Consider the following 72089-nt stretch of genomic DNA (forward strand, 5'->3'; position numbering starts at 1 on the left):
GCATCACATGATGCAGGTTTCTCAATCCCATAGTCCCATGGGCATCCTACCAGATTTCCAGCCACTTTTCAATAGAGTGTGTGTCGGGGGTAGAGAGGGGAGACACAGACACAGTGTGTGTGTGTAAGGAGAGTGTATGAGAGATTGCGGGGGAGCATGTATGTGAGACCGACAGTGTGTGTATTGTGGGAGAGCGAGTGCGTCGGCATGCTGTTAAGTTCAGACACCCGCTGGAAACAACCAGTCCTGAGAAAGGGGGTGGGGGACGCCCCCGCCTCCCTCCCTGGCTCTGCACAACACAGCAGTCTCTCACACAGGTCTGCATTCCTAGTGTGGGAGACAACAGCATTCCACGCTAATGATTTGCTCTTTGTTCCCTGAGCAGAGCAGCACGCTGAGCTTCACCGAACCTTTCAAAGGAGTGGGAGTGCATGCCTGGAGGGCAGCCAAGTTAAAACGGTGAGCAGAACTGAGCAGAATGGTCACGGCAGCATTGTGGGATCCTGGGAGAGGCCAGTTCTGGCAATATAACAAACAGCAGCATCTACACTGATGCTTTGTTGTGTTAACTTTGCTGCAAAAGCTTTATGTCTCTTGTCGAGGTGGTTTTGTTTTGTCACCAACAGTGGCATTGCCCTGTGTACACCTCCACTGTTTTGCCACTAAAAGCTGCCTTTTGACATCAAAAGTCTGCCGAGTAGACCAGGCTTTATAAAACATGCCTTACTGTGATATAGCTTATTCCCCTCCCTGTACTGGAATTGCTATACTGGTATAAAGCACCTTTACACTGATATAACTGTGTCAACACTAGGGAGATTTTACCACTTTAACTATAGTATTAGAGCTCAAGCAGTACAACTTTCTAGTGTAAACAAGCCCCTGCTCACCGGCACTTATGCATCTTTATATTAAATTAAACAAAAAAGTCAGGCTCTTGTTAAGAGGGAAAAGAGACTGGACCTTGACAAAAAATAATTGACTACCCCTGTCATAAGGTCTGTAGCAGCAGGCCTACCTGAAAGGAAAATGTATTTCTTCAAATGATGGAGCAAAGCCATGACAATGCTGGTACAATATTCAGCTTTACTCTGCCTGCTGTTCTTCATGACCTCACTGTAAATCAGTTGTTTTGATTCAGTGATTTTATCCTTTTTAGCCAAAAACCAAAACAAAACAGTCAAAACTTCTAAAATGGCTGCTCCAATTCAGACACAAGATGCAGGACTCTAAAATGTATCAATTTGTCATGATTACCACATTAGTTTAAGAGAAATCTTTGCCTATTCAGTCCACCTGAAAATATAGATGTATTTGAACTGGTGTTTCACTTGGACTGTCATTGCCTCCACTGATCTTGAATAACAGTTGTAACTTCACTAAATAGCAATAAGGCCTCTAAATGGCCATCTAGTTTGACAAATGGAAAAAAAATCTTAATTTGGTTCCTTTAAGGTAATTCATGGTAGAAAAATGAAACATCCTTGGGAAGTTTTCCCAATGATCAGTTTTGGCTACATTCTGCAAGGTGCAGAGTGCCCAATAGGCACTGTGGGCAGTCAACAGCTGGAATTAGGCTCTTGTGAGGTGACTTTAATGGATATTGCACCTCTGGTTCTATCAATGGAGAACCATGTTTATTTACCAAACTTTGAGCGATCAGGTCATTGTCCTGAAAAGTGATTGCATTAAATGTAATCACTGCACGGTTGAAAACAAAGAAACCAGGCAATAAACCCACAAATGAACTCTTCAGAATCATAGCTTTAATGGGTCATACAATTCATGCATTTTTAAATAAAGTTCCTAACTGGATGGCTGCGAGTTAGAAAGTGGACTGGTGCACTGAATGGCTAAATGCGGCAATTACAATATTTCTTTCTTTGCCAATCTAAAATTAATGAAAAACTTTTCTTGCTGTGACCTTGACGAATGGAAGTGTAACCTTTTAAATCCTCAGAGAGTGCTGAATTGTACCCTATGACAAATTGATGGAAAGGAATGCAATTGAACATTCCTAATTAGTAATCTGAAACTCTGTGACAGGAAAGAACGCTAAAAGGCATTGATTGGATTTTACTTATATTAGGCACCTTCCCCAAGAACAGAATTTGAAGATTGTCTGAGATTAAAATACCCAACCTCACATGATTACCTATAGGTACCACCAGAACACTTGTAGATTTTACATAATCCAACACATTTTTACCCAACATAAAGCCTGATACTGTAAGTAGCTAAACATTTCCCACTTCCATTGACATCAGTAGGAGTGGAGGGTGCTTGGCCTCTCTCAGAATCAGGCCATAGTTCAATTTGAGTATTTAAGGTTTTAGTCTTATTTTAACCAGTCTAGTAAAATAACTTTAACATGGGCATAAATTAGAGTTACTGTTAGAGTATCACAAAGAGGACTTAGTATAAATAAGAATCACATCCTATGTGGCCATACCTAATACTGAGGTGTTTGGTGGTGTAATCACTGTATGAATGGGCACAGGGATGTATGTGCATATGTTAAAGCTGAGCAAACTAGAAGCAATTAGTTTATTTGACAAATGTTGCCTTTTTTGCTAATGGAAAAACCAATCCCCATAGACACCAAAGGGACTATACACTTAATCATATACTTGCATACTATCAGGTGACCAGGTCATGGACCTTCTGGTCTACTGCATAGAGGCAAAAGTCTACATGCCAGAGCCAAAGCAGAGCCAGAATCAGGAATCACAGCCTAAAGTCAGAACCAGAGGGACAGTCCAAATGCTAGAGCCAAAGGTCAGAACTGGAATTCCTGGTGTCAGGAAAGCAGGAGCAAAGCTGGGACAAGGCCAGGTGCAGGGCAGAAGCAAGGCCAGCACTGAGAGAGACAGAATCCACAAGTATGTGTGTCATAGCACCAAGTGAATTGCTGCTGCTGGGTTTAAAAAACAGGCCTGCTAGCTTCTTCAGCCAATCAGGCAGAGCAGTCCCTCAGGTGACCTAGCTGATGTGGCTCAGCTGTGCTTGTTAGACTCTCCAGAGACTGAGCAGGTGCAGCTGCAGGGCCTTATTCCTGAGCTGTGCTTCCCTGGAGCAGGGGTTTGACACTTAGTATGATCCTGGGTACATTATGTCTCTGCAGCACTATTTCTGCTCTTACTAAGAGGCAGATGAACTTGGATAATAACTACAGGGGCCAAATTCTGCTCTTTGTTGTACCAGTGTAAATAGGGAGTAACTCCATTGACTTCCACCAGTTTGAAAATGTATGTTTGTTTGTTTTTTTTCCTAAAAAAAGGTCTAGCAAATTAGCTTTAACAGAATGGTGAAAAATATAAGACTTGATATTAGAGGAGCATTTGTTTTTAGAAATCCCTACAATCTCCCATGGACTGATAGGAATGCTCATGATGCTGACTGCAGTGGGATTCCCCATGTGAATAACTGCTCACCAATGTAAGGGTGGAAGAGGTTCACAACTGGGCCTTATTAGGTTTTTTTTTTCCTAGTTAAAATCAATGATAACCAAGTGATTTTCCCCCTTATCATCTAGATTCTATCATTTGATTGCTGCTACTTCTGACTTGTGTACAAAGACAGGGGGAGTAGATGCATCTCTGGTGTGATGCCACTGATGTCAATGGACCTAGGGGCACAAGAGAAAACCCAACATGAAGATGAACTTGGCTCCTGCTCTCCACAGTTTTGCAAAAGCACTTTCTTCAACAAATAGGTAATCTAAAACATAGGGACCTATTGTGTTATAAGTACCTGATATCTTTAATTTTGACTAATTTCTAATCCCTTGGATGATAAAGAAATGTCAGAATGAAGGTTATAAGACTGTAAGGAAGTGGTGATATTTTGGCTCAAAAGTTGTAGCCACAATTTGTTAAAATTGAGGTTTCGGTGTGGGGGCTAAATCTGAGTGTGCCAAGTTGCAATGCCTTTCACTCAAATGTGGCCCAGCTGCCTTTCTGTCATGCTCCAGGGGCAGCCAGGTCAAATCTGAATGAGTAGTATTGTGACCCCATGAGTGAGTGGTGTTACACTCTGGTTCATGGGGTAACAACACCATTCAAAAAAGGTTGAGGTGTGTGTTAAAAGTTGTAGTTTCCACAATAAAATCACAGCCAATGATTTTCTTGCAGTCTTATTTATTCGTTTTACTTCTACCAGTTCTTCCTGTCTCCTTTCCTTCGATCTTCTAACAGACTTTCCTTAAACAAAAACATTGTCTAACATAAAACCCTACACACTTCGCTGGCAAATTTTACCAACACTTTTAAGAAGTCTATCATCTTGTGTTTTCTTCAGTAATTAATATTCTGAACTTCTTTTTTCATTAGCCCCACCTTCCTACATCCTTTCTACTAAGCAAGCAGAGTGCAAGTATAGATCAGAAGAAATAGTACTTAAATAGTCTTCCCCTAAAGTGAATGGAACTCATTAAAGTGTTCTTTTTAAGTTTAGTTATAGAGAAACTGCAAGATTAGCAGACCATATCTGTTTCACCTTTATTTTTCTTATACACTAGCTACTTGTAAAGTACATTTACTTAGTTTTTAATTTAAAAAAATACGTGTTATGTTTTTTAACAAATTAATCTCTCCACCTTCTCCCCACCCTACTAGTCCAGCACTCAAAAGCAATTGTATAACAATATGTTATTGTGCTTGCATAATGACGAGCCAGTAACATATGTTAAATAAGCAAATTTTAGCAATTTCTAGATGAGTTTTGAAAAACAACAAATAAGATGGGGGCGGGGACTATATAGGGTGGAATAATGTACTGTTACTCACATTCTGTAGGATCTTTTCAGGTCATCTGCATTTTTCTGAATTTATTATTTTCTCTTTGTATCCTTTCTTTTAAGTTCTTATGGGAGGAGTTGATTTTTCCACTCTTATTCATATTGAGTTGTTTCTTGATTTCAGATAGGACTTCTCATAAAGTGAGGTGCTACTCATTGTGGGTAAGGGTAGCAGAACTGGGCTTTTTGAATTGCTTGGGTTTTTTTGTTTGTTTGAAAGTTGTATTTTTATGCTGTGACACTGCAGCCCATATTCTTCATAGTTGCATCATAATTATGTCATACTTACATCATAATCATACATTTTGTACATGATGGGTCATGTAAGGTGTCATTGGAAAAGTTATGATTTGCTGGATATAATTTTCCTATTTGTATGCATGTATCATTTTTGTATCTGGAGTTATTAATATTGACTATGGAGTTGTATTTCAAATGTGCTTACTCTGATGAACACCTTTCAGGAACAGTGGTGACGCTAGACAATGCTAATGGCTCAATCCACAATGGGCTGTGGAAAAGCTTGGCCTTCTTGTAAACCAGGGGTCAGCAACCTCTGGCCATGCAGCTCTCCAGGGTAAGCACCCTGGCGGGCCGGGCCAGTTTGTTTACCTGCCGCATTGGCAGGTTTGGCTGATCACGGCTCCCACTGGCCATGGTTACCGCTCCAGGCCAAAAGAGTCTGCAGGAAGCTGTGGCCAGCACATCCCTCAGCCCGCGCTGCTACCTGCAGCCCCCATTGTCCCGGCCCACCAGGGTGCTTTACCCTGGTGAGCCACGTGCCAGAGGTTGCTGATCCCTGCTGTAGACATTTCAGGTAGCCTGTAAACAATGGCTGCTATGACTCAGCAAGGGCATGTGACCAGACCACATGATATTGAACTCCATTTTGGGTACCTGTATTTTTCCACAAACCAGGCTGGGAACTGTTTCTGGAAAAAGGGTTCCTGCCATATGTTAAAGCTATGTAAGGTGCAATGTGACATCATCTACTGGTCTCACTGCCCACACCTGCAGAACAAAGACTGACCGGGGGAAGTGCTGGTCCCAGGCTAAAAGGATTTCTAGCTTGTGTATGGAAACCTGGTGGACTGATTGTATCATCAGCCAGGGTGAGGGTGAGGGATTGCTAATTCATATCCAATCTTTCTAGTATTTTAGGCTTAGTTTGCAGTTATGTTTGTTTATTAGGTAATCTGTTTGCTATCACTTTTAATCACTTAAACCTACCTTTTCGTAGTTAAAAATGTGTTTGTTTGTTTTTCTTCTCTAAACCAGTGTGCCTTTGGCTGAAGTGTCTGGGGGAAATCTCAGCTTGGTTAACATATGCTTATTGCATATTCCTCTCCACACTGAGTGAAGGATGAACTATTTATGAGCTTACACTGTACAGTTTCCTGTGCAGTGCAAGATAGTATAATTTTGGGTTTATACTCCAGCATGGGGTGCGTGCCTGGGGCACTGGGAAATTGGCTGGTGTCTGCTGTTTGCACTCAGGTAGCTCAGTTTGGGTGAGTGGCTCCACCTGCTGTCGTGTTGGGTGATACAGAGCCTGGTGAGACTGGCTGTGTCTCCAACCCGTATGTGTCTTAGAGGGGTGCAGCGGCTCCCATGGCTCCCAGACTGCACCCTAGGGGTGACAACCCATCACATATGCATTTCCCCTCTGTGTGTGTGTGCGTGTGTATGTATGTGTGCCTGTGTGTATATAATTGTTGTAAAGGGACAGGTAACATAATTAGAAGACAGAAAAATAATAAAAAATAATAAAAAAATAGGGATGTAATAAAATCCAATCATTTATATACAATTAGTATACTGTGAGAGGTGTTGTATGAATTCCCTTGGGAAATCTGTGGGAACTTAGAATGAAAATAAAGAATTCTAAAATTATTTATCATAACCTCTTAACTTCAGCAAACATATTTAGCATTTAAGTTTCTGTGTGGGTAACAAATTACTTCATCCCAGGGGGGACATTATTTATTACTCAGACATAAATAGTGGAGGAGGTTAGTGAAATCCCAATGCAGTAAGAAAAATGAACTGAAAGCAAACGACTAAATGATGGTTTCTATACTGCTTGCTCATAGTGAAACCAGTGGGATTATTCACATGAGTAAGGCTTTCAGAAAGCAGGCCCATAAACAACTAGGTTGCATATTATTTAATAGTCATATTTCCCCTGTAATATTACATAAAAAATCCACTAAAATAGTGTTGCCTTTGTGATAACATTGTGCAACATAGATATTGGCTACATTTGTATCCTTTTGCTCATTCTGACTAACTCCATTCTATAGAGCATTAAATGACAAGCTGCATATGTTTGTGTTTGTAAGTGTTTTTTTTTTAAATCTATTTCACAGCACTGTTAAATGATATAGACAGAATTATGGCACTACAGTGACATCATTCTATGGAAATCACATTGTTCTGATACCATTTTTGTGTCCCTTAATTTTTTCTGTCTATTCCTCCAGGAACATGCCCTTTTAGTGACCATCAATCATTTTACCAGTCCTAACTTTGATCTGTGGATATAGAAGCAATTTGATGTCTCTCTTTGGGATGATTCCCATGAGATCATATGGGATTATGTTATAGCAAGGGGGTGTTTTCAGTGTCGTCAAACTGATTTGCTCAGTCACATTTAACCAATTCAAGACAAATTTGATAAGATGCCATTTTAAAAAGAAAATATATTAGAGTTCAGTTTCCTTGTACATTACTTGTAGAATCCCCCCCAGAAACAGGGTTTGGAGTAATACCTCCCCTACCACCACCATGCTTTTAAAGATGCAGATTTACAATGTAGAGACCCTCATTTGAGACTGAGACTGAAGATATGAGCCACCTGTTATGACTGATAAATGAAACCAGAGGTAGTTATGAAGAACCCGCATCTCTTCAAACAGCAGCTCTACCTACAGTTAGAGCAAACACACTTTCATGCTTTGTAATTAGGCTTAGAAGTATTAAATTTTTATTGGTAAATGTCAGTAAACGTTAATGTCACCGTACACATGCAAACCAATTAAAAATATTTCCATCAATTATAGTCTACGTTTACAGATAGGCAAAGGAAGGAGGGATTCTTGAAGGACTTATCAGAGTTTGATTTAAGGATATTTACTTTATGTAGTTTGACATGTGATGTTGACAGTTTGTGTTTTAATAGTTATAAAGGTTAATTTTTTTAACCTCAATGTCTACTGACATTAAATAATTGTTTGAACACCCCCATAATTTCCCACAATTGTGAAAATTTAAATGAATGAAAATAGAAAAAAACTTAAAACCCATAATTTTGTGCAGCTGTGAAAATTTTAATTGATAATGTACCAAAAATAAATTGATAACATAAAAATAAACATTATTATCCATTGAAATGGTAAAAATTCTGCAAGCCCATTTGTAATGGTTTTAATTTGCTTCCCATTGATTTCAATGGGAGCAGGAGCAGATCCAATATTTGGTACAGACTAATCATTCTCATAATATTCACCATAACTGTGTAACCAATAATGGAAAAACTCCCATTGATTTCAATGGGCTTAGCATTAGGCTCTCCCAATGCAGTAGATCTATAGTATAAGAAATTCATTGTAATATGCTAACTCCTACAAATATTAGTCCCAGTCTTAAAGTCCTTGTTCTGTTTCTACTTACTCTTTATTCAGGCAACATCTTCTTTACTTCAGTGGGCATTTGCCTGAGACAGAACTTAATAAAGAACTCGGGATCTGGCCCATTATATTGGAGCTAGGTTTTGCTCTCACTTGCTCCAGAGTAAATCTCAAATAACTGCTCTGAAATTAATCATGTTACTTTGGATTTATACTGGTATAAAAGAGATCAGAATCTGACCTAAACTGTTTTCTTTAAATAAATTAAAAAAAAAAAAGACCAAATACAAAACAAAAAAAAAACATTTGAGGCTTGGTACTGTTACTTGAAACTCACTGTTGAAATTAATTACATCTGACGAAGTAGGTATTCACCCACGAAAGCTCATGCTCCAAAATGTCCGTTAGTCTATAAGGTGCCACAGGACTCTTTGCTGCTTTTACAGATCCAGACTAACATGGCTACCCCTCTGATACATTACTTTATACTGTATTTTATCTAGCAACCCTGGGAATGAACAGCTATCTCTAAAGCTCAGTGGCTTTTAGCTCTGTCGAGTGGTAAACCATACTATGTATTCTTTCTACTGTAAAATGAGGTTTTCCACCTCATTTCTCCGCTGAAACTATTTACACAATGTCTCTATTCTTTTGTGATTTGTACAATATCAATGACATTCACATGGGTACTGTAATGGAGAAAAAAGTATTATACGCATTTATGCCAATGTTCTTTTAAATTTACCCCTCATGTACATGATACTTATATAAGTCTTAAAGTAATGATTTCAGCCAACTGAAAGACATCTGACTAATGATGAACTTTTTTAATGTTTGCAGGCCCCACTCTCTTGCCACAAGTTCCATGGGACTTCCTTGCATTCAGGAATAGGGGTCTATAGTGGAAAAGGCCATTCTCTTCTTCTTTGGAACAAAAGCCTGTTAGAAGCCACAGCAAGGCTTCAGCTCATGTTTCAGACCAGCAGTTTACAAAGTCTTTTATCAGAATAAGAATCCATTTTAATTAAACTGATTAAAATTACCATAGTGGCTGGTAAGCAGTTTTGAGCTTCACGTGAGGTTTGAGAACCTCTGTATTAGACCATTAATCAGATTATTTGACTATCAAACTGTACCAAAAACACATTAAGATGTTTTCCTGCCTTTCCCATTTCTTTTACTTTAGAAACAGCCCACTGACACTATGGGGGTTCTGTTTCCAGCGTCAAGCACACGTCTTATTGTGAGGTCTCAGGACAGCTGGCTCAGGCTGGTAGTGTAAAGGATGAACTTTCTCATGTGGCGGGAAAAAAAGAACACTGAAGACCAGTATAGGAATGGGAGAGTAATAAGGTCTGGAGATGGGTGGGTGGGAAAGAAGGGGAACATGGCCAGCAGGTGGAGGAGTTTAATTTCCAAAAAGAATTCTGTAAAAAGTTATTAAATTCTAAACCCATGTTGTTTGAGTAGGTTCAGAATTAAATTAAATGAGTTCTCCCATATCTCAAAGTAAACTGATATTTTTGCCATCTGCCTGGTCATTATTTTTTATGTATTTAAATAGATTAAATAATTGATTTTAGTAAAATTCTGATTTTACAACCTATTGAGACTCTTTTCTTTAAATTTTAGTCCGTTACTCTTGAGCAATTAAATTCCTCATTAGTTTTCCAAGGGAAAGTTGACATAAAGGAATTAGTAATTATAATTTTATTGCTCATGTTATTGCTATGTAATGCTCATTTGGAGAGAAGCACAATGTTCTGTTTAAGCATATTGCATTTATATTATTGCCTTTTATTTCATTCTGAAAAGCATTTGCTTGATGATGTATGGGTAAAGCACAATGATTTCCAAGGGGACTCTGTAGAGATGGGTAGAGAAATGAAGGCCAAATTTGGGACAAATGGGCCAGGAAGATGCCAGTGCTGCAGTGAGAGACAGCATTGTCATCTGAAGAATGTTTCCTGTGTTAACAGATCACTGCCGCAAGTGGGACAACGTGTTGTCTGTTTTTAAAAGGACTGAAATTCTAGAGTAAAACAACCTTTTCTCTTTAGCAAATTACTAAAAGATGCCAAAATTTTCTCAATTCAGTTGATTTCAAAGGTTTTCAAATGTGCTCTTGACACTGCCTCCTTTAGCTGGGGTTGTGAAGATAATTGATACATCCTTATTTTAAAAAAACAACAAAAAACCTCAAAAGACACACATCCAAGGCTCCAGGTACCTGAACTCATTAACAATACAATTAAATCTCAGCAGCATGAAATGATCAATTCAACAGTAACTCAGCCTGCCAGACACCTACAGAAATTCTTTCCCACTCCACTATAGAAGCACCTTCTCCAAAAACACTACGAGACAGATGTCTTTTGCAAAATGCCAAGAAAGTCCCCAAATTTGGGCCATTATGGACCAAGAGGAGGGGGTAGGAAGCAAGTTTCAGAGGCCTGGAGCCCTCCCAGACAACCCCTTCCAGCAGCCCACTCCCTTTTATAATGATGGGGATCCAGCTTGAGCATCCCTGCTGATCGCAGCTGTGGCAGGATGTCATGGGGACAGAGGTGTGCTCTCAGGTAGGCTGGTGCCAGGCTATTTAGGGTTTTATCACTCACAACAAAGCCTGAAACTTCACCCAGAGACAAAGAGGAAGACAGTGCAGACCCTGAAGCACTAGTGTCATATGTCCCATTGAGATGCCTGCTCAATACGTGAGCCAGTGTATTCTGCATCAGTTTCAGTCTCTGAATGGTTTTATATTTACATAAAAGACTGATTTTTAACAGTGTGAATTCTATAAAATGGCATTTGTTCTCTGTATTGGGGTTTTGTTTCTTTAAAGCAAAATGTTGTAAACAGGAGTGGTAAACCTTTTTAAAAAAGCGGGGGTGGGACTTTATCTGTGGTGTAACTTTATTGCCTTTACCAGAATTCCACTAAGGAAGAAAAGCAACACCTCTATGTTTTCCAGTGCTTTTGAGTCTATAAGTACCAAAAACAGATGACAGGTTTCAGAGTAGATATCCAAATATGGTCCTTTCAAGTAACTGCACGCTGCCATACTAATCAGCTAATTAACGCGTGGCTAAAGGCAATAGGAAGGAAGAAGAGGAGACTTATTTACTTCAGCTTCCTGTTAGGATTTCTTTCAGTTATATGTCTTGTCTAGAGACAGAATCCTCCATATAATTTTAGATTTGGTTTAGTCTGGATGAATACCTAAACACATAGATGCTTATCTAAACTAGCCAAACTGCTTGAGTCTGCAAAACTGGCCTGGACATTTCATGAAAACATGCTCTCATGAGATTTCATATACTCCTTGGGTACATCCAGACTACCCGCCGTATCAGCGGGTAGCGATCGATTTATCAGGGATCAATATATCGTGTCTAGACGAAATGCGATATATTGATCCCCGAACGCGCTCCCCGTCGACTCCGGAACTCCACCAGAGCGAGGGGCAGTAGTGGAGTCGACAGGGGAGCTGCGCCTGTCAATCCCGCGCCGTGAGGTAAGTCGGAATAAGATGCATTGACTTCAGCTACGGTATTCCTGTAGCTGAAGTTGCGTATCTTACATCAACACCCCCGATAGGGTAAACCAGGCCTTTGTTTCTGGTCAGACTAGAAATAACACAAGAACAGACATTTCCCACAGAACTTCCGCATTTCCACCTCTACTCCAGGGAACAAGGGAAGAAAGGTAAGGGAACTTTTTCAAACCTTACAAAGATCAATTTCCGTTCTGGGGAGGTTCTTACTTTAGCCAAAACATTTTTTTAAATCTGCTGTTTCACCCTGTTTGATACCAGGTTACTTAATAGATGTCCTTTTCCCCTGTGCAATAGCACTGCAGTTGTGATAAGTGGTATAAAGGGAGGCATTGCTCTCTATTTTAGGAGTTTTAGTGCTCACCACTGTAATATCTAACCATGCTAGCAGGGCATTCTCTATGAATAATTATCAATATCTAGTGTCAGAGGGGTAGCCATGTTAGTCTGGATCTGTAAAAGCAGCAAAGAGTCCTGTGGCACCTTATAGACTAACAGACGTATTGGAGCATGAGCTTTCGTGAGTGAATACCCACTTTGTCGGATGCATGTAATGGAAATTTCCAGGGGCAGGTATATATATGCAAGCAAGAAGCAGGCTAGAGATAACGAGGTTTGCTCATGCTCCAATACGTCTGTTAGTCTATAAGGTGCCACAGGACTCTTTGCTGCTTTTAGCAATATCTAGCAATTATATGGTGCTTTTCATCCATAAATCTCAAAGCACTTGACAAAAGAAGTAAGTTTCATTATCTCCATTTTACAGATGGGGAAATGGAGGTAGAGGGAGGAAAGTGACTTGCCATGGTCACACAGCAGGCCAGCAACATTGGAAATGCTCATCTTTTCTTTACTGTCTTTGGAACTGGGGTGGGTGGAGGGATACAGATGGTCAGATGCAGAGTGGTGAACAGTGAATTTGGTTTACTTTGTATCCTTTAAAATTTGTAAAGCACTTGCAATAAAGGAGAAGTACCTACAAAAACAAAATCTGTATAAATAAAATTAATAATCAAACTTCTATTTGTAAACATGTAACTTTCTCCTTCCTCACACCTTTTCTTCTTTTTAAAGAGAATGGGAAGATCCATCGGTTTGACTGGCTGGGTCAAATCCTTACTTAAGCCTTATAGGGAATAACTGAAATACTGCAGCACTCTGTGGACTTTCTCTGACTTAGTTGGGGTTGGTCCTGTTTTGAGCAGGGGGTTGAACTAGCTGACCTCCTGAGGTCTCTTCCAATGCTAATCTTCTATGATTCTGTCCACCTTGAAAAATTTGTGTACAGTACTAAAAATCTTTTCTTTGCTTAGCAGCTGAGTCCAAGACTACTATAAAAAGCCCTATCTGAGTAGAATATGGGCTTGGCAGAACATCTTATTGACCTGATTTTATGTAATTGAATCTTGCTATACTAAGATCTGCATTATTTTACCAATGAAATATTTGCTGTTTTAATTATTAAAAATCAACAGATGTGTGTAACTTTCATGGTTAATGATCTTTGTTTCTGCTTTTAATCCCTGACTATTAGACAAATGGACTCAAATTACTTCAGTGTTCAAGAGGCCGTTAGAATCTTTTCCAGGACTTGGAACACTAATGGCATTTGAAAATTGAAAGGTAAGCATTTTGTCCTTTTACTGAAATATTTATAGACAAATAAAAAAAGTAAAAATCTCATGTTCTAAAAACACGTCTAGACATTTCCTCATTGTCATTCATTTCTTTCTTTTGTGATTGATTATTGACTTTTAAACTGTTCACCAGAGTACACTATCTGAGACATTATACTAATTTCCAAACAGAAATTAAACGATGCCTAGAGAAAACCAGGCAATTCCATCAAAGCCAGGCAATAACATCATAGTTGTAATAAATAATAATTATAGCACAAAATGGAGAAACTAGTAAACACTGGAAAGTAAAAGTAACTCAATTGACTTCAGTAGCGTTTTCATTATCAGGGGGTCGGGACTCATAACAACTAATAGTTGTTAGGCTGTTCTTGTGCATCTCCTTTCCAGCTGTACTAGACCAGATGAGCAGAGAGAGGGGGCAGGGGAAAGGAGGTCATTTTGTTAGAACAAGGCAAGGCTGTGAAAAATCTATGGCGTAAGAGAGAGGCTGTGTGTGTTGGAGAGGATGGGGAGGCCTGGTTTGTGCCAGGCTTCCCAGCATTGTTTTCTAAGCAGCTGTTTGGCTGAGTGCTCATACTGCCTAAGTACTCTCTCAAATATTGGAAATAATATTAAGGACAAAATCCAGATGGAGGCCAGGCACTGGCGAGATGCATGGGAGAGAAAGAGAGGAGGAAGCTTGGTGGAAGCTGTCTCAACCCAATGGCTCTTGTAAGCAATGTGAAGCATTTACATAGCCATCCTCTGCTGCATGAGGGACAGGAGAATCCCAGCAGAGGCAGATTCCTGGCCATGAACATCCATGTTCCCCTACATGCTGCTCCACAATGGGCACACACAGTGATGAGCTGCCAAAATATTAACAACCAGTTCCCTCCTCCTCACCCCACGAGGGGGTCATGCCCCCCTTCTGCCCCCCGGGACTCCTGCCCCATCCAACCCCCCACGTTCCTTGCCACCCCACCCCCAGGACCCCTGCCCCATGCACCCTCCTTCCCTGTCCCCTAACTGTCCCCTGCCGCCCCATCCAACCCCTCCTCTTATTCCTGATGGCCCCCCGGGACCCCTGCCTCATCCAACCACCCCTTCTCTCTGTCCCGACTGCCCCTGGAACCCTTGCCCCTGACTGCCTCCCACCGCCCCATCCAACGCCTGGTCCTTCCTGACTGCCCCCCGGGACCCTTGCCCCCATTCAATTCCCCTGTTCCCTGCCCTCTGACCACCCCGAGTCCTGATCCTAATCCACCCCCCGCCCTCTATCCAACACCCGCTCCCTGCCCCCCTTACCATGCTGCCTGGAGATGGGGGCCACGCCACCCAGCGTCAGGGCTGGGAGCCGTGGGTGCCGGACCGGAGTTGGGGGCCGGGCCAGAGCCACTGGCCAGGCCGGAATTGGGGGCCAGGGGCCGGCCTGGAGCCGTGCCAGCTGGAGTCAGGGCTGGGGCCACCCTGGGGCCGGGGGCTGGCCTGAAGCCGCGCCACCCGGCTGGCTGGAGTCAGGGCTGGGGCCGGGGGCTGGCCTGGAGCCATGCTGGCCAGAGTTAGGGCCAGCCCAGAGTCAGGGGCTGGCCCGAAGTTGGGGCCAGGGGCCGGCCCGGAGCCACTTGCCAGGCCAGAGACCAGGTGCTGGCCCGGAGCCGCGCCGCCCGGCCGTCCAGAATCGGGGCCGGGCCTGCCCACAGACGCGTGGCACCTAGAGCCCTCCTCCTGCCCCCCGCCCCAGTTCACCTGCAGGAAGCTGCTGCTTCCTTCTCAGCCCTCCCAGGCTTCCCACGCTAACAGCTGATTCGCGGGAAGCTCGGAGGGGGAGCCTGCAGGGGAGGAGGCAGAGGCAGAGCTGGAGCCAGGTGAGCTGGGGCCGGGGGCAGGGCAGGCAGCTGCTGGAGCTTTTGTTAAATTTAAAAGCCCTTTACAACCGGTTCTAAAAGGGTTTCTAAATTTAACAACTGGTTCCCGCGAACCGGTGGGAACCGGCTCCAGCTCACCACTGGGCACACATACCCTGCATGGCTCCCCCCATCCAACCCCTTGTGCAGCAATTGCATTGGTTCCACTGAAGCTGAGCTCCTGCTCCTTGTTCTACACCAGAGCTGGAGGTGTAATTTCTACCTCGAGTAGACCTATCCATGCTAGCTCTGATTGAGCTTATGTGCTAAACACAGAAATGCAGCTGGCGTGGCACAGGCAGCAGCACAGACTAGCCACCAAAGAATGTACCTTGGACAGGATTGTACTTGGGCAGTTCCAATCCTACCGCTTGTGCTGCAGTGGCTACATTTCTGTTTTTAGTGTGGTAGCTGTGACTGATCTAGCACAGGCATGTCTACCTGAGCTGGAAACTACACCTCCACCGTAGCCACACCCTTAATGCCTCCAGTGCCCCCTCCTCCCCCAGCAACAAGGCACACACTGACTGGCCAGCCCTCTCAGCAGCTTTGTGGGACTCAGGAGGGAGACAGGGACATCCCTGGGTGGGTCCCTGGTGGGGGCGGGGGGAATTTTTCTTGGCTGAGTAGGATGCTCTCTCAACAGTATCTGGTACCCTGGCTGTGAGCAGCAGTGTCTGTGTGAACTGCTGCTGTTCCCTGCTCTCACAGGCTGTTCCTAGATCCTGCTTTCAATCAAGTACAGTAGAACCTCAGAGTTACAAACACCAGAGTTACGAACTGCCCAGTCAACCACACACCTCATTTGGAACCGGAATTATGCACTCTAGCAGTAGCAGAGAAAACCCAAAACCAAACAAATACAGCCCAGTACTGTGTTAAACGTAAACTACTAAAAAAATAAAGGGAAAGCAGCATTTTTCTTCTGCATAGTAAAGTTCCAAAACTGTATTAAATCAATGTTCAGTTGTAAACTTTTGAAAGAACTATAATGTTTTGTTCAGAGTTACAAACATTTCAGAGTTATGAACAACTTCCTTTCCTGGGATGTCTGTAACTCTGGGGTTCTACTGTAGTGAGAAATGAGTCTGTTAAACTGAAAAGTCTAAATTTCAAACAACATATTGCATTTAACCAAACCAAACCAAACCACCCTCCCCTCAGATATGGCATTATTTCTAATAGGTCTTCCAATATGCCCCAGTTTATGCAGAGGGGTGCAGGGGAGAATAGGGGAAGTATGTGTCTAGCATTTGATTATTCCCACACTTTCAGTATTAGAAACTGCCCATTTTCTTTCAGTTACCATCCTCAACAAGTTTTTCTCACCCTGTCAGCTGTACATTTCTCTGTATTAATCAATACTACAGATCAGGCCACTGTATAATGCACCAGTATAGTACCACATGGCTAAGGTTTAGGAGTCTTAGTTTATACTCTGGGTTGTTTTAGGCTTGTCACAGTGCCTCAGTGGGTCACAACTGAGAATACCAAATTCAGGACAAGCTGCTGAGAAATAGGGTGGACACACCACAAAACTGTTAGTTATTCTTCTCTGAGATATACCAAACCAGCAACAAAAGTAAACTTCTGTCTCGCCACACTGGCTAACAAGAAGTCAGAAATGCAGCCTCCTTGGGTATTCCAGTCCTTGTATCACCACCAAAAACACTAGACTTAATGAGGAGTGGTTATTGAAAACCAATTTAATCAAACAAAGGGTTCTTCTGATCCCAAAGGACCAGACCTATAGCCAGGTCAATATATGTCAGATCTTACCCAATAATCACGCTGTTGCCAATCCTTCAGTATCTAATATCTAAAGGTTTATTTATAAAAAGAAAGAAAGAAAAGTGAGAGTTAAAATTGGTTGAAGGAACCAAATTCATACAATAATTGCAAGGTTCTTAAATTAAGTTTAAAGCAGTGATGAAATAAACTGCCATCTTTTTAAATCTCTGGTTGCTTCCAAATCATTGGAAGGTCCTCAGTCCCTTCGTTAGAATGCTCCCATTAGTATAAATTCATAGTCCAGACATTTCAGCAAAATGGAGATACTTCCAGGGCCTTTTATAGTTTCTGCCATGTGGAAACCCATTATTTCCAACTGTCAGGAGTCTACCCTCACTTGAAACTGGGCGGTTTCAAAGTGAGGACCCGCATGTCTTCCCCCCACCCCAAAATCCTAGGGTAGGTCTCCTTCAAGCTGCCACCACTCGGTCGATTACGTGGGCCGAGACACCCCTGATTCCCCCCTTGGGAACACAGATCAATTCACAGAGGAGGAACCTTCCCCCTCCCCCCTCTCTCCAGCCTGCTCTGGAGACAGAGGTGCCTGGATTCAAACGCCTTGAATCTCACACACACAGGGAAGCAGCCCACTTCCCCCTCCCCTTCCCCTGAATTTCCCCAAGGGAAGGAATTAACCAAGTCCAAAGAAAAGAAAAGAATTTATTAAAGAATAAAAAGAAAAATACAGAATCTCTATGAGCCCAAGCTGGACACTCATAGGGTATAACCTTATCAATCTCTGGAGAGAATCCCCTCTCCCCTTTTCTCAGTAAAAGCAATATCAGCAAACAGGAATAAAGCATTTCCTTTAGCAAACACACAATTGCAAATATAGAAATCAAATCATAAGACTAATTCGCCTTTCTAATTAATACTCACTATTAATTAGTAGAAACTACTCCAGGAGAACTTGGAGACATGACTGTCTTCTGTTAAAACCAAAACCAGTTCTCACACAGACAAAGGCTTCCCTCCACAGAGATTTGAAAAAATCTTATCTCTGATTGGTCCTCTGGTCAGGTGGTCACCAGGTACTACATGTTAACCCTTTCCAGGGAAAAGAGACCTTAACCCTGATCTGTTTATTTATGACACGCCCCCCAAATCGCAGACAGTGGGGGAACCACACTGGCGGTGATTTCCTTCTAGAACTTTAAAATAAACAGATTAACAAAACACATGCACTATTACATATACTACTAAGTATGTAAACAACAAGATATTTGACACTGAAGAACACTTTGTATGCATTTGAGCGGACATACTTGGCATTGTCCTTGCCCATCCCCTCCCAGTGGAAGGAATGTTTTTAACCTGTTTTTGCTTTGTTGACCCCAGAATGCCCACTGGGATGTCAGGGCCCAAGCTTAAGAGCTTGTCCCAGTACTTAGTTGGAACTACCAACTGTCTTTGAGGATGCTGGCCTTCCTGGTGTCCACCAGAAAGAATGTCCTTATATAAAAGTCCTTGTTTTACAACAAACTGGAATTGGGTAGAAAAGCTGAGAGGCGGTGGGTTGCTGCGTGCCGCCGCCCAAGCTTTCTTAAGGCTGTCATCGGCTTCCTGCTCTGTCTGGAACTGTTCCCTTGAGGCGGGAGACACCAGTTCCTCTGGGAGCGATGTAGGTGATGAGGTTGTTTCCATTGACTGTGGACCGCTTTCTGCTGGTGCACAAGGTGATATTTCAGGCTCTGGCTGAGCCTCTTGGGTAGAGTTGTCTGCTGCTTCTGCCAGTTTAGGCCCGTTGGCGCCCCCTGGCGGTGGAGTTGCAAGCGCTGGCGTCAGTGCTGGCGCTGGTTGTGCCGCTGGTTGCTCTTCCAGTTCCGGTCCTGGGACTGGATGTACTATGGCTGCTGTAGTTGTTGGCATGGGATCCGGTTCCACCACCTCTGTCTGGGTCTCTGGTAACACAGACAGGGTCCTGGTGGATGGCTCAGAACAGGGATGGGAGTGCCTGCTTGTTTGGCCTGGCCGCGGGTGACCACTCCCCCCCTCTTGGCCAGCTGCACATGGTTGGCCAAGTCTTCCCCCAGTAGCATGGGGATGGAATAATTGTTATAGACAGCAAAAGTCCACTTTTCTGACCAGTCCTTGTACTGGTCTTCAGGGATGCTGTACCCATGGCAGGTCCTTTTAACCTTTTTGAAGAAGGCCTTAGTGTCCTCACCTGCCATGTAGGTGGGAAATTTCTTGGGATGGGGAACAGTGCCTTCTGGTGCTGGCCACACCCCTCTGCAGTCAGTGAATTTTATGTGTGGCTTGCTGGTGTTGCTTTTTGGTGCTGGTCACACCCCTTTGCAGTCAGGGAATTGGTTTCCCCAATTCCTAACCCTTTCTATTCCCGAGAGACTGAATAGAAAAGAAACAAAACCTTTTCATTTGCAAATGTGTAGTTGCTGTTTGCTGATATACTGAGAAGACCCAAAAAAACTGGTTTGTCCTGTTTCTAGCACTTGCTAAGTACCTCACAGTGGGGGTCCTTTCTAACAAGCCTCCTAGAAAAACTTGCACCTCTTTCCTAGCTGTTTTTAAGCAGACAGAAAGAAAAAAAGGAGAAAAAAGAAAAGAAGAAGGAAAAAAATCCTTTTCTAACACAGCCTGTTAGAAACCTGTCTGGTGCTACTTAGTACCTGCAGAAAAGTGTAGTAAATCCTCTCAGAGATTTGTATTCCCTGGCTCCAGAGGATTTGAAAAGACACAGGGAAAAAAAATCTGGCTGGAGGGTTTCTGTCTCCCCCCCCCAAACCTGTTTTCCCTGTTGGATGGGAATGTACTTTGTCGAGCACTTCCCCCCACCTTAGGAATCCTGAGTGATACCTGATATCACAAAGGAAGGACACACCTCTAGGGAAGAGTTTTTCCTCAGCATAGCCAGCAGAGAAAAAAACCTCCTCCCAACCCTGAAAACTGTTTGAAACTTGCCTTTTCCTCAAGCTGCCTGAAGCAACCAGAAGAAAACTGTTTCCAACAAAGCCTGCTGGAACTAAATTGCCTCCAGCCAACCTGGCTGAAACTGTAAACTGCCTCTGCTCTGAGTTGCTGTACTCAGCAGCCCAGCTGAAAGGCTGCTGCTAACAATACCCCTGAGAAAAATCTGGTCTATTCCTCAGGACTTGTGTTCTCCTGTCTTCTGATCCTTTCAAAAGACACAGGGAGAAAAAAAAAACCTGGCTGGAGGCTTTCTCTCTGCAACCCCCAAACCTGCTTTTCCTGTTGGATGGGAATGTACTTGGCGAGCACTTCCCCCCACCTCAGGAATCCTGAGTGGTACCTTGTATCACAATGGACGCCAGTACCTCTCCACCGGAGGCTTTGTAACAGAAAGCCCTGCAAAAAACTGAAAATACTTGTAACCCTGAAACTGCCTCAGAGTGCCTCTGGTAGAAAAGCCTTGCCTCTCTCTCTGGGTCCGAAACACCGCTGCCACCATGTCAGGAGTCTACCCTCACTTGAAACTGGGCGGTTTCAAAGTGAGGACCCGCATGTCTTCCCCCCACCCCAAAATCCTAGGGTAGGTCTCCTTCAAGCTGCCACCACTCGGTCGATTACGTGGGCCGAGACACCCCTGATTCCCCCCTTGGGAACACAGATCAATTCACAGAGGAGGAACCTTCCCCCTCCCCCCTCTCTCCAGCCTGCTCTGGAGACAGAGGTGCCTGGATTCAAACGCCTTGAATCTCACACACACAGGGAAGCAGCCCACTTCCCCCTCCCCTTCCCCTGAATTTCCCCAAGGGAAGGAATTAACCAAGTCCAAAGAAAAGAAAAGAATTTATTAAAGAATAAAAAGAAAAATACAGAATCTCTATGAGCCCAAGCTGGACACTCATAGGGTATAACCTTATCAATCTCTGGAGAGAATCCCCTCTCCCCCTTTTCTCAGTAAAAGCAATATCAGCAAACAGGAATGAAGCATTTCCTTTAGCAAACACACAATTGCAAATATAGAAATCAAATCATAAGACTAATTCGCCTTTCTAATTAATACTCACTATTAATTAGTAGAAACTACTCCAGGAGAACTTGGAGACATGACTGTCTTCTGTTAAAACCAAAACCAGTTCTCACACAGACAAAGGCTTCCCTCCACAGAGATTTGAAAAAATCTTATCTCTGATTGGTCCTCTGGTCAGGTGGTCACCAGGTACTACATGTTAACCCTTTCCAGGGAAAAGAGACCTTAACCCTGATCTGTTTATTTATGACACCAACAAAGCCCTCCGCACAGCTTGTGGCAAAATACAGGTAACAAGATGGAGTTTAGTGTCACATGGTTTTGTCACATGCCCTTGTATGCTCTGCTGAGTCACAGGAGGGGCCATCACCCTTACTCTAGTTAGAATGTTCACATGAAAGTTCATCAGGTGTTGATGGGTGTCTTCCATGGTCCATTGTTAGTTAAGTGTTCCTTGATGGGCCATTTAATTTGAATAGTCCCTTCACCATGTGCAGGCTAAATACCTTGTGGGTGTTACCACAGGAGTAAACATTTGAAATACAGGTACATAGTTAATATTCATAACTTCAGATACAAAAATAATGCATGCATACAAATAGTATAATAGTATTCAGCAAATCATAACTTTTCCATAGACATCTTACATGACACACTTTGTACAAGATTTGTTGCAATTATATAACCATAGTAGCAACAATGATCTACATGGTCATATTTTAATCAGATAATGTCACAAGGCTCTCTGTGAACTAAAAGCCCAACATGAGCTGAAGCAGCATTTTCTGTAAAATAGTCAAAATGAGATGGATTTAAAAAAAAAACACAATGAAGCTTTCCCCCTCATATCTAAAACTTTGCTAGTGAGGCAGCTAAAGAGATAAAAGTTGATAGGGCACTATTAAGAATGTACAATCTGAGGCCTACTGGGTAGGGGGTCATTTCCTCAGTGGGAGCTTGAGGTGGTATTTACTGCTAGAGTGCATGGCCTGCTGTGGTCTATGACTAGTGAAATAACAGATCCTGGCTGGACTCTGGTATAAACGCCTTTAATCAATCAGAATTGTCCTGTTCCTGTAGGTTTCGTATTTGAAAAATACAGGGCATTTTCTTAACAGAGGTCATTCATGTAATTAAAAAAAATAATTTGCAAAATAAAATCCCTTGAAGGAGAGCCATATAAAAGTTTATTTTCTTCAGAGTGTTTGCGATAATAGGATGGTACAAATTAAATACTACTTTTATGCTTAATTGGTTTCATTTGCAGGAACTAGTCTTGTTTACCAGTGTATGCTGGTTATATGTAAAAGGAAAGAGAGTTTATTTTATTTTGTTGCTTTGTATCAGTGGTCTCATCTGCATGTGAGAAAAATGCTTTAAACATCTGCTTAAATTATGCATATTAAAGTTTGGAGACTGTTCAAAAGGCTAAATGAATTTGCTTTGACCACGAAAACACCCCTTTTGGGTTTACAAACCTTGGATGTTTGAGCTTCCCTGGCACAAATGTTTGTGAGAAGGAATTTCAAAGGCTCATGTGAGAACAGGAATGGAAACTGAATTTAAATTTGGATGTGCAAAAATTCATGTTAGAAAGGCTGATGTACTGATCCCTTTAGAGAACAGAAACACTACCAAGTGACTTATCTAATCAATCATGACTAAACAATAGAGCTCAACTTTATCCAATTAACAAATATTTGAAGAAAAACTGTAAATAAAAGAGAGCCTAGAAGCAGTGACCATGAGCTACCTGAATTCAACCCAGTGTTGACCTTTGACCTATGACATGAGCTCAGGTAAATAATCATGTATATGTTAGAAAGAGTTAAGATACTTGATAAATTAGTGCAAATGAAACTAAAGCTATAATGAAAGTAGGAATAAGTAAAGAAACGTAAAGATGGACATTACAGTGAGGCTGACGCTTAATATTTAGCTTGAGGCCTCATGGTGGTAATAGCTAGCACAAGGCCACATTAGGTCTACTAAAAGTTAGCATTAGTAAGTAACCTTGGATCAGAAGATTGAGCAATATATATCTTGTGATAAACTGTCTTGACTGCAAAGGTTTTATTTAGCCAGATTTCCTTAACCACGTTGTACAGAGAATCTTCTGTTTGTGCAAATGTTTATGACAGAACCACCAAAATGGATAGCAGGAATGACAAATGTGGACAAAAGGTCAAGACTTAATCAAATATGGTCTCAGAAATAGATGAATAAGGAATAGGCACATAAAAAGGGAATTAAACCTGAACCTCAACAGGACCTCAGGCTGGTGACTACCTTAATGCTTAATCTCACTTTAAGGAGAAACCCAGAGCCCAGTGGATTTGTGAGTATACATGATGCAGATTCTGCTGTTATTCTTATGTTGTTTTTCTAGTTCAGTGATTTTGCTTACATCCTTCTTCCTACCAAAGAATGCCAGTTAACCAGGTGGTAGTCCATTTGATTATGTTGACACCTGGCTGAGGCATCAGTTTTTCTTATGTCTCCGTGGAATTGGTTTGTGCTTGCTTTTCTAAAGTAGGAACATGTCTGAGCAATGTTATACTGTAGAATCTTGTAACTTGACGTACAATGCGGTCACACATATTTTACCAGGACAATAAAGATCAGCAAATTATGAGTTTTCAAATGATACCTCACAAGACATACTTTGTACAAAATGTATTATAGTCTTGTAAAAGTGGTGAACATAAGGGTACAGACTGTCACACTTTTATAGGACCAACTTCTGTTGCTCAAAGAGACAAGCTTTCAAGCTTACACAGAGCTCTTCTTCAGGTCTGGGAAAGGTACTCAGTGTCACAGCTAAGTCTCTAAGTACTTTCTCCTGACCTGAAGAAGAGCTCTGTGTAAGCTCAAAAGCTTTTCTCTTTCAACAGAAGTTGGTCCAATAAAAGATATTACCTCACTCACCTTGTCTCTCTAATATCCTGGGACCAACATGCCTGCAACAACATTGCCAACAACAATAAAAGTTATCTTAAATAGGTATTGTTGGATTCATCCTCACATTTTCCCTTCTGAGTGAGAACACAAGAAACTTCAGGAAGACTGATTCAGGATTGATGAGGTTAAAGAGGTGTGTGTGGAAATGAAAATCCAGCTTCTAACATAAGATAGTCACAACCTTAACAGTGGAGAAGCTTCCACATCTCCATAGTAAGCCTTAACATGAAGCCAAATACAAAGCAGAAACTTGATTTTTCTCTCCTTGAAAATGGATTTACACCAAAGAATGTACAAACTTGATCCCTCAACAAAATAAATAATAGACTTTCTTGGAGATTCAGGTCTCTGAAAGTAGAGGAGGTGGTGGCTTGGTGAGTTAGCTCACTTGCCAGGGACCAAGGGTCTCAAAGCTGGATCTACAGGATTCTTAGGAGATAGTAAGCACCAACCTGCCAATAGTTGCTATGGCAGAAGCTGAAACCTGATAGGGGACTCCAGTCCTGGTACCTGATTGGCAGGATGCTGGGGCTCCTGATTGGTCCATAACTCCTATATGAACCCACCATAGGAGGAGGAAGTTGTCCATGCAACTGGGATCCATTCTGCTCCCCTGGCATGACTTCCTGGTATCCTGACCCAGCCTGACTCTGGTTATCAATCCATGATTCTGCTTTCAAGTTTGTCTCCTGCCTCTGGTCTCCTGGTAACCTCACCCTGCCTGATGCTCAACTCTTGGTATGCCTTCAGGCCTGTCTTGGACTCTGACCCAACCTGACTCCTGCTTTGACCACTAGGTCAGACTGCTCATATCCCAGCTGTGACATTGCCACACCTTTAGGTATTACCTGGTGTGTCAATACCCAAGTGCATCAGATCACTGCATGTTTATTATCTAGCCACCAACTTCAATGTTCTTGTTTTGGTGGCTGTTCTAAAGGAGTCTTGTCCTCAGGCCAATGGAGTCTTTTCATTGACTTCAATCCACTTTAGATCAGGCCCTTTGTGTGTATGCACTGGTGTTCTTTCATTTGGTGAGCGGTGACATAGCCCTGGTAAACATGATTGTAATAATAACAATTATAAGGCACTGGAAAAGAGGCGACTAAGGGATATGATAGAGGTCTATAAAATCATGAGTGGTATAGAGAAAGTAAATAAGGAAGTGTTATTTACTCCTTCTCATAATACAAGAACAAGGGGCCACCAAATGAAATTAATAGGTAACAGGTTTAAAACAAACACAAGCAAGTATTTTTTCACGCAACGCACTGTCAACCCTCTGGAACTCCTTGCCAGAGGGTGTTGTGAAGGCCAATACTATATCGGGGTTCAAAAGGGAGGGAGGTAGATTCATGGAAGATGGGTCCATCAATGGCTGTTAGCCAGGATGGGCAGAAATGATGTCCCTAGCTTCTGTTTGCCAGAATCTGGGATTGGGTGACAGGGCATGGATCGCTTGATGATAACCTGTCTGTTCATTCCCTTGGGGACACCATTGGCCATTGTCAGAGGACAGGATACTGGGCTTGATGAACCTTTTGGTCTGACCCAGTATTGTCATTCTTATGTTCACTCATACCCAAAGACTTCCAGAACTTATCTAAAATAACAAAGCCCAACTCCCCTACCCCAAAAGGCAACAGGAGTCAATAACCTAGAACTAACATTACAAATTCAAACACATCTCAGACATGTTAGCATCTCTTGACTGAATTGAGATACCAATTACTATAGTTGTTTGTTGCTGTCACACCAGTCACATCATTTATAGCTGAGCCCATTCAGCAGGAAGGGTAGGATTATCGGGCACAAATCTGCAGTGCTTTATTAAGGAAAAAACTCCTTTTGGCTTCAGTGGGAGCCTTGCCTAAGTAAGGTCAGCAAGATTTAGCCAATGGTAAAAATAAATAGTCTTAGGTTCTCTACTCCTCCTCTCTAGACTAGTTCATCTGGCTTTGTTTATTTGGTTTTGAAGTCAAGAGTTTCCCATCTTTCACCTTTTTTTGCACCCTGACTTTTACACACTTCACTTCAGCTTTAGCCTTTGCTCTCTCCCTGCAGCAAAAGTTGCATTGGCAGTTAATGACTGTGAAACTTCTCTTACAGCAGGGGGTTAAAGGACATTAATTAAGTATTGATTCTGCTTGTGCTTTTTCTTTTTGTAACCTCAAATGCCTACAGATTAGTTTGGGGTTTCTTTTAGTCTTAAACTTTTCTTTTCCTTTTCCCATTATACTTTAGGAAAGTACTTATAGTAAGAATGGAAGGGAAAGAAAAAATGGGCATTCCCCACAATATTCAATTTATCCAGCTAGAATTTGAGCTTTTTAAAGAAATTGGCCATAATTTTCAAATGCTTGCCCCTCCTGCATCCATAAAACCTTGAATCTGTGAGTGTAAATGGGTAGCTATACAATTACCCATTTATGTACATAAATGTAGAATTTGTGCAACACATCAGGTGTGTGTATATTTTGATGGCCAGCTTTGAAAATGTGATCATTTGGGTTTGATTGTTGTAAAAGGCAGAAGGGATATGTAATTTTTTTTAAAAGATACCTGATTTTTTGTGAGGTTGTAGAACAAAACAGGAATTACCATTAGATTAGATCAACAATTCATCTAATCCGTTAATTTGAATGGGTCATTTGGGTTTGATTGTCTCAAAATAACAGGACCCAGGATTATGTAATTTTTGAAAATGATACCTGAAGTTTATGAGAATGTAGACCATAGGAATTGTCAAATGGCTTATCAGCAATTTATATAACCCACTTGCCAGATGACCATTTAAATATTTATGTATATATTTTTAGTGGAAATGTACAAATTTAATAATTCTAGAGATGCTAATATCCAAAGAACAGGTACAACACAGTTAGTGACAAGACTGGTTTCCTCACACCATCTCCCAACATGACTCAGTCCTGATCTAGAAGTGGAGAAAGTAGCTCAGTTTCAATTGTCCATTCAGTTTTTGGCCTCTCTGCTGGCACTGCCAGTATGTGTGTGAGCACGACTGATCCCCAACTAACTCCCTCAAGGATTGAGCTCACAATCCTGGGTTTAGCAGGCTAATGCTCAAACCACTGAGCTATCCCTCCCCCCTGGGAATTGGAGTGAGATACCAGACTAACAATGTGCAGGTCTGTGTGTGTTTGTGCATGCATACATGTGTGAAGGGTTGGGATAGCAAGGAGAGAGAATTGGGTGACCATGACTGAGACAGCACAGGTAACTGAACTAGGACCATATGATCCTAGGCACCACATTTGTCCCACTTGCAGGTGTAATCATTTGGGCACAGCTAGATTTTTATTGTGAGGTCTTACTAAAAAAAACCAAACAGCTATTTATTTTACTGCAGTAATGTAGCTGCAGGAATCCAGTGATGACACTGATCTATTCTTTTCTGACACAGCTAATTAATTTCTTCATTTAGAAGGTACTTTGCTGGAGGCCACCTGTGTCACCTCTGAATGCGTTGCTGGAATTTACTCTGATTGGAGAAGCCAAGATTACCCAGACTCTTCAGCTGGTGCAGAAAGAGGCACTGTGTTTACTTAGCTGGGTAAAGGCAATAGAGCATATTGCACTTGTGCTTCTCACCCTTTTTGATCATTACTACATTCCATTTTTAATTTCCCATTGAATAGCCACGTTTTGGATTATTTTCCCTACTCCAGGTTTATTACCTTGCATTTTTCCAAGCTCACTCTTCTTTTATTTTGTGAAGAGTCATACATTTGCCTTTTTCCAGTTTTGTGATATCTCCCTTGGTTTCCAAGACTTTTCAAAAAATAATTGTCAGCGGTACAGTAATGCTGTTTGTTAATTCCCCTTGTAATCTAGACAACCTGGACTCACTGATTTGGATATGTATATACTTAGCATGTATTCTTTCCCTCACGTTCTAGTCTTTCTGAATTATTTTCTTTATCTTTCTTGTTGAAGAGACTTTTTAAAAAGAGTGAACCTGTGGCACCAATTCTACTGCTATATTTCCAAGGAGGGGAGCTGGAGTAGCAAAACTTTTGGGCTCCTTTGGAGAATGGTGATGGTCTTTCTTTTCTACTTAGATTGCAACCTTTTCAGGGCAAAGGCTCTCTCACACTGTGTTTATACAGCACCTAGCACAGTGGGGCCCTGCTCTTAATTGGGGCCTCTTGTCATGGTGCTATTGTAACACAGATAATATTAAATTCTAGAACTACTCTCACAGATTTCAGAAATGCAAGTAGGTAGGCTAGTTTATATCCAGCCCATGCAATAGCCTCCATAAAACAACCTTTCCCCTCCCAACTAACCCCACAGCTACCAACCAATTCAATGTCTGGGCCAGGTTTTGAAACATTAGAAATGCTGCTGTGAGAGATCGATATTTCATAAATTGACATTTGAGTCTTGCAGCCATTAATCCCACTCCAGATGTTTGTTTTGTTATGAAAGTCTAGGAGAACAAAAAGTAGTGATGGGCAATGCCAAAAAGCAAGTGCCAAGACAGTGCTGAGATTTTGTCAGCCTCGTGCAACTAACTACTTCAGCACCCAGACTCTGTGAAGGAACAGAAGAGAAGCTTGCAAGCTTGAACAGCTGTGTGCAATACTGATGCAATGGATTATCTGCAGGAGCTGCCAGATTACAGTACCCAGCATTTTAGTGATTCATTTTTATATTTAAGATTTCAACCGCATCCTGTCTCAGAACCATTGGAAAATGAAAACAAGGATGAGGCCTTAAATATAGTAGGGGAAATGCCACTAGCTAAGGCCTTTTCTTCACTATGAAAAAGGTGTGTTCTTAACTTGAGTTAGCTTATTCCAGTTAAAATGCTAGTGAAGACAAGGCAGTTTTAGCTGTAGCAGGTTGAGTTAAACCCCATGATCCCCTGGAGTCTCATAGACTCATAGACTTTAAGGTCAGAAGGGATCATTATGATCATCTAGTCTGACCTCCTGCACAATGCAGGCCACAGAATCTCACCCATCCACTTCTATAACAAACCCCTAGCCTATGTCTGAGTTATTGAAGTCCCCAAATTGCGGTTTGAAGACCTCAAGCTGCAGAGAATCCTCCAGCAAGTGACCCGTGCCCCATGCTGCAGAGGAAGGCGAAAAACCTCCAGGGCCTCTGCCAATCTGCCCTGGAGGAAAATTCCTTCCCGACCCCAAATATGGCGATCAGTTAAACCCTGAGCATGTGGGCAAGACTCACCAGCCAGCACCCAGGAAAGAATTCTCTGTAGTAACTCAGATCCCAACCCATCTAACATCCCATCACAAACCACTGGGCATACTATCCTGCTGATAATCAAAGATCAATTGCCAAATTAATTGCCAAAATTAGGCTATCCCATCATACCATCCCCTCCATAAATTTATCAAGCTTAGTCTTAAAGCCAGATATGTCTTTTGCCCCCACTACTCCCCTTGGAAGGCTGTTCCAGAACTTCACTCCTCTAATGGTTAGAAACCTTCGTCTAATTTCAAGTCTAAACTTCCTAGTGTCCAGTTTATATCCATTTGTTCTTGTGTCCACATTGTTACTAAGCTTAAATAATTCCTCTCCCTCCCTAATATTAATCCCTCTGATATATTTATAAAGAGCAATCATATCCCCCCTCAACCTTCTTTTGGTTAGGCTAAACAAGCCAAGCTCTTTCAGTCTCCTTTCATAAGACAGGTTTTCCATTCCTCGGATCATCCTAGTAGCCCGTCTCTGAACCTGTTCCAGTTTGAATTCATCCTTCTTAAACATGGGAGACCAGAACTGCACACAGTATTCCAGATGAGGTCTCACCAGTGCCTTATATAACCGTACTAACACCTCCTTATCTTTGCTGGAAATTCCTCGCCTGATGCATCCTAAAACCGCATTAGCTTTTTTAACGGCCATATCACATTGGCAGCTCATAGTCATCCTGCCTTGTCTTCACTAGGACTTTAACCCTAGTTTCAAATTCAAATTGTTTGATTCTGCTCAAGATTGCGTTGAGAAAAATGATTTGTAATAGCAAAAGAATTTACTCAAATGTTTTTTATAATTTATAAATAAAAAGGATTGTTTATGAACTGGGCTAATGGTTCAGCAGGGAATGCTACATGTCTAGTACAGGGGTAGTCAATAGGTGGACTGTGGGCCAAATCTGGACTGCCAGATGCTTTTGAACAGACTCTGAAATCTTTTTATGTACCCATTATCGTTATTGTTGTTTTTTGTTATTTTCATTAGAGTCTGGACCATGACTATACCTTGACCAAGATATTTGGACCTTGACAAAAAAGAGACTACCCCTGTTCTAGTGTGTCAAGACCTATGTTTGGAAGAGAGGATGAATGCAGGTGGCACTCACAGTTCTCTAACCAAAGTGAGAAATAAAACTAAGCAAATCTGCACGTAATGAAAAGGCAATAGCAGCAAATAAAGGACCAAACATTCAGCTAGTGTAAAACTGCCTAACTCCATTGATTTAAATGGAGCAATACTGATTTACATCAGATAAGGATCTGGCTCAAAATGTTGGCAAAAACATGGGGCAACAAAACAAGTCAGATAAGTGCCAAATCTAGGTTTAAAAATTAACTCTTAATATGGTAGTCAGAAAAAAACTTCACAGGAAGAAAAATACAGATTACGTCTTATAAACAAGTCACTTATATGAATAGAATGTTTATCAAAGTTTTACAGCCACCCTTTGAAAAAAAATAAATGACATAAATACCTCTCTTGTGCAGTTTCATATAAATGTTTCACAAAGTGAAGACTTCTCGAATGAGTAGCTTCTAAAATAATAAAACTGTTCTAGGGACAGATTTAATGTACACAAAACAATGTAATTAAAGGGTGCTTCACTATATTCAAATTATTATTCAACTGACTCATCCCTAATAAAAGCCCCTCTCCTTTGACCCACCAGACCATCTGTTCATAAGCAAATTAACTCCAAATGAATAACATGCAGCTTAAAAAAAAGATAATGCGATAAATTTTGTTTCTTCATGTAACCTGTTCTTACTTTGGCCATGTTTTCTTCTTCTTAGCAACTTCTATTTTCTCTCAGTGACGTCTCATGCTCTAAACAAGACAGCAACTTATGTTTTTATGTAAAGAGGAAGTACTGATATATGTTTTAAGTCTGAATGAGCTCCTGACATTATCCCCTGGGGAAGGCTACTTACTTGTCTTTATTTAACTGTAAGTAGTATATATGCTGCCTTCAAGAATGTTGCAGGTAAAAGTATCTTGATAATGTTTCAAAAGATGAGTTTCAATCAGCAAAAGGAAAGAGCAGTCCCTTTCCAGCATGTGTTACTTTTCCACTATAGATACCACAGGATCTGCAGTCAGACGTCATTCTGCTAATTCATATTAAGATGGTATTTGGATCATATTTATATTTAGGAATGAATACAAATTGGACAGATATTTCCTGCAATCTCTGAAAGTAATAGGAGGGTTAGAATTGCCCATTTGCTATCCACTCTAAAAAGCTCTTGAAGCCAGATAAGAAAAGAAGTGAAATTCCCTGATTTTGCTTGAGCTGTTCAGGTCAGATGCTGTAGATTAGTTGTATTAATAACAATCTTTGTGAGAATCCATGGAGGGAGAATAATTTTACAACCACTTGAATGTCCTAAGAACACTGCATTTTATAATGGCCATAGCACCACTAAGAGATCCTTGGAGTCTCAAATGATGGACTTGGAAGAAATTTTGTTTTTCATTTTCATTTAAAGGCATTTTCATTTAGTAAATCTAGTCCACACGTTCTCAAACTGGGGGTCGGGATCCCTGAGGGGGTTGTGAGGTTATTACATGGGGGGTTGCAAGCGTCAGCCTCCACCCCAAACCCCACTTGCCTCCAGCATGTATAATGGTGTTAAATATATTTTTAAAAGTGTTTTTAATTTATAAGTGGGTGGGGGGTCACACTCAAAGGCTTGCTATGTGAAAGAGGTCACCAGTACAAAAATTTGAGAACCACTGATTTAGTTTAATGCATTTACCAAAGGGTATCAGAAACAGGGCCGGCTCCAGGCAGCAGCGCAGCAAGCTGGTGTTTGAGGCGGCTCATGGAAGGGGGCGGCATGTCCGGGTCTTCGGCAGCAAGTCCCTCAGTCCCTCTTGGAGGGAAAGACTGGCCACCGAATTGCCGACGAATAATGAAGCGGTGATGAAACGGTAGAGCAGCTGCCAAAGTGCTGCCGATCGCAGCTTCTTCTTTTTTTTTTTTCTCTCTTTGCTGCTTGGGGCGGCAAAAAAGTTGGAGCCGGCCCTGATCAGAAATAAATACTGAGCAGGTTAGTTAAAATGAGAGGAAAACTTTCAATCTGTTAAAGATATTACATGTTACAGATATATATAGAATTTGTATGTTTATTATATCAGCCTTCTATTTTTCCCCTTAAAATGTTTGCAAGATGAAGATGATGATTGATATGATATTGAAGGATTTAATTGGGTGTCCTGGCTGTTAGTTATCTCAGACTCTGCAACATAGATAACTGTTTAAGGGATTTAATAACCAAGGGCCTAATCATGCCAAGCCTTATGCATAAGTGTAGTTCTGAGTCGTGAAGAATAAAATTGTCAGACACATAGAAAAACATAAACTGTTGAGCAATAGTAAACATGGTTTCTGTAAAGGGAAATAGTGTCTTACTAATCTATTAGAGTTCTTTGAAGGGGTCAACAAACATGTGGACAAGGGGGATCCAGTGGACATAGTATACTTAGATTTCCAGAAAGCCTTTGACAAGGTCCCTCACCAAAGGCTGTTACGTAAATTAAGTTGTCATGGGATAAAAGGGAAGGTCCTTTCATGGATTGAGAACTGGTTAAAAGATGGGGAACAAAGGGTAGGAATTAATGGTAAATTCTCAGAATGGAGAGGGGTAACTAGTGGTGTTCCCCAAGGGTCAGTCCTAGGACCAATCCTATTCAATTTATTCATAAATGATCTGGAGAAAGGGGTAAAAAGTGAGGTGGCAAAGTTTGCAGATGATACTAAACTGCTCAAGATAGTTAAGACCAAAGCAGACTGTGAAGAACTTCAAAAAGATCGCACAAAACTAAGTGATTGGGCAACAAAATGGCAAATGAAATTTAATGTGGATAAATGTAAAGTAATGCACATTGGAAAAAATAACCCCAACTATACATACAATATGATGGGGGCTAATTTAGCTACAACGAGTCAGGAAAAAGATCTTGGAGTCATTGTGGACAGTTCTCTGAAGATGTCCACGCAGTGTGCAGAAGCGGTCAAAAAAGCAAACAGGATGTTAGGAATCATTAAAAAGGGGATAGAAAATAAGACTGAGAATATATTATTGCCCTTATATAAATCCATGGCATGCCCACATTTCGAATACCGTGTACAGATGTGGTCTCCTCACCTCAAAAAAGATATACTGGCACTAGAAAAGGTTCAGAAAAGGGCAACTAAAATGATTAGGGGTTCGAAGAGGGTCCCATATGAGGAAAGATTAAAGAGGCTAGGACTCTTCAGCTTGGAAAAGAGGAGACTAAGGGGGGATATGATAGAGGTATATAAAATCATGAGTGGTGTGGAGAAAGTGGATAAGGAAAAGTTATTTACTTATTCCCATAATACAAGAACTAGGGGTCACCAAATGAAATTAATAGGCAGCAGGTTTAAAATAAATAAAAGGAAGTTCTTCTTCACACAGTCAACTTGTGGAACTCCTTACCTGAGGAGGTTGTGAAGACTAGGACTATAACAGCGTTTAGAGAACTGGATAAATTCATGGTGGTTAAGTCCATAAATGGCTATTAGCCAGGATGGGTAAGGAATGGTGTCCCTAGCCTCTGTTCGTCAGAGGATGGAGATGGATGGCAGGAGAGAGATCACTTGATCATTGCCTGTTAGGTTTACTCCCTCTGGGGCACCTGGCATTGGCCACTGTCGTTAGACAGATACTGGGCTAGAGGGACCTTTGGTCTGACCCGGTACGGCCATTCTTATGTTCTTATGTGAATAGAACACAATGCAACACCATGGCAGAGCATGGTTCACCTCTTTCTAGTGACTGGTAGCCTACTACTGCTACCAGCTAATGGCATTAGTCTATTTTCTTAAGCGGTAGAGTGTCTGTGCTGCAGTGCTGAAGGTCCAGGGACTGAACCTTCTGATGACCCATGCAAGAGTTATTACATAAGCAGAAACTACTCACATGAGTAAGGGCTGCAGAACTGGGGTCCTTATCTTGCACTGCAGTTAAAATTTTAATAACTATATGCAATCTATTTGGCTTTTCTGCATTCTTCTGTTGTCAGAGTGGCCTGTTATTGACTACTGGAATTTAGTGGAAGTACAGTTCAGGAACTATAAAGTTTGCTGCAGCATTGGAAAAGTCTGGTCCAGAAGCCTGACAGTTCCAGTTTTGAAAGACTTTCTGGTAATTAGCTTGGGTATAGAGTTAGCTGAGGAACTTTCCTTAGGAAAAGAGCTGTTCGAGTCTTGAAAGACTGAATTTAGCTTGATTCAGCCTGTACCAGCCTAAACAAAGTTTTTATTTAGCCTGTCTTGCTCTAACTCTGGGGGCTTAAAAATTTTAGCTGGGTGTTCTATTGTTATAAAGTCATGGGAATTTTTGTGTCTGTTCCTACAGGGCTTAAAATTAAAAGTATATTTTCCCTTGTATTTTCAATGCTCCGGAGTCTTTTCCTGCCTCTTCTCCCATCCATGATAATTGCATTTATGACCCCCAGTTCACACTTGTTTGATTGCTGTGTGACACTCACTCTTCAAAATGTAACCTTGATTGCTATTTTTATTTGAGAAGGAGAGAGAACTGAGCATTGAATGGACAGCTCAGTGCAAACTTCTGCACAATGGGAAGCTGCAGCAAAACAAACAAACAACATGTTAGGATGCATTCTGGATGGGATGGCAAATACTGAAAATATTATAGAATTATTTTGTAAGCCAATGGTATGCCCTTACTGGGAATACTGTATTCAGTTCTGTATCAGAGGGGTAGCCATGTTAGTCTGGATCTGTAAAAAGCAACAAAGAGTCCTGTGGCACCTTATAGACTAACAGATGTGTTGGAGTATAAGCTTTCATGGGTGAATACCCACTTCGTCAGACTCATGTATTCAGTTCTGAATACCATATCTCAACAATTATATAGCAGAAATAGAAGAGAGAAACTGAATTATTAGGACTCTTTAATTTAAAGAGAAGAGGAATAAGAGGGGATATGATAGAGATATGCAAACTAATGGAATGGTATAGAGAAGGTAACTCCTCTGTACCTGTTTTATAATATAAGAACAAAGAGACACTAAGTGAAATTGAGAGGCAGGACATTTAAATGTGGTAAAAGAGAGTACTTCTTAAAACAATGTATAATTAAACTTATAGAATTCATTGCCACTAGATGTAGTTGAGACTAAGAAACTGGTGAGGTTTTAAAAAAGTTACTCTGGTTAGGACTAAAACAAATTTTGGAAAGCATGTAAACCCACGTGCTTTAGAGTATAAATCAAACTTTAACTGAAGGAGTTTGAAAGAAAATTAACCCAGGGGCAGGCTGTTCCCTAGTTGCATGCTATAGGGTTTCTTACACTTGTGCTGAAGCATCTGATTCCAGCTACTGTCAGGAACAGGACATTGGGCTAGCTGGACCACTGTTCTGGTACTGCAATTCCTATGTTCTTAAATTAAATAGGAATCTGTATGAACAGTAAATAGAATTTTGGTCAGATTGCAACATAAATTCACAGGGACATTAAATATGAGCCTTCTTGTTTCAATACACATGATAGCCTGGCTCACTCAAATCCCCTACAGTAATTAGATGGAAATAAAGGTAACTTTTTTTTTCTTATAATTGTAAATTAATTTAAAAAAATCAGTATAAGGCAAATACTTTACATTTAAATACCATTTCCAAATAACTCCATGACAATATGAACCAAGTCTTCAAAAGTGATACTCAAATGATATTCACTCTCCTTAAAAGGGATGGATTAAATTGTCCTATGAAATTAAATAGTCAACACTTAATGTTGTCATATTACAAGTTCTCACTGAACTATTTATCTTAATATTTTAGTGCTACAAGTTCTCATTGCCAGATAGAAAAAATACACATATGTAATGATTCTGCCAGGTGTTGTGGGCAGCATCAGGGTCCAGGTTCAAATATCTATGGGTTACTCTTAAAATGCCAGAGCGCCACTGACTCACGCTCTTATCACCCCCTCCAATGGGCACCCTTAATAGGGAATACTTCTCTGCTCACAGGCACTAAGTCTGGATATAAAACAAGACAAGAGTTTATTAGGGAGCAAGGGAACACTGCATCAATTTGGGAAAGCACAGCTACAATATATATTAAGGAATAATGACCAAATATCCCCCACAGTTCTTTTAGCAGTAGTTCAACTCATTTCCTCCCAGCCAGCTGTCCAATAGGTGAATGTCCCTTTATTATATTACTTCCCCTTTCTCCCTCTGCCACACTCCACCTACAGTTTGATGTCCCCAAAGTGTCAATTGGAGGATTTCTGGTAGAAAGCTTATGCAAGGGACTCTCTCTGTGTCCATGCTTTCCCCTGTTCACAAATAGATGGTGACAGAGATGCTTCCCCTATGGAGCTTCTGTCCATTCTTTTCCCATTCACCAGTGCATACTACGAGCAAGCTTCAAATCCCGTAGAGCTTCAGGCCCTGGGGCTTACACATATAAAGCACTTGACGCTACACATTGTCTCTTGACAGAGGCTGAATATGACAGTGTGTGAATCTCCTAGCGCAATCTGAAAACACTTCTGTATCTTTCAAAACCTGCTACTTTTTTTTGATTTGACTAAATAATTTTCAGATACCTAAAGTAAGAGTGATTTATAAACATGGAATTGGCTCATGAGCAAAAGTATATGTTAATTAGCTGAAACTAATATGTGCTTTTAATCCCTCAGAAAATGCTCTTAGCACTGGATGGGAAAAATATCATTATCAAGATGCTACAGTATTCTTAGAAAGATGTACTAGTGCTAATGGGAGCCTGGGATAGTCCTATCATGGATTGGCCAAGCACAAGATAAAAAGTGTGTGTGATCTTGGTTTACATTTGGGATTACTAGGTAATCATTACTTTGGTAGCTGAGATACAGTAGCTTTAGAGGATCAAACTGAATCGTCTCTATTCACATATTGCTTTTGTCTCATTACAACAGAAACTAGACGAGCTTTGGTTTTTATGAGTGAAGATATCATTTAAGCTTGCTGACTGAGTTCTCACGTATTAGGTTATATCTCTTATTGATGATTCTCTCATATACAAGATAGTTTATTCATAAAACCAGTTTTGAAAGATTTATAGCATTGTACTTATGACTCCATCAGGAATCCATACATTGCAAGGCTTTACCCAACATGCACGCACACGGTTTTCATATGATCTTATCAGGGTAGCCGTCTACATTTATTTTATATGATTAAGTAAATGGACCTGATCATGCCATCAATTTTTAATTCATGTCATCTGTGTTTAAGCACAAGTCCTTGTTGACTTCTTTGGGAACAGATGGTACAATATGCCTATGCCATTCCGTACCCCAAAGCAACACCCTTGCACCCCCATATTTACAATGATGATATAATTATGATGTGTTTTGTACAAAGTACGCCTTGTAAGGTGTCATTCTAAAAGACTTGATCTGTTGAACATTAATATCCTATTGAATTGTATGTGCTGTCATTGTATCTAAAGTTATGAATATTGACTATGGACCAGTATTTCAAATGTGTTTGCTCCTGGGTAACACCCACAAAGTAGTTTAGATCCAGTCTAGCCAGCATATTGTGGATGAACCATTCAAGTTAATGGCCCATCAATGAACACAATGGGCCATGGGAAAAGCTGACCCCCGCCTGATGGACTTTCCTGTAAACCTTCTAGCCAGTATATGGATAATGGCTCCCGCTATGACTCATCAAAGCATGCAAGGGAATGTGACTAGATCATGCAATACTGGACTCCATCTTGTGTCTGTACTTTTCCACTAACTGTGTGGGGGCTTTTGTTTGGGATAATGAAGTTCCCTCCACATGGCAGAAGCTATAAAAGGGAGGAAGTGACATCAATTGGCCTCACTCCCTCCACAACTCAACTCCTAGAAACACCTCAGGATCAAAGAGTGAACTGGGGAAGGTGGTCCCAGGTGGGAAAGAAGGAATCCCAGTCTGTGTATGAAAGACCTGTAAACTGCTTGTACTATCATGGTGAGACCAGTGGTGAGCTGGAGCCAGTTCCCACCAGTTCGCGGGAACCGGTTGTTAAATTTAGAAGCCCTTTTAGTTCTAAATTTAACGGGACAACTGGTTCTAAAAGGGCTTTTAAATTTAACAACCTGTAAAGCTCCAGCAGCAACCCGCCCTGCCCCACCCCTGGCCCCAGTTCACCTCTGCCTCCTCCCATGAATGCGGGAAGCCTGGGAGGGCTGAGAAGGGCGGCTTTGCACAAGTGAGTGTGGGTGGGTGGGGGGAGTGAGGAGGGCTCCGGGGAAGGGCGGTGTGCCCCGGCCCCAGCTCTGGCTTCGGTCCTGGCTGGGTGGTGTGCTCCAGCCCTGGTGGCTTGGCCCACCTCTGGCCCGGCCCCAGCCAGGTGCCCCGGCCGGGCGGCGTGCCCCGACCCCGGCTCCGGTGTGGTCCGGCCCCGACCCCTGCCCCGGTGTGGCCCGACCCCGGCTCCGGTCCCAGTGGCACGGACTGGCTCTGGTCCTGGCGGCGCAGACTGGCTCCGGTCCTGGTGGCGCAGCCCAGTCCTGGCCCAGCTGCGGCCCCGGGCCTGACTCCAGCTGGCCGGGTAGAGTGGCTCTGGCCCGGCCCTGACTCTGGCCGGGCACCCCTAGCCGAACGGCACTGGCCTGGCCCAGCACCCCCGGTCCGGCCTCCAGTGCGGTAAGGTGGCAGGGAACGGGTGTTGGAAGAGGGCAGGGGAGTTTGGAGGTGGGTGGATAGGGGTTGGGGCGGTCAGAGGGCAGGGAACAGGGGGATTGAATGAGGGCAGGGGTCCTGAGGGCCATCAGGAATGAGAGGAGAGATTGTAGGGGTGGCAGGGGGAAGTCAGGGGACAGGGAAAGGGAGTGGATGGGGCAGGGGTCCGGGGGGGGCCACGACACCCTCATGGGGTGAGGAGGAGGGAACCGGTTGTTAATTTTTTGGCAGCTCATCACTGGGTGAGACACTGCTTGATTCAAATCCTATCTAGTATATAGAACTTAGATTGTGATTTTGTTTATTTCTTAGGTAACCAACTTTGACCTGTACGCTATGACTTATAATAACTTAAAATCTATCATTTCTGTAGTTAATACATCTTTTATATTGTTAACTAAAACAGTGTGGTGTTTGAAGTGCAAAGGGAAATCTGCTCAGGAACATGGGCTGGTGCATTATCCTCTACATATTGAGGGAGGGGCAGACTGGGAAAAACTTACACTGGTCAGGCTTTTGACTAGGGCAAGATGGTACAGCTCTGGGGTCGTAGGCTGAGGAGTTGTGGGAGGGTGGGGGGACTGGCTGGAGCATCTCTATTGTTAGTTCATGAGTGGCTAAGAGAAGTATTCATATAATTGCATCTGGGTGGGTCCCTGCTTGTGTATGGCTGTGTAAGTGCAAGACCTGGATAAGATTGCAGCTTGCCATAGCTTGAGAGGGGGCACAGACTGGTATGCCAGTGTCAGGGGTACCCCAGTTCCGGGTTACACCCCGGAGAAGTCCATCACAATGGCCCAGTTTGAAACTTTGCCACCCATTGAAATCCAGCATTATCTTATTCTGCTCTGCAATTTCAAAAATCTTTCAGTTGTAATTGGTATTTAATATTTTACTACATGTGTAATTCACTGAGGGTAAAAAAGGAGATGCACGTGATAACAATTTAGAGCATGCATCTGAAGGGCTCGATTCAAATACCTTTCTTCACACTGAATAGTATCTTACCTCTCTAGTAGTCTTATTCATTTCAGTGGGGCTAGTTGCAAAGTAAGATGCTACTCAGTGAGGAAACTGAACAGCAACAGAGATCAGGCATGTTTGGATCTGGACGTTTGAATCAGGAACATCATTGAGTATCTAAATAAAGGATTTAATTAGCTTCTGCAGTAATTCTTGCACCTTGGTTTTTCCTTTTTAAATGAACAAATCAGATTGCTCTGTGGGAGCAAGAGGGGGGAAAATACAAAAACACTTGTTTGTGTTGGTATTTAAGAAGAGATCAGATAGACACTAGTGGCTTCTGTACAAAAAGATGATGCTAGAACTTCCACCTGTTTATTGAATAGTCCATAACAGCTCCTTTAGAAACATTTCAGAGATGATATTTCCTCCTGAACAAAGACTTTGCCAGGCAAAATCAGCCTACAGTGCATTTTAATGACTGAAATTGGGGGTTTATAATGGGCAAAGCCTGGCCCTTAACTAGATTTTCTAAAAGGGAGTTTCTCATTCCACTTCTAGTTCTTTGGGGAGGAATCAGACCGAGAATAAAAACTTAATGTTCTGTCTTACAGAAGGTGATAATCACCATTGTTTTGATAACATTGCAAACTACAATAGGTGAATGTAAGGGACTTTCATTTGCAAATAATGCTGGAGATTTTAAGGAGTAACAGTCCTCCCTGGTGACTTATGTTGACAATGGCTTTTTGATCCTAAGAGTGAAGGAAACCTACTGTGAAAGACCCAGGCCAGTTGGGTACAACAAAGTAGTCATAGGCGGATATACTGGCACTGGATTAGCAGTTTTCTGTTTCCTGACTGACCAGAGCAGGGGCTGCTCCAGACTAATGAGAACACCTGACTCCAATTAACCTGCAAAGAGTCAGGTGAGGCCATTAAGGTAATGTGAACACCTGACTCTAATTAAGGCCCCTTTGATACTATAAAAGGGTTCACTTCAGTTAGGCTGGGAGGAGCCAGAGGAGAGGAATGGCTGGTCAATGAAGACACCCTCAAGCCATCAGTAAGGGAGCCCTAAGGTAAGGGTGAAGGGATAACTCAGTGGTTTGAGCATTGGCTTGCTAAGTGCAGGGATGTGAGCCCCCTCCTTGAGGGGGCCATTTAGGGATATGGGGCAAAAATATATTGGATTATTTAGTTGGGGAGTGGTCCTGCTTTGAGCAGGGGGTTGGACTAGGTGATCTCCTGAGGTCCTTTCCAACCCTGATATTCTATGATTCTAAGAGAGAAGCTGGAGAGCTGTGGGGAAGTGGCCCAGGGAAATGTAGCAACTCTGGCAGTGACAGGTCGGCTGCCAACAGCTGCTGCCATTAGGGTCCCTGGGCCAGAACCCGGAGTAGAGGGTGGGCCTGGGTTTCCCCTCACCAACCTGCCACTACAGAAACATCTCCTGGGAAGGGAAGACAGGCCCCTGTCAGGACAGGAGGCTAAACTGTTCTGAGATAAGCCCTAGGGACAACAGAGACTGTGTGGGAGTTCTCTCACCAACCTCCTTGCTGGTTTATGATGAAAAGGGCTCAGTAGACTGTAACCCTGGCCCTAGAGAGAGAAGGGCTGCGTGGAGGATCGCAGTGAGTCACTGAGGCTAGCATAAACCCTCTAGAAGCATGGGACCCACAGGGACAAGGTCAGACCTCTGCCACACTACATTCCAGGGAATTGCTGTTCTCCTTCTTGGCCTTTTGACAAAGTTGTGTAGTAGCTTATCAGTTTAATGTCTAATTTACCCTCTGTCTGGCCCTGGCAGCAGATGGATTAGATGACTTAATGGGCCTTTTCTTCACTGACTCCTATGATTGATTTCTGCAAAGTGAGCTGAGTAGACTGCTAGTTAAAAGTAGGGAAAAAAACCACTGTAGTTCTTACTACCTCTCATCCCATCTTTATAAATTAGTTGTCCATCCAGACAAACAAAGGACTTTGATCACATTTTCTATCTAGCATTAAATTACTTAATTTCAAATTATTTTCAATCAAATGGCTCAACTATATTATCTTGACAAATCAGTTCTGCCTGAAAGAAGAATTTCCCAAAGGGAGAAATTAGTTCCTGAGTGAGGAGGCTGCATAAGGCCTATGCACTTCTTACATCTCACTTAAGCCCTATAATTACAACAAATGGTTAAGCAGTGGACAGACCTTGGGCAAGATCCTCTATGCAGGGGTGAATTTTCCCCAAAAGCAAATTGTTTCCATACTCTGACATACACACACACCCAATGCTTGAGGTTTGGTATTGTACCTCTGGGAGGCGAAGCATAGAACTTGCAGCCTGGAGGGAAGGCAAAGTTGTCTTTAAGTCACGTTTGTGTGTGCCATATTCTGGGCTCCTCCAGTGGCCAGTGTAGCCTCTGGCATAACTTAGGAAGCTACCCTAATATAGTGCAGCCTCCGTAGACTATGCTATGGACAGAAGCAACATCAAAATGCCTGCAGCAGTATTCACTATGGACACATCTGGGGAACAACCCCCTACACCAGGGGACTGGAAGTAGACTTGTAGGGCAAATAATATAAACCCTCTCCCTCCCCCTTGGGTTGTTGGCTACTCGTGTTATTAACAGGTTTCAGGCTGCTTCAGAGTACACTGGGGGACTGATCCAGCACACAGACAGCCCAGGATCAGTGATGTGCAAATGGTGCTAAAAACTACCCCAGGTTGTGCTATAAACTCTTTGGCTGCAGTCAAAGGGGCACTCTGAAAACACACACAAAATCAAAGTGTATTGCTGATGTGAGGTTAAAGTTTACATGTTCAATATAACAATGGAGCAGAATAACAACTTGTGCAACCCCAGGGATCTGGTAAGCAAGGATATGTCTCAGGGGCAAAGGTTAATGCATTAAAAGCAGTAAACATGACCTGAATAGATAGGCATTGTGACAAGGTCAGGAAATGGTCCTGTGTGGCTGGAACTTATTTTTGTGATGAGTTCTGAACTGATTTCTGTCTAGAACTAGTTGGATAATATCCCTTGTAGAATTTTGTCAACAATCTTGTAATATATTGTTTTTCAATTTAACTAGATTCAATATTAAATAAACACACAATCTTTGCTCTGGGTTCTAGCCACCTTTTTGCACGAGTTAAAACGAAAATCTGAACCAATGTAAATGCCAGTAGCTCTCATACCCCTTTACTAAACGACCACTTCCTCTCTATGCTATAGGTAAAAACTGAGGTTGTAAGGTCTTATCTGATTCACAAAGGATGGTCCAGTGGTCGAGGGGATCACTGGAGGCCTGAGTTCTATTCCTTATTCTGTCCAGGACTTCCTGTGTGAATGTGAGCAAGTCCTCTGGTTTCTTTGTGCCTCAGTTCCCCATTTGTAAAATGGAGATAATACCTCACATGGGTGTTGTGGGAGCAAATACATTAAAAGACCATGAAATTCATAGATACAGTGATTACTGAGGGGCATATAAGTATTTACGCTAAATAAGCACTCCAGACAGGAGAGAAGACAGATGGCAAAATCTGAATGAGGGAACATATGAAAATTCAGCAGCCACTTTAGTCCAGGCTCAAAAACTCTGACCCTCCTTTATCCCCTCCATTAGCTCCATTTTAAATGTCAGGATCCCCCTTTTCCTGGATGAAGAATTCAGGAACCTTTTGGGAAGTTATCCACAAATTGTTTGATAGGATTTTATAATCTTTTATCCTGAGGCACAATATAGTGGCTCCTAATTGCCCTTTGCTCCAGTTTCATTCTCACAGGTCACTTTGGTTGCAAGAAGTGAGAACCCTAGAAGCCTCTTGATGAATTTGAACAACTGCAATATTGAATCCTCATGAGCTGACTATTCAGGAGGCAAAGAAACAGTTATTCGCCTCCATGCTACTGACGAAGTCCTGGGCTGGTGGTATCCTGAGACCACTACCTAGCATGCTGATTGTCTCATTGTTCCCTTGTACTCCTCCATTGTTCTGTCTGAATTCATCTGTTGTCTCTTGTCTTATACTAAGATTGTATGATCTTTGCAGCAGGGGCTGTCTTTTTGTTCTGTGTTTGTGCAGCGCCTAGCACAATGGGGTCCTGGTTTGACTGGGGCTTCTAGGGGTTATGATGATACAAATAATAAGTAATCAGCTGAATCATCAACAGATGAGAATGACAGCGCCGGCCCATCTCAACTAATTTCTTTTTTCCCCAACAGGACAGTTTTTACCATCTTTAATACCATCTAAGACACTGTCAAACAAGGGATTTTTCTTCTAAAATCTCTTTCCAGATAAAGGGAAAGAGAACAAGGGACGTTGTTAAAATGAAAGTCTTATTTAATAGTTTACATTTCAAATGCTGTTTTTTCCTTCAACTTTAATAAAAGGTTGAAAGGGTTTTTAATGGTGTGCTTGCCATGGTATTAGCAGGCAGAGATCTCTGTATACCCAAAACCCCAGACCTTGTTTAATGTTGGACAGTGACTGGGTTATGTTAACTCCTTTAGATCATATATTTCATCTAAATTGATATCCCACACAACATCTGATATATTCAGCTGATGCAAAGCTCAGTTTTTTAAAAATTCCGTTCTTCTCTTGTAACTCAAAGGGATCTATCATTGAAAATATTGTAAAATCACTTAAAATATTTTATAGTAATTGTTATATTTTGTTACATTTGCCATTATATTAAGATTATTTGGTTTTATAGAGTCTGGGTATAAATATTTTCTTAGTTCTTATTTACTTTGAAAAATACATTTTACGCATGAACCAAGTCACTTCTTTCTACAGTGATAATCAAACAGCTCGGTGGTTGGGTGTTTTTTTCCCCAGATTTTTCTTCTATCAACAGCCGGATAACTGTGAAAGACAAGGTTTTTTTTTTTTTTTTTTTTTGTAGGTTAACTCAGAGTTTCACCAATTCTGACTTGGGAAGAGTCAGTTCATGTCCTCCAGCACAATCTGTAGCTAAAATATAGATATCTTTAGGCATTATTCACCATGAATAACACCAGCAGCCAAATCTGTGATCAGCTCCTATCAGGGATCTGACATTACTTTCCATGCGACTGCTAAAGTAGTCTTAGTTCTTTGAAATAATGAAAATGTAATTACTATTGTCTTGCCTCCTTCTTCCTTAAAATTACAAGAATAGCATCAACTGAAACAACTTCCCCTAATCTAACTTTATATTTGCAGCCTTTAATAATTAAAGTAGTGTGGTCTTTTTAGGTACAACTTTAAACCTAAGGCTTTGATTACCCACTGCAAGGCTTGGATGCAATGGAGGGGCAAGAGAGACTACCAGAGAGCTGATGGTGGGTCCTTGGTTCTTGTCCACCTGTCCCCAGGGTAAATTAAAGCTGCAGGGAGGCAGCTCTAACTTATGCCATTCAAGACCGGCTCTAAGCACCAGCAAAGCAAGCACGTGCTTGGGGAGGCACATTTCTGGCCATCCTTTTTTGCATGGGGTGGCAGAAAACCTAGAGCCGGCCCTGCCAGCGAGCCACTGCCACAGAGGCAGGTGGAGGGACCGGGCCTGGAGCCACTCCCGAGAAGAAGGGATGCAGCGCTTGGCACGGGGCTGAGCCTCTTTTTCCCCCCCCCCCCCCCCGCCCAGCCCTGCTGAGCCAGACTTTGCTGCAAACCACTGGCCTGGTGCACAGAGCTGCCCCCAGACTCGGGAATGACCTGTCCAAAGCTGTTTTTTTTTCCCCCCACACCAGGCCAACTTGCCTGGGCCTGGGCCAGCACTGGGACCCGGGCGTCTTGGCACCAGCCCACCACTGCGGTCTGGGTGCTCTCCCTGCTCCCCAGCTGTTCTGGCACTGTGGCACTCAGCTCTGCCCTGGGGGCACCTCAGGGCTCCATGCCAGTGGAGTTTGGCTGGAGGTGCATGGCCAAGGTACCCTTTTGTGGGTCTTAAATGAGCAACTTCAGGGGCCTGGCTATGGATTCCCCTGGACCAGTCGCTCCTTCCCTCCAGTTAGGTGCCAGAGGACTAGAGAAAGGTATGACATTTGCCATCTTTAGGAAGGGGACCAATGAAGCACCAGGGCACTATAGGCCAGTCAGCCCAACTTTGATCCCTGGAAAGGAACTGGAACAAATTACTAAACAATGCATTTGTAAGCCCCTGGTGGATGATGACTAGTCAGCATAGATTTGCCAAACCAGCTGAATTTCCTTCTTTGGCAGGGTCACTTGCTGAAAGGATGGGGGAAGCAGCAGCTGGGCCATCTCTCCACTTTTGCCAGGCTTTGGTGGCTCCAAGGGGAGGAGTAGAGGCTCCTTTGCTGGGGGGCTGGTGTTAATGAGTACACTAGGAGGAAATTGTTTTATTTCATTAACTACAAATTCTGTTCATTTTTTTTTTATTTTAAACAGTAAAACCAACAACAACAAAACCATTGCAAAGTGCAAACGTGTAAAAGCCGAAAAAAAGGGGGGGGGCACTGCTAAAATGTTTTTTGCTTGGGGCCGCAAAAAACCTAGAGCCGTCCCTGATGCCACTGATATTAGGTTCCTCATTCTGCCAAGTCTCTCTTGCTTCTCCCCGTCTCTCTCCATTCTCTTCCTCAGCTTCTTCTTGCCCTGGCCTTCCCTTACACCTGGTGGAGATCCAGTGAAGGTGGTAACAGATTTGGGCAGAGGAGCTAAGGCATGAAATAGACATCAGTTTTACCCAATCAGCGATTCCTCCTAACTAGGATGACCAGATGTCCCTATTCTATAGGGGCAGTCCCGATATTTGGGGCTTTTTCTTCTATAGGTGCCTATTTTTCACACTTGCTGTCTGGTCACCCTACCTCCAACAGCGGAGGAATCACCAACTCTTTTAGATGCCAAGTGGACTTGATGCACCAGAGAATCTGGCCCTTAAAGTTTTTAAAGCAAGTACTATCTCAGCTTTGAAAAAAGTTTTAGAGTGCAGACTGCCTACATCATAGGCTGTCCATACTGTATACAGAATCAGTATGACTGAAACTGAGATGTGACATAAGTTTGTAAGGGCAACATTTAAGTTAGGAAAATATCTGACATTAAATCTGATAAGGATAAAACATTAAAATAAGTTTATTAACTACAGGAAGATAGATTTTAAGTGATTATAAGCAGTAGGCATAAAGGTAAGAGATAGCTACTTTAAGAAATAAAAACAGAAACAAGAATTCTAAATCCTAAACTTTTAGTCTAAGCAAGTGTTGATTCAAACAGCTTTTCTTACCGTAACAGATGGTACAAGCAGGGGACAGTTCCTCAGTACACAAGCTGGGACTACCTTCCAGTATGGGCCAAACTTCCCTAGTTCAAAGCCTTTGTCTTCCAAGTGTTGAGACGGGGGGAGGCTAAATGTCCCTGTATCTCTTTTTATACCTTCTTCCAACTTGCTAGAAAGATCCTTGCTGTGATGTGTGTTAGTCTACCCCCATGGTAGTGGATTGTGTGTTGATGAGTCGTCAATATAATCTGGCTATTGATGGCTACTTCTTTGTTGCAACTGAAAGGCTGGTTGTGGGGGTTCACAACCTCACAACATATTTCAGTAACACATATAGCAATACTTCATAGCATCACTTAGAATGGTAGTACATACAGTTCAACAAGATATTAATTTTTAGCAGATAAAGACTTTTAAAATGATACCTCATAAGATATACTTTGTACAAAACATATCATAATATCACAGTGGTGAATATGGGGGCTCCAGGATTCCACTTTGAGGTACAGCGTGTCACAGTTTAGATACCTAAAAATGCATCTGGGTACCTTAATCTACCATGTAAAAGCCACTGCCACCTAACTATACATATCTAAGTCCCCTCTGTGCCTAATTTTCTGCTCATCAGCATTGTCAAACCCATCTAAACACTAAAGCCATCCCACAGCCAAAGAGCTGTGCAGAGCCCTAGAGCAAGTTGAAACCCTGGAGGCCCCAAAACATCATTTTCTAACTAAAAAGGGGAAATTCCTATCTTGCCAGTGGCGCAGATCCAATAAGCAGGCTCTGAGAAGCCTAACTCTGGTTACCTGCTGGCCTTTGCATCAGGAGCGCTGGATGCAGGCCACCTATAGGAGGAGAGAAGCTGAGTACCTGCAGAAAAGACATAAAGAGTAAGTGTGAGCAAGAGAGACAGACTTTTTCAAGGAGACAGATAAGGTGGTAGGTAAGCTGGTAAGGTATGAGAAATGGTTATAAGGACACAGAGTGCAGGCCAGGGACATTTGGGGTAGCCAAACAGAGTGGGGAAGGGGAACCACAGATAGTTAGGGTTAGGAGAGTATCCCTGGAAAGCAAGAGGGCTAGGGAGTGAGGAGGGTCACTAGTGGTTGGACGTGGGAAAGTGGGAGGTAGCTGGGCTGCTGGGCAGGGATGGAAGAAGCAGGGACGGCTCCAGGCCCCAGCACGCCAAGCATGTGCTTGGGGTGGCAAGCCTCAGGGGGCACTCTGCCGGTCGCCAGGAGGGTGGCAGGTGGTTCCGGTGGACCTCCCGCAGGCGTGCCTGCAGAGGGTCCGCTGGTCCCACGGCTTCAGTGGAGCCTGCGGGAGGTCCACCGGAGCCGCAGGACCGGCGAGTGGCAGAGCGCCCCCTCCCCCTCTCCCCCCCTGCCCCCGGGGCGGCATGATGCCATGCTTGGGGCGGCAAAATGTCTAGAGCCGCCCCTGGGAAGAGGCCAGACAGCAGGTAGCAACATGATCAACATCTTTGTGGTTCAGACACTCCCACTGTTACAGGAGGAATATTAGAGGCAGAGGGAGAGGACAGGGGAGCCCCAGCTGAAGGGTCTGCACAGCTGCCCACATACCCATGCCCACAATTACCGCCCTGCAACAGTTTCCTGGTGATCCCAGAGTGAGTGTGCATCCAGCAGCACAGACTCAGCCAAGGTGCTACCCAGAACCTGTGCAATATCTCCAGGGAAACCTCAGTGCTATGACCCACAGGAGACATGCAATACCAGGGCTGGCATGGATCAGTACCACTGTGGCTTCTGAATCATTTCAGAGGGTCATCAAGTTGACCATTGAATCTGCCCATCCACTGCCTCTGGTAAAAATTGATATTTATGATTAAATTTTTTTTGTTATGAATTGAACCATTTTTAATCAAATGGTCACATGATCAACAAACAGTATTCATAACCATCATCATTATCTTTTAATCCAGATGCATATGGTAGCCAGAATGATCTGATTTATCAAGAGGGCCCAGTGCTTGGACAAGGTGAACTCCTGGACAAAGAACAGCTGGCTGAAGCTGAACCTGACACTGAAGCACACTGCAGTGGTGCTGTGGTCCATGGATGGGCAGTGGCACTTGTGACAGTTGCAGCCCATGGAGCTAACTTAGCTTTTTATTTTATTTGCTATCAATTGGCAATCAATACAATTATTAATCATTAAAGAATCAGACTACACAGTTCTGTCCATGGCATTGTCATATGGATAATGTGACCACTCACCAACAAAGTGCACAGGTTCTGTACATGCATTGTACGCTCCTCCTGTATCTGGCATACTGTTCACATTCACTGCTTTTCCTCAGCTGTAATTATTAAGTGTCCAACTCCCCTTCACCCATCACTGTGATGACAGAGAGGCTGGCACCCTCAAGTGTTCCAGGAGCTGCTCTGTTCCCTTCCTGAGCAGAGCAGCTGTGTTGGCCAGGAGACGATATAGGCCCAGGGGTCATGGGCTGCCATCAGATACAGGGCATTCCTGATTTCTTCAGGCATTTGGTTTAGGGTAACTTCTGGGAGGCTGTCCAGAGGCTGTGGTCTGGCACCACATTGAGCCTGCAGAAGAAGGTTATGGCATTGAATGTATTTGCTATGTGTGGAACTGCTGCTTTGCTCACCCCACTGTCCTGGGTTCCCCATGGCTGCTCCTCCCTTCTCCTTCCCTGTGAGATCACATGTCCAGCCTCTGTCTTTTGATGGGCTGCTCAAATTACCATTGTTCTGTCTGGTACTTGTTTGTGCAGAGTCTGGAACCAGTTGTGCTGGCTGTGCCATGTCCACAGCGCCATTCTGGTGTGCGGGTCTCCGAAGGGAGATGGGTCTGTCTTTTATCCTTCATCTGCATTTCACTAGACAGTGTTGTGTCCTTGTGCTTTCAACAGAAGCAGCTCCTTGGTGTTGATCTTGACAAGGACAAACTTTTTGGCCAGATACCAGTGTGTGTGTGGCTTCCCTATGCCTCTTCTCTTCAAGGCTGCCATGCTTGGGTCTCCGTGTCTCCTGCTTGGCTTAGGCAGCTCCCTGCTCAGTTTGCTGGCTTCTGAAAATCCCTTCCTTGGGCATTTAACTGTCCCTTAGCTCAGGCAGTACTTCCATAAGACAGTAAACCACATAGGGGTTACTCACTGCAACTCTGAGCAATGCCTAAATACCTTTGAAATATGCCTGCACATTAGTAACTTTGCTTGCACTATTTCATACCTGAGCATAGAGGTGCATATTTAACTTAACTTGTTTGAACTCAGTTAGAAACAGGGACGGCTGTAACTTCTTTGCTGCCTCAAGCAAAAAAAAAAAAAAAAAAAAAAAAAGCACCACCCTGCTGAACCAAGTATCAAGGATACACATAAAACTACTTTTTTGTGATTGCAGTGAGATTCAAATCAGGTAATAGAAGAGTTCTATAAAATGCATAAACAAGCAAAATTATAGCAAGACACTTTACATGCAAGGTTCAGGAATATTTCAAAACTTTAAATTAATGTTCCCAGGACTGACTATATCAGAAATGCAGCTTCGAAATTAAAATGTTAGGATTTTAATATAGTGCAGTAGTGCTCTCTGGTGGTGACATAGCAAAATCTTGGTTATTCAGTCAAAATGTGATCAACAAATGGCGCTGATTCAGTTCTGTTTCTAAGTCAAAGACAATATACAATTAAAATGTAAGATACCCCCTGAATTACTAAATACACTGGACTGTTGATAATGGGAGGGTGCTCAAACTAGAGGTCAATATAATTCACTGTTTTTAAAAAGTATTAGTAGTTGTAATTTTTAAAACCAGTGAATTTTATTGACCTCTAATTTGAGCATCATCCCATTTTATATATATACTCCACACACACACTGCTTAACAGGACTGAACTACCTAATTATAAAAAGGGAAAGGGTTTGTGTAAGTACCCCCAATGTTCTGTAGTTATATAAGCATAATTTTCATAAGCATAAGAACACCTAAATGGGTAACTTGCTTTCGGGGAGGTCAACTTCAGGAAAATGAAAACTTCCACTAAGACAAGTTAGTTATAGTTTACACCCTTAAGGTCTGCACTTGCTCAGTTAACTGCTCAAATACCTCAAAGACTCTGAATAAAAAGTGTGATCTTTGCAGAGACCAGGGGACAATATCATCCCATAAACTGATATACAGGAAAACAAAGCAAATTATTTTTGGAACAAGTTTTAAATTATTATTTGTAGAACAGTAGTTCCTACAGGTTACAGCTGAGATCAGGACCCCATATATGTTAAGCTTTATCCAAATAGAAAGTAATAAATGTTCCTTGCCCCAAATTGCTTTCAGGGTATGTCTAAACTGCAAACCTATCCTCACTGGGTTGGTGGTGCGTGGCCTCACCAGGAGTGCTCCCACCGATGTAAGCTCCCAGTCTCTAAGCTCCTCTGGCTGCTCCCGGCCAGGAGCCTGGCTGCCCCAGAGACAGATGGGAAGCTGCCCATGGTTTCTTCCCACATCCCATTGCCCGCCAGGACCAGGCAGGGGAAGCCACCCAGGGCTTCTTGCCCACCCTTCCCCCTGTTCCCCAATGGCAGTGGGGACTAGGGTGATCAGACAGCAAGTGTAACAAATTGGGACGGAGGCTGGAGGGTAATAGGACCCTATGTAAGACAAAGCCCCAAATATCAGGACTATCCCTAAAAAATTGAGACATCTGGTCACCCTAGTGGGAGCATTCTTGTCAATGTCACAGCTCTTTCCGTGAAATTGACAAGACAGCTGATGTAAGGGACACGGTGTCTACACAGACACTGCATCACCCTAACTACACTGACATAAGCCTTACGCCTCGCGTGGTGCCAGAGTTATGTTTGTCTAATAGGGAGAAAGGCTGTAGTGTAGACACTGATGTAATTGACCTGTGTAGTATAGACCAACCCTCAGTCTAAATAGACAAGACAGAAAGAGAGTGAGATTGGAGAAGTATTACTATTATCCCCATTTGATAGATGGCAACTGAGGTACAGAGACCTCAGTTTGGCAGAGCTCTTAAGCACATGTTAATTCCATCCCTGCTCAGGAAAGCACCTTCTTACGTGTTTTGCTGAATAGAGATGGAATCAAGTATGTGTTTAAGTGCCTCTTTGAATCAGATCTTCATGACTTGCCTATGCTCGCACAGAAAGTCTGTGATGCAGCTGGAATTGAACCTGATTCCAAGCCTAGCGCCACAACCAAAAGATCATTCTAACTCTTAATTTGAAAGTACTAATCTAAGGAGAACGAGTCATTCTGGAACAAATGCCCCCCTCCTTTACACAGCATAAATGGAATAAGAGAATAAATAACTGAACAGGGGCTGGAAAAGCCACCCACAAGGAAATACAGCACTATGCCACACAGCACCAAAACCACATCTTTGGAGCACTGCATGAGAAAAGGAACTGCTATTCAGAAGGGGAAGTTGTCAAGTCAGCCTCGGTGTCTGCTACATGTTCCTTTGCCCAAGTGCCATTATTTGAGTCAATATTTGCAGAACAAGTTAATGTTGGCTGAGCATTAACGTGAAATAAATGTCTCACACAGTGATGTCTGCCAATATTTAACAAGAGGTTCCTACAAATATTTCTCCTTAGCCTCTCATTAACCCCATTTACCAGGGCCCATGTATCTGCAGACAGGAGGGATGAGGGAATGAGGTACTTGTTCATTTGTTTTCCCATTTTCTCATAATCAAGCAGAGAGACTGCGAAAACTTACATTTAATTGTATTTTTTTGGAAGTGTTTATAATTTATTCCTGAAACCTATTCTGAGGTCATTGGTAGTACAGCAGCGTATTCATTTGCTATAACCTAAAGTGTGTGTGTTTGCTGAGGGCAGAAGTTAAGCCTTTGCAAATAAACTCTTATTCTGGGAAACATTTTCTTTAAAATGGTTATTTTTAGGAGCCATGGGATAAGACATCTCTGGCAGTGGTAATTTAGTAGTGTCCAAGGAGGGGATGAACTAGGGTGACCAGACAGCAAGTGTGAAAAATCGGGACGGGGAAGTAATAGGAACCTATATAAGAAAAAGACCCAAAAATCGGGACTGTCCCTATAAAATCGGGACATCTGGTCACCCTAGGATGAACTCTCAGAGGCAGAGGAATCCCTCCAGTCCGTTCTTTGATTTGGTAGCATAATGTTATCAAGGGGCTCTGAGAAATCCACTCCAGCTCATAACTAGGCCTATTAAACTGACTGAAGCAGTCACATGTTCAGTCATTGGTGAAGAACCATGGGAACAAGACAAATGAGTCAACCATTATGTAACTTTAGAGAGGCAGCATGGACTAGTGGACTGAATGAGACAGTAAGGATGTCGCTTTGACTCTGTATGGCCTTGGGCAAGTCGCTCAACTTCTTCAGTGTTTTCCCATTGATAAAACCGTGATAATATTTATATACCTACCTACCAAGGGTGCTGTGAGGATTAGTTAGTAATTGTTGGAAAAATACAAATCACGATACACATCCTAAATATTATTTGTACTCATTAAAAGAAATGTTCGGCACAGTGAGAAATTGCACTTTACAAATTAACTAGGAAAACCAATGAATGTCTAGATTGGTTTATATTACTTAGCTGATAAGTTTGAAGGAACTGCCTCTTCAAGTCCAGTCCACTGTTGCTCTACAAAGGTACCAAGCATCCTCCCATTTCCTCATATTGTGCTGATACAAAAGACCATCTGCAAGTTCAAAGCCTCTGTGCATGGCTAAATGTTATTGCTTTGTGTCTCTGAATTAAGCTATGGCTATTGGCTCATTCACATCTCCCCCCTCACACACAGTGCTCTTGCATAGTATCACCATGGTATTGTTTCAAAAGGAATTTGTGTGTTTCTTTGTGGACTGATTAAAATCCTGATGCAAAGGTCACACTTCCATATTGTGAACCAGCCTTGTCAATGGAGCTATGCTGATTTACACCAGCTGACAATCTGACCCTGTGAATTGAGAAGAAAATATTCAGGGCATGGCCTGAACAACACGAATGGATGAATTTGTTTCATTCATTTACCCAAAAGTTATAGGAAGACCCAAAATGAAGAGAGATTTGACTTTTCTCTCTATTGCCACAGGGTGGCCACCTAACCACACTAATCTGTGTTGTTAGTAACACACTGAATAGCTCTTTTCTTCTCAATTTAGATGAAAGGCACTTCACCTATTCTAAATCTTTCCATATAAAGTATCAGATTTCACACAATTCTGTAACAGTGTCTAAATATTCAGATAATTCCACAAAATTATTAATATTCATTATCTGTATGCATTCCTACAGTAGCATTATTAAAAAGCTGCTGTAATCAAGGAGTTGAAATATGAATGGAAATGGAAATTATATGAAGGAAAAATCTCACACAAATTCTAACATTCCACTCATTGTCTTCCCTTAAAAAAATGACTGAATCTACTTTAGAGGATTCATGACATTTTGTTAGTGATTGGTATAAATGCATCCTTTTAATTAGATCTGCTATTGGTTGTTAACACTAATCCATATAAAAATAAATATAATTATTGATCAGTAATTCTGAAATGACATTTAGCTAATTTAACTGGCTTCCTTGGTTGGGCTAAGCTGTTTAGGGCAGGACTATAGTGGACCCATCTTTAAACCTCCTTTGGGTATGTCTACAGTGCACATTAAGCCTGGGGTCTAACTCAGGTTTGAGCCCAAGTCCCTGTTCCGTCCACACACAAACCAGCCTGCCTTGGGTCAGGAAGCACCTGAGTCCTGCTGTGATTTTGGTCCAAGCCCTCATATTTTGCAGTGTAGTTGCCGGTCATGATGCAGACTTGAATCAGAAGGTCTGTATAGTGCAGTATGGATGCATTAGTACTGCCCTGAGACCTATGTTCATCAACTATAAACCCAGGTTCAATGCAGTGTGGATGCTGAAGCCTGGGTCCCACAGACCCACACTTAGTATTCAGTGTAGATGTAACCTGTGTGGTTTCCCAATCCCAATTCACAACTCCTAGTAGCTATGGGGCTCTTCCAGCAGCCAGGGATTGCCAGAGCACAGTGGCAAACATGCCCTCTTGTCTTGTGACTATGACCTGCTAGACTGGGGGCCAGAAGGTGGCTTAGAACTGGACCACCAGTGCCATCAACATTGAGGAGTTGATGCACTAGGGCGTTCCTGCCCATGACACATCACGAAAGACGTAATCTGGCCAGGGAGCCTGGCCCATAGGGGAGGATGGGGACTTGAGGCAACAAAGCTACAGCTCTCATAAGGCATTGTGGTGGCATTTCTGAATTGAAATGTTTCAGTTTTGGGGCAAAACATTTTTATTTAAAAAGAACTTTTTCCCCCCATGGAAAGCAAATACTTTTCACAAAACATTTTGTTTAGTCAAAATTCCAGTTTTCCACTGAAAACCAGTTTCAGTGGAATTTTTTTGTTCAGCTCTACTCATAAGGTTTGTAGAATCAATTCAGATAAATATTCAAAATTTGGCTACTAAACACAAACTTTTCTGGACTGATTTAGACCCCTGGAGCTGCAACACTGCACTGACACTATCATTAGAATGAGCTTTCTAATTACGGTGTTTCCTTTAATGTGCCCTTCACAGTGGCATCTAACTACCTTTCAAAGGCCTGTTTGTCACAAATTCACCAAGTAAGTCCTATTTAGTATCTATAGGTCATGCTTTAAAAACTCAGATGACAGCAATCCAGGAAAGGATAATCATTCAAAAAGATGAGTCCACGAACTGGAATATTTACTAAAACAGCAGGGGATAACAATAGGATTTAGAAATGTTGGAAATTCAAAGGCTCTTTTTGAAGAGGGCTTGTGGTAATATAAACTTCAGCCTGCATATTCCTAAGAAATGGCATTCTTGGGAATGACAAGCCATGCATGTGTGGTCTGAGAGAAGGCAGATTGAATCACACCCCGAGAGTAATAGTTGTACTGTAACTAAACTTACTGTGCTATCTTACTGACCCCTTTTTCAGGAGGAGGGCTGCATTTAAGGCTCTAAACTATATTTTATCTGTCTGTTTTCTGTGTAGTCGAACATGGCATCAACGGCCTGATCTTCACAAAATGAGGCCCAAGGACAGCATCTACTTTTGCATATGTCTTACCACACCTCACACATGTATCACAAAGCATGCTGGCTATGTGCCTGTGCAAATCCCCCATTAGTACCCCACATTTAAGGTTTCACACAATAGTAGTTAATTTGTTTTAGAAAAAGGTGTTACGGATTTGGAGATAATTTTATCCCTGTCTTATTGCCAGAGGCAGGTAAACCAGCTGTGAGCTACAGGCTAGGTGCTGATTGTGCAGTGAAAATGAGCTGCCATCTTAACTCCTATAAGGGCTGAATTGGTAATGTGACAATCTTGAAAAAATAAAACAAGCTTTTCAGAGGTAGTTACTTTCTTTATCCAATGTAGGGCCAAATTCAACCCTTAAATAACCCTGTAAGACTTCCAGTGTCTTATAGGACAGGCAAACATCACCAGTTCAGCTTCAGTTTGAATACCCAAGCACCTTTGCTAAATTCTTAAGAATTTAGTGACACTAAAGAGTAAAAGCAGCTCCATAATATACAACAATATGAAATTAAGAAAGTCCCAAACCTGTATAGGGGGTGGAAAAGAAGATTGATGTTTATTGTTTAAATCACAATACCTAAGTAAGTGCACAGTAGAACAGGGAGAATGCAAGAAAGATACCAATATTGTAACATAATGTGTCATCTTGTAAAGCAATGTACAGCAAATGGTGGATTCTAGCATCATCCATAACTCTCATGGATGGAGGGGTCTTAATGTTCTTAAATTTGACAGAATGGATTCGCTATGAGCATGGGGTCCCAGGGTCCCACTGCCACAGGTTGTTATCAAGGCAAGTAGCTCAGATGCTTTCAAATGAGGATTATATATTTATATGAACAAAAATATCATCTGAAGTTGCATTATTCAGAGTTATAAATATAATTCTGTAGGGCACAAACTGATTACCAGCAGGCTTCAGGAAGGAATTTCTTCATGGGGTGTATTATGGTGAGTGACTAGTTATGTTTTTTTTCAGACATAAAACTGACTTGCCCTCAGAATGGCCTTTTTATTCAATAGGAGAACAACAAAACAACAAATGAAAATGTACTGTAATGTTTCCACCCCTGCATGCCGACATTGGCAGAGAAGATTGTAATACATCATAAAAAATATCTCTATGGGTCAGGAGTTTTGTCTGTTCTGCTGTTGCAGCATAAAAGAGGGATGGAAGTCACTGCTACAGGATATTGTTGAGGCCAAGATTCACAGAGGGAGGGACATTTATATGGATAGCATGAATATCCAGTTATATTAATTAATATTAACAAAAAGGGAGCCAACTACCATGAGACCTGCATGGTGGGCACATTCTACAGTTTCTTGTACCTTCCTTTGAAATATCTGGTGTCAGTCACTCTTGGAGACAGGACACTGAACTAGATGGGCTACAGATCCAATTCAATATAGCAATTTCTGTGTTCCTATGAATGTATTCCAGCTGCCCCCAACCCCCTGAAGACTTTTCTAGGCATGGGGCATGGAGTTAGTATCACATCAGGTGGCCCCCTGAAGATGGTTGTTGGTAGGAATGGCAACCTGGCATGTGGGCAGGGGTGAAGGCACCCAGTTTTGGAGTGGAGCAGGCGGAGTGGGGGATTACAGGTCATTGACCCATTCATGAACACGTACCTTGAAATAAATCTGTTGTGTATTGTAAGAGACTCCAAAGGCCTGTCAAGGAAAGATTGCTGGGGTCCCATAAAAGATGTGTCCAGAAAATAGGAAGCGGGGCCTGGGGGGAGGTGTCTATGGGGTTAGAAGGCCGGACAGCAAAATATCTGGGTGCTCAAACTTTTCTATTCTGTATATTTGGTTTCCTGAATAAGGGTTTATATGGTATTAAAGGTAATTTTAAACAAGCCGCACATGCTTAGCTATTATTATTATTTTAAAGTATTATAGAGAAATCTACTGTTAATGTTGCTTCAAAAAGGTCAGGTCTGGTAAAATAACATTTTACACTCCAGAATCTAGAGCATGAACCTTTATAAAATGACCATCATTCACTGAAATTTCAAGCTCAGGAAGGAGATATTTCCTTCTCTGATTATCAGTGTTTTCTGCCTCTGTGTGATATTTAACCCATGAGGCTCTAAAGGTTATATGAGCTGTCTGTTTATATACTTTGGAAAGTTTTATACACCACCCTGCTGTTATTACACACAAATAAGTGACTGAATAAGTAAGTAAGCCTAAATCAATGAATTTACCAGAAACATAAACCAAACTGCTCAGTCTCAAGTATTGTTTATGTTTAATCCTGCCTAGTTTTGGGGACTAGTGTATAGAATTCTTTGTGAGAGTCCTGAAGCTGTTGAAGATCCCTTCAAAGAAAAACCAGTTATAGAAAACTGTTATCCCCAGAGATCATGTGATCAGTTAATATACTTGATTCACACACCGGTAATCCACAAGGCTGCACTCCAGACAGTTAAGTGGCTTTAACGTAAACTCCTATTGCAGAGGGCTAGAAAGCAGATAAAAGCTTCATTTGTCTTCTGAGCACTTGCTGAAAATCTACCCATTATACAATGCAGACCTGTATGAAGGCTGCTGGTGCCTTTTTGATGTGGGAGAATTCTCTTCTTTCTGTGAAGAGTCAATGACCCAGCTTTTCTTCTTCACTGGCAGAATGTGGGTATTCACTCACAAAACATTCCAGCACTCTGATAGATAGCTGTGCTGAACTTGGCCTGCACTGAGCTGTGGGATCAAAACTTGGACAGATCCTTTGTTCTGTCGCATGGTGTCAGCAAGTTGCAGTAGCCAGTCTGTCAACCAAGAAGCATTTCAATGGGAGGACAGATCTTTTAGTTCACAGATAGAGCAACAAAGGTTTACTTATGATTTAGCTGCCTCCAATGAAAAATAGTTTTTTTGTGTAAGCTTATTTATCATCTGCTCTTGTCATCGTTTCTCAGTTTATGGTGACAGTCATACCATGGATGGAGTACAGAGTCTTTTATCTGTAAATGTTAACATGTCTTTGAAGACTAAGCATGAAGTATATTACATCAAGTTTAGTGATATAAAAGCTGGAATGACTTCATAAAAAGAGAGGATCATGGAAACAGACACAACTGTTTGTGGGTTGTTTAGAAAATAAAGCTAAAGTCAAACAAACATAGTATTTGTTTTAAAGGTCCTATACTGTGTCCCAATCCAGCTCTCACTGAAGTTAGCAGGAATCTTTCCATTGACTTCAAAAGAAATTTAATCTGGCCTCTCATCAATATTAAATTCATATAACTAAACTGCTTATGTCCATTACCAAAATTAAAGACTTTTTTGGTTGCCTTAGGATACAGCGTCCTTCTATTATGTGCTTAGTCAGGAGACCATCCCCAGATATGCACACAAAGGAAGTAATACAGCTACCCAAGGTTAGGCATTTGGGGGATTGACAGATGTATGTCCTCCCTGCTAAATATAGGGTCAGATCCTCAAGTGGTGTAAATTGCCATAACTCTCTGGGCTTCAAGGGTTTGAGTGTTTTGCATGTTCTGCACACTCTTAGAATGAAGGTTTTTATGTCACAACCACAATTTTTATATGTCCCAAGGACATTTCTTGTTTTACTGCACATGATAAATTCTGTTTAAAAAAATACATTAAAAATAATGAATAGACAAATAAAGAACAGCATTTGAACCTCCATTTGATATGCAACTAGTAGAATTTTGTAATCAGTCAATTTGAATTAACCACAATAGTGACACATGCAGTCTAAGGAAGCCAAATCATGGCCATGGGATTCTTATGCATCTGAACAGATTATGGTTGCTGGTGGAGAAGACTACATTTACATTCAAAATCTGCATTATAGAAATTCCTCCTTTTAAATTTCCTTTCCATTATAGATATTGTTTAATTTTGGGCTGTCATGCCATGCTGCTGATGACATTAAAGAGTCAAAAATGCATTTATCAAGTTAATTAATCACTTTGCAACTCAGAGGTAGCTACTGGAAGCAAAGTGCCATGTGCTGCAGTGGGCTATGTGCCACTGAAATACACTACGTAAGAAGTACATTTTTAGAGCACTTCATAATCTTTTTTTTGTGGTGGCAGAGTCAGCCCACCCAGTATGTAAAGGCATGCAAATGATTTTAACAGACGAGCATTGTGTTGACCAAGGCTTCCAGTGTCAAATTATACAGAAAGATTCAGACAAGTTTTTCCCTATGATAAAATGCACATATTAGCTTAAAGATGAACAGAAGTTAAATGTGTTATTTACAGACTGAAATACCTTTAATAAGATAATTTTTGTATGTAGTCATTATTTTTCTAAGAACCCACACTGGTAAACACCTAATGCACAAGAGGAGGTGGTTTTAATTTAAATGAGCAGATGCTATCGTTTCTGTTTGTTAATTATGGATTTGTTCGCCAATGAAAACAGTTGATGGATCAGCATGCGTGAGCTCCTGAACCTCAGCAAAAACCCCACACTAATGAGACAGAGGCAAAAATGTAACCGCTTCAGGTCACAGTCAGCAGATGGGAACCGACCAGATGTCTGTCTGGGGCAATGAAAGTACAGCATATACTTATATACATGTTTTTATACTGCAGCAACCACTGAAAAGTTCAAATTCTTGTAGTAACCATAGCAATGGTTCTGAGGTTTCCCTTGGCAGTTGGGGGAAAAATGAAAAACATACAAATTTAAATATGAAACCTAAACTATCAGATGGTGCTTACATGGTCATAAAATGTGCTTCAAAACACAAAAAGAGGATTTAAAATTAGTTATAAACTAGGTGAAAGCTGTATTGGGTAATTTTGGCAACATGAGATGCCACCTGTTAGCAGATGAAAATAAAATTGTCTTTTAATTTTCGCTTAGTTTTTATTAAGCAAGACATGCTGTAAAATTTAATGTGTCTAAACATTTTCCAAAGAGTGTGTAACTTACATAAACAAGACCATAATATTAACTAAAAATTTGAAATTGTTCCATTTCTAATAAAGGACTAAGTTATACAGTTGCATATTAAAAGCTAAACTAGCTAACAACCCAAAAACTTTGTTGAAAGTGTCAAGATCATTTAATCACCTGTCACTGCAAAATTGCACATACCGTATATCTCGGCAAAACAGAAGAATGCAAAATAGTCATTTTTCTCTTAAAAACTTCACGATGGCCTGTATATTCAACAAGCTATTTAAGCATGTACTTAACTTGAAGCACAAGAGTAGTTCCATTGACTTATGATCTATTCATTTGCTTAAATTTATACATGTGCTTAAGTACCTTGCTGAACTGGGGCTGATATGTAGAAATTCCCTACAACCCGATATGAAATTTGCTCATGTATTGAGACAAAGAGTTTCCCTATATCCAAGTTCACAGCAAGAATATTTTGCCTTAGGGACCTAATCCAGACTTCACTGAAATCAGTGGGAATCTTTCCACTCATTTCAGTGGGCTTTGGATCAGTCCCTAAATGTGTAGATGGCATATCTTGTAGTCAGCACAAACTCTGTGTTTTCCAGTATGTCAGTGTATTTTCTCTGGGCTGTGAACTGATATATTGCCATTACATTTAGGGAATCAAAAAAATAAAGGCATTTTCTCTCTGAAGGGGCAACCTTGCCCCAACATATGCGGGTGCAGACAATACTGGGTACAGCAGAACCAATGAATACTCCTGGGCATCTGTATCCCCTGCAGAGTATGAAGTAAAAGTGACTCCCCGTGGCCCAGTTCAGGAGAAGAGTTCAGGACAAAGAAGAGATATTTCTACCACACACATGTGGTCGCGCATATACACAGGCAGAGAGACGAGGGGAGCAGACTACCTACAAAACCATGGCTCAGGGAATATTTCATTTCCCGTCCCTAGCCCTCATGTATTATCTCTCCAGAGCACATCTTGGTTACACAGGAGACATAACATGGACAGGATATGGGCCTACATGTTGTATGTCAAAGAGACTTCAAAACAAGCACCCAGCTAGGTCTTCTGATGCCTATCCCTTTGATACACTCAATACACTAGTATGTCTAGAACATCCACAGCTCACTCATTAAAATGTTGGAAAAAAAGCTAGAGGTTATTCCAGCATAGACCACAAGAGAACTCCTGTTCCATATTTTGAGTGAACAATAGAAATCTGCACCTGCACAGGTTTCTGCCAAAACTGATCTCACACAAGGGTTGATCTTGATTAAATGCATTAGGCAGGGAAAGATGGATTTCTATACATCTCATTGTACTTGTTTTATAGGTTATGCTCATGGGTGGAATATAAATTTTGTGCAGGACACAGGAGGAAAATCATATTGAGACCCAGATCTGCTTTTGACTGCAATAGATTCAGCAAAAGCTTTGGCCAGGACTTATTCTGGACTTCAGTAAAACTCTATTGCAGAAGTTTCCGTATGTTTAAAGGAACTGTCTGAGAGTTTGTGTACATTATAAATCCCATTCTGAACAGATTTTGCCTGCAGTTGTGAAGCGGCAACATTTTTTCAGCAATTTTGGCTTAAGTCATAAAATTCTATCCTGGAGCGATGAAATTAGAAAAATATTTTACGAAACCAGAATATGAGTCACGTATTTGCAATCTCTTTCCCTAGCATTAGCCCTTTTGTGAAAGAAGTTTTCTGTCACAGCTGCAAAGCGCATACTGGTTGCCTCCAAAATATGGAAAATAAATCACAGCTTTGCCACAGATTTGGTAACATAAGGAAAACAGGGCAGTTTCCATGTCGATGCATAAACCACCCACACACACACTAAAGTTGCACTTAATTTCTTTTTTTGCACTTTGCTTTGATTCATCATTTTGCAAAGGGTCTGAAGCCTGATTGTGAGAAGCGCCTTACTCTGGCTTGTGAGCAATTATGGGCACAAATAGTCTCATCAGTGGGAGTAAGGGGCTCAATATTTGACCCAAGGGCCAAATTTACCATTGGCCTTCACCTTGTGTCATCATTTGTATCAGGAAATAGTGAGTACAAATAATGACACCAGGTGATTTGGTTGTGTTCTATACTCACTCTGCACAGGCATATAAGACTACACACATTTCAGGGCAATGGTGAATCAGGTCAAAAGCAAGTAAGAAGATGTAACTAAAAGAACATAATGTGTAAGGGCTGATCTACACTGCGGGGGGGGATCGATCTAAGATGCGCAACTTCAGCTACGTGAATAGCGTAGCTGAAGTCGAAGTATCTTAGATCGATTTACCTCTCATCCTCACAGCGCGGGATCGACGTCTGCAGCCTCCCCTGTCGACTCCGCTACCTCCGTTCGCGCTGGTGGTCTAGATGAGACGCGATATATCGATCCCCGAGAAATCGATCACTACCCGCCGATACGGCAGGTAGTCTAGATGTACCCTAAGGCCTGGTCTACACTAAAAAGGGGGTTCGAATTAGGGTACGCAAATTCAGCTACGGGAATAGCGTAGCTGAATTCGAAGTACCCTAATTCGAACTACTCACCCGTCCAGACGCGGCGGGGTCGAACTCCGCAGCTCCAAGGTCGACTCCGCCACCGCCGTTTGCAGTGGTGGAGTACCGGAGTCGACCGCGGCGCTTCCGGAGTTCGAACTATTGCATCTAGATCAGACGCGATAGTTCGAACTCCGAGAAGTCGAACTCACCGCGTCGACCCGGACGGTAAGTGTAGACTAGCCCTAAGGCATTTACCCTCTGGTATTGTTTTAGATGAATTGAGACAGTGGTCTCAGCCTGTTCCTAATGAACAGAATGTCTACATCACAAAAACTATTGCCACAGATGGCACATTAGTTGTCAGATGTAACAAAATGGTTGAGGGCTGGTGACCCTGAAGAATGAACTCTCCTCTCATCCCTAGGGTTTATTCATCCAAATAATGGTTAAGGTGCATTGGCAAGATGGTATGGGAATGCTGTACATTGTTGCTTCTTGTACTGCATCTTTCTATAGATAAACAGAGGACTTTACCCTCCAGTACTGTCAAATTGACACTATAGACCCATGACACTGTTATATTTCCATGTTTTAAAATGACCTACCAATATTCAGCCAGGAACAACCCAAAGCACATAACAAACTGATATGCAAGTTGATTATATAGAATTATTTCACTTACCACTGAAATGCAGCCACCTCCAAGATGAAACATGGTAACTGTTCAGCAATGCACAACAGCACTATATGCTAATCTAAATCAAGAAAAAAAATTACCTTTTTCAGATGAAATAACAGGACAATTTTAAAGCAAGGTGAGTGAGATTACTCAAATTGAAATTTGGCCAAGGCAGGCAGTCCTGTGAAAACTGAAATGGGGTCTAGCCTTCATGAACTTGCTTAGGTTTTTTTTTAATCCTGTTATAGTTTTGGCCTTCACAACATAATCTGGGAACGAGTTCCACAAATTGACTGTGTGTTGTGTGAAGAAATACTTTCTTTTGTTTGTTTTAAACCTTCTGCCTATTAATTTCATTTGGTGACCCCTAGTTTTTGTGTTACGAGAAGGAGTAAATAATACTTCATTATTTACTTTCTCCACACTATTCATGATTTTATAGATCTCTATCATATCTCACCTTAGTCATTTATTTTCCAAGCTGAAAAGTCTCAGTTTTATTAATCTCTCCTTATATGGGAGCTGTTCCATGCCCCTAATAATTTTTGTTGTCCTTTTCTGTATATGAGATGAAGCAACCAGATCTGCATGCAGTATTAAAGTATTCATGGGCCTACCATGGGTTTATATAGAAGCAATATGATATTTTCTGTCTTATTATCTATCCCTTTCTTAGTGATTCCCAATATTCTGTTAGCTTTTTTTGACTGCTGCTGCACATTGAGTGGGTGTTTTCAGAGAACTATCCACAATGACTCCAAGATCTCTTTCTTGAGTGGTAACAGCTAATTTAGATCCTATCGTTTTTATGTATAGTTGGGATTATATTTTCCAATGTACATTACTTTTCATTTATCAACACTGAATTTCATCTGCCATTTTGTTGCCCAGTCACCTAATTTTGTGAGATCCCTTTGTAACTCTTAACAGCCACCTTTGGACTTAACTATCTTGAGTAGTTTTGTATCATCTGCAAATTTTGTCACCTCACTGTTTAACCCTTTTTCCAGATCATTTATGAATACGTTGAACAGAACTGGTCCAAGAAAAAAACATTGGAAGACACCACTATTTACCTCTCTCCATTCCAAAAACTGACCATTTATTTCTACCCTTTGTTTCCTATCTTTTAACCAGTTACTGATTCATGAGGGAACCTCCCCTCTTATTCCATGATAGATTACTTTGCTTAAGAGCCTTTGCTGAGGGACCCTCAGATTATATCAAGATGTTGATTCATTATGGTAGAGTGCTACTTACTGCTGAATAACAACTTCTTTCAGGACCCTGTTTTTTGGTTGGCAGATTATTATCAAAGTAAAAAGACCTTATGACCTTGCTTCAAGTGTGTGACCTGATGTGGTTTTAGACCAAGATAGTATTTCTGCATTTCTAAAATAAATCATTATCCACACAGATGATACATTCTCTACAACATCATCTTGCTGTTTCTGGCTTTACAAAATTCATGTTATGACAAATTAGTTTAATTTCACATTGCTTTGATTTTCCAGAAAACAAAGTACAGATTTATCTCAAAGGGCAATTGTCTATTGTTGGCTTTCCATGCTAGCTGAAATTTTATGAGACCCATAGCCCAGAAGAGAAAACTGTACTGTGCTCCCAAAACAGCAGCTACCTATCTTCTCTTTCTCAGCTATTGCCATTGCATATTGTCCAGAATCTTTCTTAAAAAGTAATGGAGTTAATGTATCTTTAAAATAGTGCACTAGACTAAAGTCTTGATTCTGTCACTCACATTGGGTAGTACCTTACTCCACAAGAAGTTCAATTGATTTGAAGCAGATAATACCTAAAGGGTGGCAGAATTGGGCCCTGTATGAATCAGAGCACATTAAGGTCAGATCTTCAGGTCTGAACCTAGTGTCTTTAAGCCAACTTTAGGCACCCCTGATTCTGCGGCTGCCAGGCACTAATCCAGTCCAGTCTAGTCCTGCCACTTACAGCAGCTTATGGTCCAGTGGAATTTGGCTCCAAGTGTTATTTAGAATAAATAACAAATACCAAATTACTGACTTTAAATTCTTATAGGCCAGATCCTGACCTCCATTGCAGCTACTTTGTACCAGTTGGCTGATTGAGGATCACCCCCAGGTGGCATAGGGAGTTGGGGAGAAGTCTCATCCAGCTCATTCTTACCAATGATCTAACCTACTGCAGACACTGAGAGGCATTTGATTGGACTCTCAGGGCTGGTCAGAATGCAGCTATAAAATGGAATGTCTCCAGCATTCTAAAAAGATTTCAGCCCATATATTGTCCCTGGCTCTGCTCCATAACATACACATTGAGAAGGAGGGGTGAAAATGTAAAACCCTAAGGCATCCTAAAAGACAGAGTCTTTGGGGCAAAAGAGAAATTGCCCAGCATTACTCTTTGGGACCTCTTCAAGAAAAAAGAGAGAGCACCACTGAAGGGCAGCTAGATCCACACCAAGCAGAGACAACAGGAATGTCCCCAACACCTCATAATCAAAGATATCAGAGAGAGAGATAACTCTAATAATATCAGTATGGACAACTGGGATGAAATTCTTGCCCCACTGAAGTCAATGAGAAAGCTCCCATTGACTTAATTGGACCAGGATTTCAACCCATGTCATCCAGGTTGAAGATAAGGGGCAAAGGAAATCAGAGGCGTAAAGACACTCCTTGAGTTATCTCACCATAACCCTTTCCAGAATATTATCATGTGCGCCATACGTTGAACTTCCATCTGAGTCAGTGAGAGCTCCTCATGCAGAACATCAGCAGATAGCCTGTGCCCGACAGAAGAAATATGCAAGGAACAGTTAAATATTTTTAAAGGAAAAACGGCTTTTAGAGAAGTATTTAAGTGTGTAATTCTAAGCAGACTTCATTCGGAGCACTAATTCACACAAGCTGTTTGACTGTTGTTTTTTTCATAAAATTTGTCATGGAGAATTACAGAAGATTATTAATAAACAGCAAATCAAAACAGTGAATTTTGATGCTATCCAGCTCCACTGAAACAAAACAAACTAACCCATCAAGGACACTAATGACACTAGGGAGGAATATTTTGGCCAATGTGTCCCAGAAATAACATGATATCCTGTATCTTGTACCCATGGCTGTGAGGATTCAGTACACAACCAGTCCATTCCTGTATACAGCAAAAGGCACTGAGATGGGCATAAAACTCAACACTTTCTGAACTGAATACACAACCCATTTTTTTGACGTAGCCACCACACAATAATTGCCTTTATATTAACAAAAAAACAAACAAACAAAAACCCACCTTACAAAGAATACATGTAATTATGCCTAAGGCTAAGATTTTGCCAGGGATATTTTTAGAAAGTGACAGAGAGCTCACGAGCAATACAGAAAAATTCACAGAAGCCCACAACTTTAGCGGGGAGGGATAGCTCAGTGGTTTGGGCACTGGCCTGCTAAACCCAGGGTTGTGAGTTCAATCCTTGAGGGGGCCATTTAGGGAACTGGGGTAAAAATCTTTCTGGGGATTGGTCCTGCTTTAAGCAGGGGGTTGGACTGGATAACCTCCTGAGGTCCCTTCCAACCCTGATAGTCTATGACCTGTCCCTAACTTTTGCTAAAAATGGGAAGGGGCTGGGCAGCTGTGGGGTGACTGGGAGTTCCAGGGGCTCAGAGCTCAAAGGTCCCCCTGCAGTGGCCAGGGGCTGTAGGGATCCCTAACCACACCCCCACAGCAGCAGGGAGCTGTAGGGATCCCCCTGCCTACCTGCAGCAGTGGGGAGCTGTGGGGATCCCCCTTCTGCCACAGCAGCAGGGAGCTATGAGGGTCCTCCTGTTACCTGTGGCAGCGGGGAGATGTGGGGATCCCCCTGTCCACCCACAGCAATGGGGAGCTGTGGTATTCCCCTGCCCCCCTGAAATGACAGGGAGCTGCAGGGGTCCTCCTGCCACCCTTGGCAGCTCAGAGCTTGGGGGCCCTGCTGCCTCAGGCAGTGCGGATACCTCACAGCTCCCTGCCACTGAGGGAGGCAGCAGGACCCTGCAGCTCCCAGATGAGGGGGCTGAAGTCACAGAGGTCTTTGGAAGTCATGGATTATGTGACTTCCACGACCTCCATGACAAAATAGTAGCTTTAATTATGCTGCCTTATGGGGAAGGAAGAAGAGAAAGATTTTGTGTTTCATTTTAAAGTCACACAAGGTGCTCACATATTATGGTGATGGATATGGTGCTGCATAAGAACTGACATAATCAATTTTCCCTCTCTCCTGGATAAAACGTACCAGTACAACATACAATATTAACCAACCTTACACTCAAAGCAGATCTCTCCTTTCCTGCATGAGATCACAAGGAGTTTACAACTAAAAAGGCCAAAGCCATGTCTCACCTCCCCCAGCAAAGCATAACAATCTTTTGTTTGCTGTCTATGTCAACTATTAATTTCAGAAGTCAATGATACTTTGAAAGATCTGTATTCCATGTTGGAGGAAAGGTTGGAGGTCTAATCTTTCTCCATCTATTAGGAATTTGCTTCCTTCCAATAAAACTTTCAAGGAATTCACAGTGTCAATGCCCAGAATGCTAGGGAAGGCTCCTTGTTCAGATGCTTTTCAGGAAATCATGTTAACTAATGTATTATATTCCAGAAATTTGATATCTTGGAGCAGAACCAAAACTGGTGATAAAATACTGTATTGTCCTTTCTCGGTGTCTTTATTGACCTGGGGAGGATTTAAAGTTCCTCAACAAATAAGGAGTGATGTAAAAGTCTCAACTGCCACTCTCTCTTTCGTTGGAGCTATTCCACTTTGTATAGATAATAAAATATTCATTGTCCCTCTGTTTCTGGCCCAGTAAATATTTAATTATTTACACAAAGTGGAACAGCCCCAGCAACAGAGATTGACTCTATAGCTTGGTGGTTAAGGCACTTGCCTGAGAGATGTAGGTTCAAGTCCTTGCTCCATATCAGGCAGAGTAGGCATTTGAAACTGGGTCTCGTAGGTCAGTCCCCAAATCCAGGAGCTATTTTGGTATGGGTGTCTGTCTCACTTTCTCATTCAATAACATTTTCGAAAGCTCTCAGTTTTGTTCTGTTGTGGAATGAAAACAAATATTGTTAACTTCCATTTTTTTTCCACAAAATGGAATTCTTGTATTCAGGCCAGCCCTATAGTTCACCTCTGAATTCAATAAGCATATAGGCTATGTCTACCATGGAGCTAGAGATGTGATTTCCAGCTTGTGCAGACATACTCACACGAGCACTCATAATGCTAGTGTTCTAAAAATAGTAGTGAAGTCAGAGCAACAACAGCACAAGCAAGCCAAGCTGAGTGTGTACCCATGGCTTTGTACTCAGCATGGCTAGCCCATGCTACAGTTCACTGCTACCCCGGCTACACTACTATTTTTAATCCACTACGTCAATGCAAGCTAGCATGAGTATGTCTGCATGAGCTGGGCATCATAACCGCCCCACAGTTCCAAGGGATCTGTACCCATCGTCTGAAACCACTGCCTCAAATTCCTCTCTTCTAATGCCATCCTGTATCTCCTTCAATCAGGTTTCTTCCTAGTTCACTCCACTGCAATAGGACTCACCAAGGGTATCTCTTCCTGGCTAGATCTCAGAGACACTACTCCAGTATCAGTCTCCTTGACCTCCTTGCTACTTTGACAGTCAAACTCAAAATCTCCTTTTTGAAATCTTTTCCTCCTTTGTCTTTTGTGATATGGTTCTCTCATAATTCTTCTCCTATCTCCCAGGTCATTCCCTAGGCATCTCTTCTAGTGGGTCACCCTCCGCTTTTCTCCAATTCTCTGTAAGGATCCCATAGGTCTCTGTCCTTGGCTTCCTCCTCTTCTTGCTCTACATTCTTTCCCTAGCTAATATAATCCTTTCACATGGTTTTAGCTATTATCTATATACTGATGATTCACTAGTCTCCATCTCCACTCTGGACTTGCGTCCATCCACCTAAACCTGTATTTCAGCCTCTCTCTCTCTGATATCTCCCTTTACATCTCTATCTGTCATGGCCAAAACTGAACTACTTATGTATTTCTCCCCAAACCTCCCCAGGCTTCTTTCCTCTGTCATTATTAACACCATCCTCCTCCCAGACAGTCAGGCCCATAAACTAGGGGTCATTTTGCGCTCTTTGTAACTCCCTATGGATGATGCGCAACTGGGAAGAGCTGGATGGCTTTGCATTCTAGCCCCTCCACCCCCAATCTGCCCCTGACATATTCTCTATGTTGGGAGAAGGAAGCATAGGAGTTGGCTACACCACACAAGGAGGCATTGGATTTAGGCCACAAAGGTACTTAGGCATTGTGATGCTCAGCATCTCGACGGCTAATTTTTAGGCGCCTAGAAGATTAATGGAACATCATTGGGATCCACAAAACCTGAGTTAAGCTTCCTCACTCCCTATACAATGGATGGTGGGAGTTAGGCACCTGAGAATAAGATCTGCAGAAGCCAGCATGCTAGGCAGAAAGCTGCCTAAGCCAGCCAATGACAAATGTTGACCAGAGGGATGTGGGCTAAATCTTGCCCTTCTCACGGAGCTAGATACTTAGGTCTGGGCACTGGACAATAGATTGATTCTAACTGTTTCTCTTCCCCAATTAATATTTAACTTTTCAATTATGTAATTAAAGTGGAACAGTTTCAACAGGAGAAATGGAGAAAGACCCGTATCAAAATATCCCACCCTCCAATGATGAGGGAACTCACCTGATAGGCAGCAGATGCCTGTTCAAATCCCTTCTTCTCAGCAGGTGGAGGGGAGACATGAGTGATGGATGTCTTACATCCCAGGTGAGTACCCTAACCACTGGCCTTGAGTTTATAAGGGAGGATGTTTTCTCCCTCCTACCCTTCCCCCCTTTTATTGTGTGGAGTTAGGTGCTCTCTGAGGTCAACTACCAGATTGGGCTCCACTGGAGACACAAATAGTCCTCCACCTATCTTCCCTGGTTCTTGGATCACATTGAGGCTTAGATGGGATATAGACATCCAGGTGCCTAGAGTGAGGTTGCAGTTCCGATGCTCAGAAGTAGAAACGTAGGGAACTTTTACAGAAGAAATTTAGGTGCCAAGAGAGTTTAGGTAGCAGCTGAGTGAGGGTTTTGTTTTTAAAATCCTTCATGTTGTCAATCAATAAAATAATAGCATACCACACAGGAATATCAGGAACCATAAAAACATTCTTCAAATGTTGTAGTGGGCCGATCGTGGCAATTACTTATACAACAATCCAATCTTCTTCCATATAACCAACAATAGGAGCATCAAAGGTAGCGGTTACAGCAGGCTCTTTTACAAAAGGCCTCTTCCAAATGTCAGCTTGTCATTTCCCAGTGGGAAAGAGCTAAAAAAAATTCAAGAAAAGAAAAGCAGATATGGGAAAGCTACAGTTACACACCTCAGGAGCCACATTACATTATGTAGCTTTATAATGTATCATTTTATTGTGCGTGTGTGTATTTAAA

At 42.0% G+C, this 72089-nt stretch overlaps 1 long non-coding RNA gene across 1 annotated transcript; it reads left to right on the plus strand.

The window, feature by feature from the left end:
* Nucleotides 1-3090: 3090 nt before the first annotated feature.
* Nucleotides 3091-49991, plus strand: LOC123361920. Its single transcript, XR_006576278.1, has 4 exons — nt 3091-3248; nt 3536-3715; nt 13518-13606; nt 49340-49991. It is a non-coding gene; the product is annotated as an uncharacterized LOC123361920 (long non-coding RNA).
* Nucleotides 49992-72089: the final 22098 nt, after the last annotated feature.

The sequence above is a fragment of the Mauremys mutica genome, chromosome 1 (genome assembly GCF_020497125.1).
Source record: "Mauremys mutica isolate MM-2020 ecotype Southern chromosome 1, ASM2049712v1, whole genome shotgun sequence".
NCBI lineage: Eukaryota > Metazoa > Chordata > Testudines > Geoemydidae > Mauremys > Mauremys mutica.